The sequence below is a fragment of the Saccopteryx bilineata genome, chromosome 3 (assembly GCF_036850765.1).
Source record: "Saccopteryx bilineata isolate mSacBil1 chromosome 3, mSacBil1_pri_phased_curated, whole genome shotgun sequence".
NCBI classification, from domain to species: Eukaryota; Metazoa; Chordata; class Mammalia; order Chiroptera; family Emballonuridae; genus Saccopteryx; species Saccopteryx bilineata.
Window position 1 is genome coordinate 232,874,336 of NC_089492.1, and position 72,089 is coordinate 232,946,424.

Below are 72,089 nucleotides of genomic sequence, written 5' to 3' on the forward strand. Positions count from 1 at the left end.
CAGGGGAAAGGCGAAAGCCTGGGATCTGCAGAGACTCACAGCTGAGTGTGGGCATGCAGCCCTACCCAGCCTGTAGAGCCGGGGCTTGTCCCCTACACTCAAGCACAACTCCGCCCATGGGGGCAGGGCAAAAGCCTGGGAACAGATGGAAAACAGCAGCTGAGTACAGGCGCACAGCCCCACATGACCCGTAGAACCCTGGGCTTATGGCTGACAAAGGAGTGCAGCTACACCTATGGGGGCAGGCGAAAGCCTGGAAATAGACAGAAACCCATGACTGAGCAAAAGTGCTCACCCCTGCCTGCAATGCCAAGGCTTGCGGCCCCAGACGTGGTGTGCAGCCCCACCTGTGGTGGTGGGGTGAAGGCTGAGACTTGTAGACCTGGGCATGTGAACACAGCCCCTTCTGTGGAGGAGAGAAGGAAACTGCAGTGACAGCCACAGCAAGCCAGTGCCGGCAACGCCCACACCAAACACCAGAGGCAGTGGCAGAGGGAGTGTTGGGCCTGCAGACAGACCACACCTAGGGAACACAGAGGCCACATCCATTGGACTACAGTGGCCACACCCTTCTTATACACAAATGAAATAAGAAGGCAGAGAAATGCAACCCAATTGAATAAAAAGAAATCCCCAGAAAAGGACTTGAATGAGTCAGATATAACCAAATTACTGGATGCAGAGTTTAAAGTAATGATTTTTAGGATGCTCAAAGATCATAGAACAACAATAGATGATCATAACAAACAACTAAATAAAGAGATAGCAAGTATAAAAAACAACATTGAAATAATAAAAAAGAATCAGTCAGAAATGACAAATACAATATCAGAAATGAAGACCACAATGGAAGGAATTAAAAGCAGGATGGATGAAGCTGAGGATTGAATCAGCAAGTTAGAGGACAAGATAAACGAAGGCACAGAAACAGAGCAGCAAAAAGAAAAGAGACTCAAAAAGACTGAGGAAACTCTAAGAGAGCTCTGTGACAACATGAAGAGAAATAACATCTGCATCATAGGGGTTCCTGAAGAAGAAAAGAAAGAACAAGGGATAGAGACTTTGTTCAAACATATCATAGCTGAAAACTTCCCTAAATTGATTCAGAAAAAATTCACACAAGTTCAAGAAGCACAGAAGATTCCATTAAAGAGAAACCCAAAGAAATCTACACCAAGACACATCATAATTAAAATACCAAAGCTAAGTGATAAAGAGAAAATATTAAAAGCTGCTAGAGAAAAAAAGGCTATTACCAACAAAGGAGCTCCATAAGGATGACATCTGACTTCTCAACAGAAACACTTGAGGCCAGAAGGAAATGGCAAGAAATATTCAAAGTAATGCAAACAAGAGCCTACAACCAAGACTACTTTTTCCAGCAAGGCTATCGTTTAAAATTGAAGGAGAAATAAAAAGCTTTCCAGACAAAAAAACAAAAAAACAAAACTTAAGAAATTCATTACAACCAAACCAATGCTACAAGAAATGTAAAGGGACTTGTTGTAAACAGATCAAAGGGGGAAAAGAATATAGCAAAAGAGGAATATAGCTTTAAAGAATAAAATGGCAATAAACAACTACATATCAATAATAACCTTAAATGTAAATAAAGTAAATGATCCAATCAAAAGACATAGGGTAGCTGCGTGGATAAGAAAACAGGACCCTTACATATGCTGTCTACAAGAGACACACCTTAAAACAAAAGATGCTCATAGACTGAAGGTAAAAGGATGGAAAAAAATATTTCATGCAAATGAAAATAAAAAAAAAAGCTGGCCTAGCAATACTTATATCAGACAAAATGGACTTTAAAACAAAAGCTATAGTAAGAGATAAAGAAGGTCACTACATAATGATAAAGGGAGCAATTCAACAGGAAGATATAACCATTATGAATATCTACGCACCTAATATAGGAGCACCTAAATATATAAAGCACACTTTGATGGATATAAAGGGTCAAATCAATAGCAATACTATTATAGTAGGGGATTTCAATACCCCACTAGATAGATCCTCAAAAAAGAAAATTAACAAAGAAATAGCAGGCTTAAAGCACACACTAGATCAACTCAATTTAGTAGATATCTTCAGAACCTTTCACCTTAAAGTGGCAGAATATACATTCTTTTCAAGTGCTCATGGTACATTCTCTAGGATAGACCACATGTTAGGCACAAAAGCATTCTCAACAAATATAAGAAGATTGAAATCATATCAAGCATTTTCTCTGATCACAATGGCATGAAACTAGAAACCAACCACAACAGAAAAACTCAAAAATACTCAAACACTTGGAAACTAAACAGCATGTTATTAAATAACAAATGAGTTAACAATGAGATCAAAGAAGAAATAAAAAAATTTCTAGAGACAAATGATAATGAGCATACAACAACTCAAAATTTATGGGACACAGCAAAAGCAGTACTAAGAAGGAAGATCATAGTATTACAGGCATACCTCAAGAAGCTAGAAAAAGCTCAAATAAAAACTTAACCCTGCATCTAAAAGAACTAGAAAAAGAACAGCAAGTAAAGCCCAAATGTAGTAGAAGGAAGGAAATAATAAAGATCAGAGTGGAAATAAATGACATAGAGGCTAAAGAAACAATACTGTGGACCAACGAAAAAAGGAACTGGTTCCTTGAAAAGGTAAACAAGATTGATGAACCTTTAATCAGACTCACCAAGAAAAAAAGAGAGAGGACTCAAATAAATAAAATTAGAAATGAGACTGGAGAAATAACTGACACAAAAGAAATAAAAAGGATTGTAAGAAAATACTATGAAGAACTGTATGCCAAAAAATTAGACAACCTAGATGAAATGGACAAATTTCTTGAAACATATAATCTTTTAAAAATCAGTCTGGAAGAATCAGAAAACCTAAACAGACCGATTACAACAAATGAGATCTAAACAGTTATCAAAAAACTCCCAACAAACAAAAGCCAGGGCCTGATGGCTTCACAGGTAAAATCTATCACATATTCAAAGAAAAACTCCTATCCTTCTCAAGCTATTTCAAAAAATTCAAGAGGAAGGAAGACTTCCAGGCTCTTTTTATGAGGCAAGCATATTTCTGATTCCAAAACCAGGCAAAAACAACAGAAAAAAAGAAAATTATAGGCCAATATCCCCGATGAATCTAGATGCTAAAATTCTCAACAACCAACTGGATTAGCCAACCAGATCCAGCAATATATTAAAAAAAATCATACACCATGATCAAGTGGAATTTATTCTGGGAAGGCAAGGCTGGTACAATATTCGCAAATCAATCAATGTGATTCATCACATAAACAAAATTATAACCACATTATAATTTCAATAGATGCAGAAAAAGCATTTGATAAAATCCAGCACCCATTCATGATCAAAACTCTCAGCAAAGTGAGTACAGGGAACATACCTCAACATGATAAAGGCCATCTATGACAAACCCACAGCCAACATCATACTCAATGGGCAAAAATTAAAAGCAATACCCTTAAGATCAGGAACAAATCAGGGGTGCCCCTTTTCACCATTCTTATTCAACATAGTCCTGGAAGTCCTGGTCATAGCTATTAGACAAGAAGATGAAATAAAAGGCATCCAAATTGGAAAAGAAGAAGTAAAACTATCATTATTTGCACATGATATAATATTGTATATAGAAAATCCTAAAGTCTCAGTCAAAAAACTACTGGACCTAATAAATGAATTCAGCAAGGTGGCAGGATATAAAATTAATACTCAGAAATCAGAGACATTTTTATGCACCAACAATGAACTGTCAGAAAGAGAAATTAAGGAAACAATATCCTTCACTACTGCAACCAAAAAAATAAAGTACCTAGGAGTAAATTTAACCAAGAAGATTAAAGACTTGTACTTGGAAAATTATAAAACATTGATAAAAGAAATCAAAGAAGATACAAACAAATGGGAGCATATACTGTGCTCATGGTTAGGAAGAATAAAAATCATTAAAATGTCTATATGCCTGACCTGTGGTGGCGCAGTGGATAAAGCATCGACCTGGAAATGCTGAGGTCGCCGGTTCGAAACCCTGGGCTTGCCTGGTCAAGGCACATATGGGAGTTGATGCTTCTAGCTCCTCCCCACCTTCTCTCTCTGTCTCTCTCTCCTCTCTCTCTCCCTCTCTATCTCCCTTTCTCTCTCCTCTCTAAAATGAATAAATAAAATTTAAAAAAAAGAAAAAAATATTTAAAAAAAAATAAAATGTCTATATTATCCAAAGCAATTTATAAATTCAGTACAATACCAATTAAAATACCAAGATATACTTCAAAGATATAGAACACATATTTCAAAAATTTATATGGAACCAAAAAAGAACACGAATAGCCTCAACAATCTTGAAAAGGAAGAATAAAGTGGGAGGTATCATACTTCTTGATATCAAGGTATACTACAAGACCATTGTACTCAAAACAGCCTGTACTGGCATAAGAACAGGCAGATCAATGGAACAGAAAAGAGAACCCAGAAATAAACTCATACCTTTATGAAAAACTGATATTTGACAGAGGAGATAAGAGCATACAATGGAGTAAAGACAGCCTCTTCAACAAATGGTGTTGGAAAAATTGAACAGCTACCTGCAAAAAAAAAAAAAAAGAAACAAGACTGCCAACTTATACCATTCACAAAAATAAACTCAAGATGGATAAAAGACTTAAATGTAAGCCATGAAACCATAAGCATCTTAGAAGAAAACATAGGCAGTAACCTCTCAGACATCTCTTGCAGCAATATATTTGCTGATATATCTCCATGGGCAAGTGAAATAAAAGACAAGATAAACAAATGGGACTATATCAAACTAAAAAGCTTTTGCACAGTTAAAGACAATAAGAACAGAATAAAAAGACAAACTACACAATGGGAGAACATATTTGACAATACATCTGATAAGGGGTTAATAACGAAAATTTATAAAGAACTTGTAAAATTCAACACTAGGAAGATAAACAATCCAATCAAAAAATGGGCAAAAGAAATGAATAGACACTTCTCCAAAGAGGACATACAGATGGCCAATAGGCATATGAAAAAAATGCTGAACATCACTAATGATTAGAGAAATGCAAATTAAAACCACAATGAGATATCACCTCATACCAGTGAGAATGGGGCATATCAACAAAACAACACAGAATAAGTGTTGGCAAGGATATGGAGAAAAGGGAACCCTCCTGCACTGCTGGTGGAAATGCAGACTGGTGCAGCCTTTGTGGAAAACAGTATGGAGATTCCTCAAAAAATTAAAAATGGAACTGCCTTTTGACCCAGCCATCCCACTTTTAGGAATATACCCCAAGAACACCATAGCACTGTTTGAAAAGAAGAAATGCACCCCCATGTTTATGGCAGCAATGTTCACAATAGCGAAGATCCAGAAACAGCCCAAGTGTCCGTCAGTGGATGAGTGGATTAGAAAGCAATGGTACATATATACAATGGAATACCATGTCACCTTTTGTGACAACATGGATGGACATGGAAACTATTATGTTAAGTGAAATAAGCCAGGCAGAAAAAGAAAAATATCATATGACCTCACTCATTTGAGGAATCCAATGAACAATGTGAACTGAGGAACGGAATTGAGACAGAGGAGAGATCAAAGGGACCAGAGGGAAAGGGGATGATAGGATGGGATAAACCTGAAGGGAGATGTTGAGGGGAATATGGGGGAGAGAGGATGCATTCAGGGCAACAGTAGAATCTATGTAAACACAATAAATTAAAATCAATTTAAAAAAACTAAAATAAAGGCTACTAAAACTATAAAAATCACTAAAATTAGATCCTGTTTTTAAATGTGGCTATAGCTCCAGAATACCAAAGGCAACCCAGGGAAACCCGAGAGAGGCATTAGGTGTAGTGTTGGGCTCCAGTAGGAACGTTTTTCACCTCCCAGGAAATAATTTTCAATATGAAATGCAGTTTGTCAATGCCCCATCACACTGCGAGTGTAGATTTTCTGGCACCTGGCTGCCACAAGGCCTTTTCCCTTGGCCCCTTGCAATGAGAGGTGCAAGTGAGGAAAAGCTGCTTTGATTTCTCCTCGGTCAGGGTACCCATATTACAACATGGCCCATAGTTCTACTCCAGTTAAAGAAACTCTTCTGCAAAAATAAAATCCAACAGAAATGGTACAGGAGATAAAAAATAAAAAGTCACTCTAACATGAGCCTCCCAAACTACCTAGTCTGCTCTCTCTCCAGCTTCTGTGTCTGCTCCTTCCAGTCCTTCAGATTCCAACTCATTCCACTTCCCTTTGAAGTCTTTATGCCCTTACAGCCCTCAGTGATTTCTTTGTTTCATAAATATACACAGTCAGAATTCATTCTCTCTACATCACTGAAACATCTCTCTCTCTCTCTCTCTCTCTCTCTCTCTCTCTCACACACCCACACACACACACACACACACACACATACACACATACGCTCAGTCAGTGTGAGCTACCTCAATGAACTGTACTATCTTTCAAGCCAAAAACCTAGTGGTCATCTTTTTTTGCCTTTTACTTCCCCAATCCATTCACCAACCACAAGGCTTGATCAGTCCTTCTCTGAAACATCTCTTGAATCTGGCCATTCTATGTCCATCCCTGACATGACCCCTTAAAACAGCTACCTTCAGTTTTTTGGTCCCTCTCTAATTTTTCTTTCCCAAGTCACCCATTCCAACATATTATCTAAAATTTAATCAAAGTGCTCTTCATAAAATGCAAATCAATCAAAACAGCATGGTATTGGCAAAAAAATAGACACTCAGACCAATGGAACAGAATAGAAAGCCCAGAAATAAAACCACATATATATGGTCAAATAATCTTTGATAAAGGGGCCAACAACACACAATGGAGAAAAGAAAACCTCTTCAACAAATGGTGTTGGGAAAACTGGAAAGCCACATGCAAAAGAATGAAACTCGACTACAGCCTGTCCCCGTGTACTAAAATTAACTCAAAATGGATCAAAGACCTAAATATAAGACCTGAAACAATAAAGTACATAGAAGAAGACATAGGTACTAAAATCATGGACCTGGGTTTTAAAGAACATTTTATGAACTTGACTCCAATGGCAAGAGAAGTGAAGGCAAAGATAAATGAATGGGACTACATCAGAATTAAAAGTTTTTGCTCAGCAAGAGAAACTGATATCAAAATAAACAGACAGCCAACTATATGGGAACTGATATTTTCAAACGACAGCTCAGGTAAGGGCCTAATATCCAAAATTTACAAAGAACTCATAAAACTCAACAACAAACAAACAAACAATCCAATAAAAAAATGGGAAGAGGACATGAACAGACACTTCTCCCAGGAAGAGATACAAATGGCCAACAGATATATGAAAAGATGCTCAGCTTCATTAGTTATTAGAGAAATGCAAATCAAAACTACAATGAGATACCACCTCACTCCTGTTAGATTAGCTATTATCAACAAGACGGGTAATAGCAAATGTTGGAGAGGCTGTGGAGAAAAAGGAACCCTCATTCACTGTTGGTGGGACTGTAAAGTAGTACAACCATTATGGAGGAAAGTATGGTGGTTCCTCAAAAAACTGCAAATAGAACTACCTTATGACCCAGCAATCCCTCTACTGGGTATATACCCCAAAACCTCAGAAACATTGATACGTGAAGACACATGTAGCCCCATGTTCATTGCAGCACTGTTCACAGTGGCCAAGACATGGAAACAACCAAAAAGCCCTTCAATAGAAGACTGGATAAAGAAGATGTGGCACATATACACTATGGAATACTACTCAGCCATAAGAAATGATGACATCAGATCATTTACAGCAAAATGGTGGGATCTTGATAACATTATAAGGAGTGAAATAAGCAAATCAGAAAAAAACAAGAAATACATGATTCCATACATTGGTGGAACATAAAAATGAGACTAAGAGACATGGACAAGAGTGTGGTGGTTACCAAGGGTGGTGGGGGGGAGGGAGGACATGGGAGGGAGGGAGGGAGAGAGTTAGGGGGAGGGGGAGGGGCACAGAGAACTAGATAGAGGGTGATGGAGGACAATCTGACTTTGGGCGAGGGGTTTGCAACATAATTTGATGACAAAATAACCTAGACATGTTTTCTTTGAATATATGTACCCTGATTTATTAATGTCATCCCATTACCATTAATAAAAATTTATTAAAAAAAATGCAAATCAGATCATATTGCTCTCCTGGATTAAATATTTCAGGGATTCCCTTTGATCTCATCATATGCATCTCAATTTCTTTACCTGGTTTACAAGACTGCAAAATCTGGCCTATGATTTTCTCTAAGTAGCTTCATCTCTTGCCATTTTTCCAAATCACATTTACTTCCAGACTTGTAAATTCTGTAAGCTGTGCCTGAAAACTCTTCTCCCTGACCATTAACAGGCCAAGCTTTACATATCCTTTCTAACACAGTTAAGATACTCCCTCAGAAATCCTTTGGGAGCCTTCATATACCAATATAAGATGTTCTTCTTCTGCAATACTACAGTCTTCTCTATTACCATCATTCTATAGAGACAGAGCTTTTAGTTGCAAACAATGAAACACCTTTAGTCAATCAAAGCAGCATTAGGTAGCTACCAGAATCTCTGAGATGACTGAAGAATTGGGTTTGGAAAGGACCAGGTCAGTGATAATGTTCCAGGAGGCTCCACTGTAAAAATGGAAACAGTGCAGAAACAATTGCCTTGGGTGAACAGAGATGCCACTGATGCTGGGCATGGGTTTGCTACCACTAGGACCACAGCACCTGCCTCGGGTTGGTGGAGCTTAGATCACAGGTTTGCACCCTCACTGCAAGACAGGCTGGGAAGATAAGTTCCATCTTCTATCTTGAGGAGTGCTCAGATGAATTATTATACAGTTCTGTTGAAGAACCCCAGAGTGAGGAGCCAGAACCACTTATTAATTTTAAAATGTTAAATGAGTTTCTAAAAAAAAAAAGTGTTAAAGTTGTCAGCTAATATAGTATATATCTTTTTTGTTTGTTTCTGGGACTACTTTGGGCAAGACCATGTCTGTGCTGGCAAACAATTTAGGTCTAGTAAAGAAGTATGGAAATATAAGTGAAACAGTGCCATGTACTTTCTGAGCGCAGAACACGGACAAATGGACAGAAAGGTGAGGTGGAGAGCAGGTGCGCATTAGTGACAGCAAGGATGTTAAAAGGGTTTTATCCTCAGCAAACCTAGAAAACATAGCTGTAGTCTTCAACCCGGTTAGAACTGGGGCACTGAATGGGGTCAGTAAGGTGACAAGAGAGGGTTAGACTATAGTGTGCTTCCATAACCCTCCCCATTTCTCCAATCATAGAACTTACAAAATTTTATTGGAGTGTTGATTAGTTTTCTATTACCCCTGCAGAGCTACAAGATCTGTGAAAAGAGGGACTGTGCCCTTCTCTGGTCCACAGACAATGGGTAACTTATATCTTTTTAAAATAAGTGAGGGAACAAGTGAATGAGGGAGAAGGTGAGAGCAAAGAGGTGGTAAAGGGGCTGGGCACCAGAGCACAGTGCCAGGTTCCTGGGGGGACCTGGGTCAGCTCAGGCCCCTGCTAGCCACTCCCATACAGCGCCTTTCTTTCTAATCCATTTTTCGTTCTCTTTGGGAAGGATTGAGGTCACTGGAAAAGAGCCAAAAAAATAAAAAATAAATAAAGTTATGGGAATGGCAAGTCCAAAGAGTGCTGAAGCATTAGGAGGATCTGAGTGCTGAAAGCCACTTCTGTTCCCCTTTCCTCAGCCAAGGGGGTGGGAAAGGGTTCTCAAAGCCATCACTCCTTGTAAGAGGATTTAGAAGGCATATAAAGGGCCTTGGCTCAGGACTTGCTTCCTCACTCCGCGGTTGGTACCACAACTCTCAATCCTCCACTGAGAGAAGATGTCCATCCAGTAAGTGTCTCTGGGAGATTTCTTTTCAGTGTTGTAGTGGATTGATGGTAAATGAGCTATTTCAAGAGCTCCCAAAGAGGACCACTGGTCTGTTTAGGGAAGGTCTTGGGTCTTAATGAGGGAGTTTCTTCCTATTTATATATTGAAGTAAATATCTAAAATGCAAGTCTAAATTATAGTGGGATCTGTGTGACTTAGAATGGCCCTTGGGAGCAGCTGTGAGCTGAGGATTTCAAGAAGGCAGGTCTGGGCTCCACTGCTCATTCAAACACTTCCCAGCTATGTGATTTGGGGCAAATTACTTAACATGTTAAAGCCTAAGTTTTCTCCATATATAAAATGAGTATAACAATAGTACTTACTCCGCTATGTTATTGTGAGATTTAAATGACCTGATAACATACAAAGTTGTTTTTAAGGTATGTGGCACATAGTAAGTGCTTAGTAAAAGATAACTATCATAATTAGGAAGTCTGGTTAAAAGCCCTACTCTAAAATAGAGCCAAAGTGAGGAAGCAGGAAATAAGAAAAAATATTAAACTATATTTAAAGAGTACTGTAGCTCTTGGAGATTGGCAAAGACCTAAGTGATGTTGGTATAACATGGGTGAAGAATGAAGGACAAGATCTAACCCAAAATCCTGTCTTCTGTAAACTCCCAGGAGGGAGAGATGAGACTGTGAGGTAAGAGACACAAGACATGGTAAGGTGAGCATGTGGACGAGATAGCAATTCCGTGGGAAGGACCCTGACAGGCAGGAAGAGAGATGTTAACAGCAGGTTTAGTTGATTTATCTTAAGAAAAATGGAAAACTGCAGAGAGCAGGACTAAGTCCACTAGGACATTAAAATGGAGGTCATTTTCCCTAACGTTAAAGAAGGAACACTGACCTGGGCCCTTCTTGCAAACCTGATTATGTTTCTGTCCCCCAAGTGCCACGTGCTCCCTGAGCGGAAGCTGGACTAGCAGCCTGAATTGGCTTTGAGCCGGAGAACACCTTTTGTCCTGGAACTTTGCCTCTGCCTCTGCCTTCACGGACTTCTTTGAGTATTAACAGGGGCGTCTTCCTCATTGTTCTGCATTTCAGAGTCGAGCATCCTGCTGGTGGTTACAAGAAACTGTTCGAAACTGTGGAGGAACTCTCCTCGCCGCTCACAGCTCACGTTACAGGTTGGTTTCACTGATCTTGAAGCCATCCTCTTTTTCTTTGAGATCTGTCTTCTTCCTCTCTTTCACTGGCCCCTCTCTGTAGTGGGTCCCTATTGGTTATTAAAGGGAATCTGGAGGTTCAAGATTTCTATACCCAGAACTCATTTCCTCTCATTTACCTTTTCTTTATTTCTCTAACATTGGAAATGCTACCTAACAGGAATTTCTTGAGGACTAGGATTACACCTTTGTCATCTTTAAACTGCCAGTGCCTAGCTCAGTGCCTGGCACATAAGAAAGGCCCTATAAATATCTGTATGTCTGTGTCTGGATAGATAAGGGCCTAGTGACAAGCATGTAGAAATATTATATTATGGGGTGGTAGGTTTTATGTCCACTATACTGGAAGACTCTTGGTTCGGGAGTCGGGCCAATGCTGGTGATAATGACAGCTTTATAATTTTAGTACCTATGAATCCTACAAGTTACTTAAACTTTCTGAGGTTCAATTTCTTCACCTACCAAAACCCAAATTTTACCTCATGGGGATGTTGTAAAGATGAAACGAGATAATGTATATAGAAAGATTCACCCAGTATCCAAAACAGAGTGATCAGTAGGTAGTAGTACTATTGTTATCATTATGCAAAGACATCATATAACCCACATAGCACACTTGCTTGGACATGGTGTTATGGTAAGAGCCAAAGCCTGGGCAAGTCTTTTTTCTCCCAGTTTCCTATTCTGTAAAATAGAAGGGATAAGCTAAGTGTTCTTAACTAAATTCTGATGTTAACAATTTACGTTCTAGCAAGTAAATGAATGTTGTGCCTTTCAGTTAAGTCGTGCCTTCTTAAATATTTTATCAGAAATATAGATCTGTATGAAGTGGATTGCTGAAATTGAGCCATAGAAAATAATCCATTTGTTTAAAGAAAGAAAAAATAATTGGTAAGATTAAGCAAACACTGCCAAATCCTGCACTTTTCAAAGGATAAAAGGGCACAAACATCATGGCCGAAACTGAAACACCGCAAGGTCTTTCCTGTGTACCCCTCATTTTGCAGATGAGGACACTGAGGCCTAGAGATGGCACATGGTGAATCTTCAGGTGGAATCCAGGCCCCTAACAGCCAGCGCTGTGTGTGCAGTTTCTGTTACAACAGGTTGACTTTCACCTGGGCAGCAACACATACCCTCAAGGGAACATAGCTCTAGATTTTAAAAGGCCAATATTCTTCTTGTTGCATTTAACTGGTCTTTTTTCTATAGACCCATCATTTTTAGTGTCTTGACCTCTACTCTTAATCCATCCTTCTTACCCCTACTTAATTATATCAAGAAATTTGAAATTCTTCTTAAAAGTGAGAGGTTAGAAAAAGGCAAATCTATTGGTATCTGGGGAAATCTGTTAAGTAGAGAATCCCATTCTCCTCAAGATGTTTTTCCCTGTCTCCTTCCAACCCCATATTCCTGCTATGAGACATTGTCACATTGTTTCCCCTCCCTCTCTCCCTTCTTTCTTTCTTCCCCTATCACGTGGCTTGGTTGGTCCAAGCGTCAGCCTCAGACACTGAAGATAGCTTGGTTGATTTGAGCGTTGGCCCCAGAAGGGAGTTGCCAGGTGGATCCCAGTCAGGGTGCATGCAGAAATCTGTCTTGCTATCTCCCTGCCTTTCACTTAAAGAGAGAGGGAGGGAGAGAGAGAGAGCAAGAGAGAGAGAAAGAGAGAGAGAGAGAGAGAGAGAGAGAGAGAGAGATGATCAGCAGGCATTTCCTAAGTGCTGCCCAGCATAAGAGCCACGAAGGAAAGTCACTGCCTGCTTTGAAAGAAGAGGCTGCCATTCAGGCTCCTAATGTAGTCCCTGTGCCTCACCAGGGACAACCCATTCAAGGGCAGGAAAGAGAAGCAACGTTCTGTATCTCTTATTTATCACAGGCAGGATCCCCCTGTGGCTCACCGGCAGTCTCCTTCGATGTGGACCAGGACTCTTTGAAGTTGGATCTGAGCCATTTTACCACCTGTTTGATGGGCAAGCCCTCCTGCACAAGTTCGACTTTAAAGAAGGACATGTCACATACCATAGAAGGTAAAAGAACACTAGACTCCACTCCCCCTACTAAGGGTGGGGCTTAGATCAGCTCCTCTTTCCATGGGCTTTTCAACCTCCAGAACCCAAGAGGGGACTTATAAACTCACTTTCTCTCAGAAACCACTTGGGCCATTGTATCGGCATGGACACCTGGGAATTGTGTTATACAATAAAGGAGAAACTAAGAACTAGGCCTTTGGGGTCTAACATACCTGGCTTCAAATTCTATACCTACCAGATACCTGTGGCAAGATGTTAATATCTAGTTCTTGGTTTTGTTGTCTCTGACATGGGAAGTAATAGAATCTACTTCAGGGTTCATTAAAGGAGTACATAAGAACACAGTACCTAAGTAACTGTATTCAGTAATAATAATATTATTATAGTTATTGTTATTATTAGACCATTGGCTCTCTTGACTTCTTCCCAATTTTTATAATTAAAAAGGTCACAAGGAAGGAGATGGGGTGCCACCAAGGAGGTAAAGACCAAATATGTGCTAATGATACAAGAATGAGAAGTTTTATAAAAATAAGAGATTGCTGCTAACAGGCTTGAAGGCCTAAGCCATCACTCAGAAAGCATCTATAACTACCACAATAAATAGTTTGTCTTATGCTTTAATATTCTGCCCCATTAGAGACTTTTTTATTATCATTATTCTATTTAGAGAGTGGAGAGAAAGAGAGAGAGAGAGAAGGGGAGAAGGAGCAGAAAGCATCAACTCCCATACATGCCTTAACCAGGCAAGCCCAGGGTTTTGAACCCACGACCTCAGCATTCCAGGTTGACACTTTATCCACTGTGCCACCACCAGTCAGACCCCATTAATGGCTTTCTTGATCACCACAGACGTTAGGCACTCTAAAGAGATATCAAATGAAAGAGAAAATGGAGACTTAAAATAGTCAGGATAACTAGGTCTGTAATAAAAGAGAAGCTGATGAGACCAAGAAAAAATTTAGCTAATAGAAGTATGTTTTGAAGTCAGACAAGGCTTTCATATACCTTCTGAAAACTGGGCATATTTTTCCTCTTTATGATTTTGTTTCTTCATCTATGAAATTTTAAACACTTATTATATAGATTAGACTAGAGGAAGGGTAAAATTAGACTTGAATTGGCTCTGTACATGAGAAATCCCAGGCAACATATACCATCTAGTCTGGGGTATGGTTCAGGAGGTCTGCCTGTTCAAGAGACTATATTAAAAAATACTTACCTTTAAATTAGCAAAATAATATTTAAAATTGAAGAAAAACACAAGAGGAATATGAGAGAGATGGAAAGGAATAGAATTTAGCATATCATGTCCTATATTTCCCACTAGGTAGGCTGATGGGTTATGGGCTACAGAAAGTCATAGGACGTATGTCAGCTACCATGGGACCTGCACGGTGCAATATGGGAAATGCATATTTCCCATCTCTGGCCAACTTGAGTTGTAACCCAGCTTGGCCACAAATGCCAACCACTTAACTTCTCTGAATCTGAAGTTCCTCATCAGTCATTGTGAGATTTATAAGATATAAATTTAAGCTCATAGCCCATTGTTTCTTTCTCCATCAGTCACCAGGAGAAAGTGACCTGACAATACTCTTCATTCTTTATGTTGTTGATTTATGATTCTGACTCAGTAAGGACACCCAGACCATTCTAAGCTCCACATGAACTGCACTGATTGCTCTTGTCTGTCATTCTTTCCCATGTCTTAATGTCCTTCAGGTTCATCCGCACTGATGCTTACGTCCGGGCAATGACTGAGAAAAGGATTGTCATCACAGAATTTGGCACCTGTGCTTTCCCAGACCCCTGCAAGAATATATTTTCCAGGTTACTGAAACCCAACTGCATGTTTTAAAAGACATTTCACAATAGCACTTTTTCTCTCATGGTTTGACCATTACTGGACTAAAAAACTGTTTTCTTCTGTAGGTTTTTTTCTTACTTTCGGGGAGTAGAGATTACTGACAATGCCCTTGTTAATATCTACCCAGTGGGGGAAGATTACTATGCCTGCACAGAGACCAACTTCATTACAAAGATTAATCCTGAGAACTTGGAGACAATTAAGCAGGTAGGATACATATGCAGATGACATTGCTCAAGAATTTAGGATTCCAACTTCTAAATCAGCTGTGCAATTTGGTTGAAAGAACATGAGAGCCAGATTTTGAAATTTTAGCTTTGTCCTCAACTACTAGCTAAACTTTGTTTCTTCATCTATGAAATTTTAAACACTTATGATATGGATGGAAGGAAACCCTTAAAAAGGGCCTAACATATTCATTCATTAGTGACACGAATACTTTTTTGAGTTCTGCCATGTACCAGAAATTATGCTGGGTGCTAGAGATATATCAATGTGTAAGACAACACAGTCTCTGCCTATGGATTTTATAGGCTAGCATGGTCCTGGCACATGTCAGGTGTTCAAAAAACTTTAAAGCTATTAACATTGAAAACACTGCTGTTCATGATTCAAGGCATGAATAGGCTGCACCAATTTATCCCTTATAGATACTTCTTATTAGAAATAAAGCTATATTTTAAATGAGATAGCATAGAGAAAAATATTAGCATTATTAGAAAGTAACAAATTTTGCTGAGAACTTAATCTCACTCCAACATTCAGTAAAATAGATTCACATTTTCAACCAATATTCATTAAGATGTAACTTTGAAGATGTTGTTCCTGTCTTCAGAAAGCTTAACAACTCAATGGAGAAATCAAACAAATATACAACTTAACTCTAATGGGACACATAATGTGAAGAGTCCTTTAGAAGAGAGGAAATCCTCCATGAAAGCCCAGAGAAGAAAGAGATTAGTTTTGGTTGCAGTTGGGGGATGAAAAGTGGCACAGATCAAGGAAGATTAAAAAGGCTTTTATTTGAGTTAGAAGTTAAAGGAGAGGAACAACTTCAATAACTTTGAAGAAAGGGTATTTTAGGTAAAGGGAGTGACATTAAGATATAGAGAAAATAAAATAGGAGATATGTTCATGGAAACTAAAGAATACTTTCTTTGGCTAGATCGGCAGTATTTCTCAGTAGAGAAGCTAGTAGCATTGGGCAAGAGATAATTGATCACTGTCCCACATATTGCACTGGTTTGGCAGCCCTGGTCCCATCCACTAAATACCAGTCATGTCCTCAATCAATGTGTAAACCTAAAATGTTCCCCCAATATTTCTAATCCCCCCCCCAAGAGGCAATACCACTCCCATTTGAGAACTAGTGATCTAGACCAGCAATTTTCAACCAGTGTGCTGAAAACCATGTTGTACGTGACTGTTTAGTTAGGAAGCACTGACCTCTTTCCCTTTAGATCAGTGGTTCTCAACCTGTGGGTCGCGAACCCGGCGGGGGTCGAACGACCAAAACACAGGGGTCACCAAAACACAGGGGTCGCCCAAAGCCATCGGAAAATACATAAAGCATATATTACAGTTATGAAGTAGCCACCAAAATTATTTTTTGGTTTGGGGTCACCGCAACATGAGGAACTGTATTGCGGGGTCATGGCATTAGAAATGTTGAGAACCACTGCTTTAGATTGTTAAATAAAATAACAGCCAACACAACAAGAGTCGCCTGGTATGAATGAATCAAAATTATATCTATATTTTTTATCAGATCAGCAAAAAGTATATTTGTTAGTGTACCACAGAATTTTAGTAATTAGCTTTATGTGTTCCATGAGATTAAAAAGATTGAAAATCACTGATCGAGAGCATGCAATGTCAAGGGAAATAGTAGGACATAGGGTACATGAAATTAAAAGTTTGAATAATGGACAAAAATTTTAAATGTTTTTTTTAGCCTATGCTTTAGGATATTTAACCTGCCACATGTAAACTACTACATATGGGGGTAAAGATCTAAGGGAACCAGGAGATCAGTTACACGGAATTCAAGACCAGAAATTTAACATAGTAAGAATAGAAAGAAAAAATTGTTTCAATGCTGGGTCTCAATGTCACAGCTGATTTACAACTCTCAACAGATTACTAAGGCTTAACATACTCTCAATATGTCTTTCTTCATTTCTTTTTTTCTTTCTTTCTTCTTTTTTTATGTATATTTGTAACCACATATGAGTATGTGTGTAGATCATTTAGAGAAGAACTGAAAGGGACTCTGATAGTGAGTTTGCATTACAACTGCCATGGTAATTTAATTGGAAATATAAATTCATGATATGACTCCAGAATAAACCTCATTAGGGGTCAGGCTCCATTGTGAAAACAGTGTTGTGTTCTGACTTTACGTAAAATTATAGTTTTTAAAAGTAGAGATTTTTATCTTCCTGTTACTGAAATAGTCTCCTAATCGGTACCTTTGCTTCCTGACTGATTTCTTAAATACAAATTCCCTATATCAGTAGAAGCAATATTTCCAAAACGCAAGTATGAGTGCATTAGTCCCTCTAAGATACACATAGCTTCCAAGATAAAGTACAAACAAGGGCCTTTGTGGCTGGTCCATTCTTATTTCCACTTCTCCTTGTATGCCCTTCATGGTCACCAATATAGTCCCCAAACAACACATGCTCTTGCACAATTCTGGGCCTGTACATTAGGGCTCCCTCTCTCTGGAACACACTGTCACCTTCTCCACCTGAATAACTTTTATTCATTTTTCAAGCATTAGTTGGAGTCATCATCTCTGAGAAGCCCTGCCTACTCTAACAGTCTAGGTTAGATGACCTTTCTCTACAGATACCATTTTACACTCCCAGAACTACAAGACCAGTTTATTGGTCTACCACAGTGCTAACAAATAGAACTTTCTATAATGATGGCAGTGTTCTATGTCTGCATTTTCCAAGTGCAATTGTGCACTTGAAATGTAGCTAATATGACTGGGGAACTGAATTTGAAGTTTATCTACTTATAATTAATTTGTATTTAAAGTGCTATGTGTGACTACAATATTGAACAGCAGAAGTCTAAAATGAAGTTCTCAAAAGCATGGACCATCCTTGTTTTACTAAACCCTACCATAGTGCCTGGAATATAAGTTCAAAGAGTACATGATGAATGAGTGAATGAATATCTCAGATATCATTAGTAAAGATGCTAAAAATTCCCTATGCTTTAACAGGTATTCTCCTAATCAAATTGAAAAAAAAATTGGTTAGACAAATATACACTCCATCAATTATTCATTCAATAAATCTTTACCAAACAGGTCCCTGATAGAAATTCTAGTGCTGACTTTGCCAACATGTGGATCTGTCTCCTTGAACAAGTCACTTGACCTCTCTGGGACCTCATGCTCTCCTTCTGTACACCAACAGTTTTGTGTTAGATTTTTGGTTTTGAATTTTTTATGAGATTCCAAATTGAATTAAAGCACTAAATTCTCTCTTCAAAAACATTTATTTGTACTAAATTCCAGGAGGTTCATGGTTCCCCTGAAATCTATTAAAAACTTTCTATAATAGATGAATCTTGGGGTTCCTTTAAATTTTAATTTCATAGTCTGTGCAAGACCCTGGATTTGATTTTTAGGTTATGCCTACAAAATTACTATTTTTATAAAGTGAAAAAATTTAAATATCATCTATTTCATACAATTTAGCTAATACAATGAAGAAGAATATAAGAAGTTCCAGGATTCAAATTTACCATTGTTGGAGGACAACCTGCATGTGCAAAAGGAAATGATCTAACTAGAACAGTGTATGATACACATCAATGAAATAGCACAGTCAAGAAGAATTCTAAGATTTCAGAGGCACATGGGGTCAGTATGGCGGTCAGAGGAGAGCTCTCCACTGAGAGCTCTCAAAGAGGGTAGGACCCAGAGAGATAGAAAGAGAAAAGGCATTTAGGTGAGGATGCAAGCAGTAATGGTAAGGTCAAAACTAGGGACCAATGGTGCAACATAATCTTTCTCTTAACATGGATGATATTTGCTCCCCTTCACAGGTTGATCTTTGCAACTATGTCTCAGTCAATGGAGCCACGGCTCACCCTCACATTGAAAATGATGGAACTGTTTACAACATTGGAAATTGCTTTGGAAAAAATTTTTCAATTGCTTACAATATTGTAAAGATCCCTCCACTACAAGCAGGTCAGTTTACCAATTTGACTCTTCCTAAAACTAGTAATTATATTATATGATAGTTATAGGAAATACAAGATGCCAGACTACGTTATCAGATAATTCTATACACACAGTTAAACTACCCTCAGATTTCAGGACAATTGCCCTCAATCTTACATTATTAATGGCCAAAAGCACAATAGCAGGAAATAACAGTTTGAAAATACAGAAAGCATGTGGCCAATTACTATTTCACAAAGTTTCAAAGACGTAGTGTCCACACGTCTTATATGTGGACTTGGTCATATAAGAAATAGAATCAGGCCCTGGCCGATTGGCTCAGCGGTAGAGCGTTGGCCTGGCGTGCGGGGGACCCGGGTTCGATTCCCGGCCAGGGCACATAGGGGAAGCGCCCATTTGCTTCTCCACCCCCACCCCCTCCTTCCTCTCTGTCTCTCTCTTCCCCTCCCGCAGCCAGGGCTCCATTGGAGCAAAGATGGCCCGGGCACTGGGGATGGCTCCTTGGCCTCTCCCCCAGGCGCTAGAGTGGCTCTGGTCTCGACAGAGCGACGCCCCAGAGGGGCAGAGCATCGCCCCCTGGTGGGCAGAGCGTTGCCCCTGGTGGGCGTGCCGGGTGGATCCCGGTTGGGCGCATGTGGGAGTCTGTCTGACTGTCTCTTCCCGTTTCCAGCTTCAGAAACATACAAAAAAAAAAAAAAAAGAAATAGAATCAAATGTAGCAAGCATTTATTGAGCACTTATTCATGGGTCAGGCGAAATTAAATTTTTATTCAAACATATGCATATACACAATAGTATACACACACATATGAGACATACTATTATTTTGTGTATGTTTCATTCACAGAACTGAAAACAAATCTATTAACTCAAATTAATACTGTAATTAAAGAATATTAAAATAGGATGGAGTACTCTTTAGAATTCTCCATTCATCTTCCATTCATTGCCAAACATTTGATAACCATCTTGATGACAGAATTATCTGAATATATATGGATTTTTGTTTAGTATTACTTAATATATTTCTCAAAGTATAGTCCTACCAGCAGCAGCATTGGGGAACTGAATAAGTAATTCTGGGAGTGAGCCCTCAATTAGTATTTTAAGAAGCTCTTTACCTGACCTGTGGTGGAGCAATGGATAAAGCGCTGACCTGGCACGCTGAGGTCGCTGGTTCAAGACCCTGAGCTTACCAGGTCAAGGCACATACAGGAAGCGACTAATACGAGTTGATGCTTCCTGCTTCTCGCACCTCTTTCACTCTCTCCCTCTCTTTCTCTCTCTTTCTCCTCTAAAAATCAATTTAAAAAGAAAATTAAGTTCTTTGTTTGATTTTAATACACAATAAGGTTTTGAAGACTACTGAGTAGTAAATGAACTTTAATGTGCATAAGAATTACTGTGCGGGGCTAGTGACATAAACCCAAATATACTATCCTCTGTAGGCATTGTAAAAGGCATTGTGAGCATACTGAAGTTTTGCTTGACTTAGAACCCACCTCCAGCAGTGAGACGACACTCCACTGACTCTGCCTGCCACAATGCTGTTGGAGTGCACTTTCCTAAATCTGCTGCTATTTGGATTTTCCTGGGATTGCAGCTTCACATGACTAAGAAAATGAACATAAGCTCTGAAAAATGAAGATCTGAAAATGTACTTCTTTGCTTGCATAAGCTGTTCTAAGTATTTGTGTATAAAAAAAATAATAAAATAAGAGCCTGTTCCAAAGGCTTTTAAAATCATTTTATTTCAGATAAGGAAGATCCAATAAGCAAGTCAGAGGTTGTTGTGCAATTCCCATGCAGTGACCGATTCAAGCCATCTTATGTCCATAGGTAACTTTGAAGGCCTGCTATGAATCTTCAGGAAAAAATAATTCTAAAGATATGCTTTGCCTACCTTTGATACTAATCCTGATCAACTTCTCTTGCAGAAACCTAAATTTTTTTTAAAATAATTTTATTTTTTTAATGGGGTGACATCAATAAATCAGGATACATATATTCAAAGATAACAAGTCCAGGTTATCTTGTCGTTCAATTATGTTGCATACCCACCACCCAAAGTCAGATTGTCCTCTGTCACTTTCTATCTTGTTTCCTTTGTGCCCCTCCCCACCCCCTATCCCTCTCCCATTCCCCCCTCCCCCCCGTAACCACCACACTCTTATCAATGTCTCTTAGTTTCACTATTATGTCCCACCTACGTATGGAATAATACAGTTCCTGGTTTTTTCTGATTTACTTATTTCGCTTCGTATCATGTTATCAAGATCCCACCATTTTGCTGTAAATATTCCAATGTCATCATTTCTTATGGCTGAGTAGTATTCCATAGTGTATATGTGCCACATCTTCTTTATCCAGTCATCTATTGATGGGCTTTTTGGTTGTTTCCATGTCCTGGCCACTGTGAACAATGCTGCAATAAACATGGGGCTGCATGTGTCTTTACGTATCAATGTTTCTGAGTTTTTGGGATATATACCCAGTAGAGGGATTGCTGGGTCATAAGGTAGTTCTATTTTCAGTTTTTTGAGGAACCACCATACTTTCTTCCATAATGGTTGTACTACTTTACATTCCCACCAACAGTGTATGAGGGTTCCTTTTTCTCCACAGCCTCTCCAACATTTGCTATTACCTGTCTTGCTAATAACAGCTAATCGAACAGGTGTGAGGTGGTATCTCATTGCCGGTTTGATTTGCATTTCTCTAATAGCTAAAGAAGATGAGCATCTTTTCATATATCTGTTGGCCATTTGTATTTCTTCCTGGGAGAAGTGCCTATTCATATCCTCTTCCCATTTTTTTATTGGATTGTTTGTTTGTTTGTTGTTGAGTTTTATGAGTTCTTTGTATATTTTGGATATTAGGCCCTTATCTGAGCTGTTGTTTGAAAATATCATTTCCCATTTAGTTGGCTTTCTGTTTATTTTGTTATCAGTTTCTCTTGCTGAGCAAAAACTTCTTAGTCTGATGTAGTCCCATTCATTAATTTTTGCCTTCACTTCTCTTGCCTGTGGAATCAAATTCATAAAATGCTCTTTAAAACCCAGGTCCATGAGTTGAGTACCTATGTCTTCTTCTATGTACTTAATTGTTTCAGGTCTTATGTTTAGATCTTTGATCCATTTTGAGTTAATTTTTGTACAGGGGGAGAGACTGTAGTCCAGTTTCATTCTTTTGCATGTGGCTTTCCAGTTTTCCCAGCACCATTTATTGAAGAGGCTTTCTTTTCTCCATTGTGTGTTGTTGGCCCCTTTATCAAAAATTATTTGACTATATATATGTGGTTTTATTTCTGGACTTTCTATTCTGTTCCATTGGTCTGAGTGTCTATTTTTCTGCCAATACCATGCTGTTTTGATTGTCGTGGCCCTATAATATAGTTTGAAGTCAGGTATTGTAATGCCCCCAGCTTCATTCTTTTTCTTTAGGATTGCTTTGGCTATTCGGGGTTTTTTATAGTTCCATATAAATCTGATGATTTTTTGCTCTAAGAAAACTAAATTTAAACATAATTAATTTCATGTAGGCACTGTTGATTCATGTAAGCAAGTATATCTCATGAGTATATATTTCTCTGTGGTTTGAGAATATGCCTGTCTCATTCACAAGTCCATTTGTGTTTCTGAACAGTTTTGGTTTGACTCCCAACTACATTGTTTTTGTGGAGACACCAGTCAAAATTAACCTGTTCAAGTTCCTTTCCTCATGGAGTCTTTGGGGAGCCAATTACATGGATTGTTTTGAGTCCAATGAAACTATGGGGGTAAGTGATACATTTATTTGTCAGGTTTGTGATCCTGAAAAAGGTGTGTTTAATAATGCACACTCTTTTTATTTTTTCAATGCATCAAAATATTTTTCTCATTTTCAAGGTGTGGCTCCATATCGCTGACAAAAAAAGAAAAAAGTATCTCAATAACAAATATAGGACCTCTTCTTTTAACCTATTTCATCACATCAATACCTATGAAGACAATGAATTTCTGATTGTGGATCTCTGTTGTTGGAAAGGGTAAGAAAGGACAGTGGATAACTGTTACATCTTTCATTGCTACTAGAAATTACGTTCCTTTTTGAGAGATGCTGCTTTTAATATTTAACCTGAATTATATTCTAAAATGCAGGAAGTATGTTTAAGTTGCAAGATATCACTGTAAGAGCTGTAGAAAGGTTAGGTAATCGCAAACACCCACAAACAGAACATCAAAACCATGGTTAATAATTAAAAACTGAGCAGGATGTCTAAAAACAGATCAGGTCTATGAACTGGACCTGAAAACATAAGGTTCTGTTACTTTAAGCTTCACAAGATTCCCTGGGGGGGGGCCTTGAACTCCATCCACTCTGGGTTTAGGAAAAAGAGGTTCACTTTCTTCAGATTTGCTGGATCACTAAAGACAGTAGCACCTAAAGACATAGACAGAGTGGTAATTGAGGAGCAGAACAGAATGTATCCAAGGCTGCTGTTATTTAAATATATCTATGAGGCAGGTTTCTTTTTTTTGACCCAGCACGGGCAGGAGGAAAATGGCTTTAATATACCTGGGTCAGTAGCAGTTTCTGGGGTGGGGAATAAAGAACAAGCAGGCATTTGTGCTTTTAAGTATGCTGAATCATCTCTCAAAAATTATTTGTGCCTGACCTGTGGTGGCGCAGTGGATAAAGCGTCGACCTGGAAACGCTGAGGTTGCCGGTTCAAAACCCTGGGCTTGCCTGGTCAAGGCACATATGGGAGTTGATGCTTCCTGCTCCTCCCCCCTTCTCTCTCTCTGTCTCTCCTCTCTGTCTCTCCCTCTCCTCTCTAAAATGAATAAATAAAAAAAATAAAGAAATTAAAAATTAAAAAAAAAAAAAAAGAAAAAAAAAATTTAAAAAAAAAAAAAATTATTTGTAATTGTGTATGTTCATGTTTGACTTCTTATCTTTGCAGATTTGAATTTGTTTATAATTACTTATATTTAGCCAATTTACGTGAGAACTGGGAAGAGGTGAAGAAAAACGCCAGAAAGGCTCCCCAGCCTGAAGTTAGGAGATACGTACTTCCTTTAAATATTGACAAGGTAAACATCCTCTACATAGACTTCAGATATAACTGAAATGTTTCCTCTCTCCTGGAATTTGTTCTCCTGTTTTATGTTCATACCTACAGTCCTGCAATTTCAGAGCTGGAAAGAACTTTAAAAATAAACTAATTCAACTCCATTTTACAAATTAGCAAACCGAAGCTCAGAAAAGTGATAGGACTTAGCCGAAGCCAGCTGTAAGCAGGGCCAGAGTGAGAACCAGGTTTATGACTCGAAGTCTGTAGCTCTTTCATTTACAAAATCCTTTTAGAATACACTTGCTCAGTGAATAGTACAACTGCTGATTCCCAGGATTCTTTGTCGATAATATACATAATCTAATTTCAATGATTTGAAATTCTAGAGAGATGAAGCATCAAAAAGTGTGCTTGTAGGGAAATCAGCCCATTATTTTGGTTTTCTACAAATCTTCTGAAAACTTTATGAAAAGATAAAAATCATTAGTAGCCTTCAACTGTCATTTCTTTATCTCTAAATTTTCTTTTATTTCATCAGAGATTATCTTTTTGGACTATTAGAATAACATAGAGAATCTTCAGTGTAATAGTAATGCCAAAGTTAAGAAAAAATATAATTTCCACAACCAATACATAAATATACATTCTCATTTATGTATATATGAGGTCTATACACAAAAGTAGTTGAGGCAACTACAAGGAATTTATAAAACATTGTATCAAGGCTTAGTTAGATCAGATGTAGTGGGAAATAAACCTAATTTAGAACAAAACCCAAGTTTTGTTCTAAAGCAAGTTTATAAGCTCTACAAAGAATGCTAAAGAGGTAGGATATTGGTGAGGAACATTACAGTTAGGTGAAGGAGCTTCTACAGAGGCAGGAAAGAGTTAAAAAAACAAAACTTCATATAGAAAGGTAAAGGAGTTGCTAGGTTCATGCAGAGCATAGGGGAGATGGACATTAAGCAAAGAGACTAGAAAGTAGGTTGGAGTGATATTATATGGAGCATTACAGCCTTTGGGTATTACATAAATAATAGGGAGTCACTGAAGTATTTGCAGTGTGGGGGGGTACGACATATTCAAATATATATTTTAGAAAGGTCACTCTAGTAGTATTGTGAAGGAAGATTTGGAAGGTGGAAAGTCTACATGCTAAAAGCTCTATTCTAAGACTAATGCAACAGGGCAAATAAAAGAGAGTAAGTGTCTAAATGAAAGAAAATGGTAATGGAGAGATAGAGGAAGGTACAATGTTCAGAAATATTTTGGAAGTAAAGTCATCAGAAGTTGGTGACTCATTGCATGTGAGAGGTTAGCGAAAGAGGAAGGGGCTGAAGACAACTTCCAGATTTCTGCCTTGAGCAGTTGAGTGAACGGTGGTATAATTAGCTGAATTGGAAACACTGGAGTAGAAGAAGCTGATTTAAAGGAAAAAGAGTAAGAGTTATTTTATATATGTTAAGTTTAAGGTACCCAGTGGCCAACCCAGCATAAATGTTCACTAGGCAGCTGGTATATACAAATCTGGAGCTCAGAAGAGAATCATGGCGAGAGATCGGTCTAAATACTTTAATAGGCACTCTTACTTTCCCCTTATCTTGTCTTCCACATATAACTCTCTCCACATTACAAAGTGAAGAAAAAGGATTTTTCTAAGAATCATCATTGCCTGAAGAAAACCCACCTAATTATAGAACGGTGAACTTCAGTGATGATGAAAAGTGTCACCCTGGACCCCACCTTCTCTTTCTTCCAATAGCTATTAAGTTACCACTATAACACTGTATTGTACCAACTGCTTCAGTTGGAACATCAATAGGATATGCTTCTTATTCTCCTGGAACTCATTACATAGTTTAGTAGGGAAACGAAAATGATTCAGTAATCATAACGCATGTCTGTGTTATGGTGAAGGAGGGGTAATTGCTTTGGTTATTTAGTTGTTTGGAGAGATTCATGCATCATAGTCATTGGCAGTATTTTGGCAGAAGAGATGGGATTGAAGCAGACCAACTGAGGACAGGAGGAATAGGTTGAGGAAAGACAGAAGTAGGAAAAGCTGAGGGAACTAATTGTGATCTAACTGGTTAATAAAAGTAGTGGAATAAATGGGGCGTAAAGGCTACAAAAGTAGGTTGATAACCTTCAAAGCCTTTAAGGACAAGCAGTTTGTTTGGCAGGTGATAGGGAGACAGTGAAAGTTTTTAAACAGGAGAAAACCACATTCAGAACTGGTGGACTGGGTATCAAGTGTATTAACTTTCATGACTGTCTCTACTACTGCCTTCCCTGAGCAAGTCACTTGATCATTCTAAAGTTCAGTTGCCTATTTTGTAACCCTACTAAATTGTTAGAAATAATAACTAAGGTCATTTGCAGCTTTAATATTTTGATTTCCTAAAATAAAGCTGTGTTGTATGTAAGTAATAGTGGAAGTTCAGAAGACTAGAGACCTGGGTTAGGAGACAAAGTTACTCAGGTGAAAGAAAAATGAAATGATAGGCACAGAGAAACACAAGCAAAAATGAGAGTCCTTAAAGGTAAAATGAAAACAATCTGGCATTTGATTGAATCGCAGAATAAATTAAATCTTATGCAAAAGACCATAGAGATCCTTTAAGTCTACCTTTCTAGAACAGTGACACCTTTGGAAATAGGGAATGTAACAGGCAGAGCAGGTAGGGAGATGAATATAAATTGTAGAAATACGAGGAAGGTGAGATAATGAGAAAAAGTGCTTAAGTCAAACAGAACCTGGCTTGGCCATGTCCACTACTTACTGTGCACTTTGGGGCAGAACTTTAAATCTTTTTAAATTTAATCTTCTCTATCTATATCAGCCCTATAGGGTTGTTGTGATCAATAAATATGGTAATATATGTCAATTAGTGAATATAGTCTTGGCAGAATGTTAAGTGTTAATTAAATATTTATTATCATCAGCAGTAACAATAAAATCAACATCAGCAACATCTTCATAAAGGCTTTTATATGTAAATGTAGGTGCTTGTGAGACAAGTTCAAATTGGAAGAAAAGAACTGTTAGTTGATGATATTGAAATTATCAAATATGAGATAGATAGGTGAGACTGCTAACAGGAGAAAACTTTAGAGAAAGTTTTCTAAAACATACAATTTTTTAATTTAAAAAATGAGAAAATTGATAGCCATAAAACACTGACACAAAAGAAAATATGGCTAAACACAGAAGTTGGAAACACCCAGGTACAGAAAGTGGGAGAAAAGGAGAAGCCAGAAGAAGAAAGAAGGAAAATCACCAAAGAGCAGTAGTTACATCTAAGAGAGGGTGATGCCACCTAGGATAGTAGTGCAAGTGAGGGTTTTGTGGGTACCCACTGCTATAGACAAGGTGAAAAGGATAAAGACTCAGAAGAAAACACCAGATTTGGCGATCTGATCTCCAGGGGAATAGAATGAGAGAGGCAGAAATCAGTTTTCATGGCACTAAAGAAGAGCAATTGGTGAGAAAGGGGGAGCAGTCACTGTAGACCACCGTTTTAAAAGTTTGGCAGCAAGGGAAACAATAAATTAGGGGAAGGAGAGACAACAAACAGATTGAGGGAAGGACAAAATGAGAGGGAAGAGTCTAAGATGACTAATGCTTCCAATTTACTGATTAAGATAATGGTGATAACTTTAAAATATATCTTTATTAATTTTGAATGGTGCATTAAAATGGTCAATCAAAATGATATAAAAAGCTATAAACTGAGAAGTCTCATTCCAATCTCTGTCTGCACCCATTTCATTCCATTCCTCTTCATGTCTATAAGTAACTTTTAATGTTCCTTTTACTCTGTTTGCTTATGCAAATAAAAAAAAACAAGTGTGTGTGTGTACACACACAGAACACACACACAGAATTATTCCCATTCTCTTCCACAAAAAGCAACTTTTTATATTTTTACACCCACTGCTCTGTTCCTTACTTTTTATTTACCACTATACATGAAGATCTTGCCCTTTCCAACTGTAGTTGTATTGTGAGCATCCCTCACTGTTTAGCAACAAAGTTGTTTGCAGTCTTTGGCTAGACAGATAATGCCATCAGGAATATCTGTCTGTGGGTGTGATTTCATACGTGTACAGATATATAAACAGGATAGATTCTGAGAAATGAGATTGCTAGATCAAAAAATGAATGCATCTCCTTTTTTATTTTGTTTTGTTTTAAGGTAGGATAAGAATCAAAGGAAGAGCTAGCTTTTTGAGGAAAGCAAAGATAATGTTATAGATTTCTTACATTAAAAACCTAATATAGCCTGACCAGGTGGTGGCGCAGTGGATAGAGCGTCAGACTGGGATGCAGAGGACCCAGGTTCGAGACCCCGAGGTTGCCAGCTTGAGCGCGGGCTCATCTGGCTTGAGCAAAAAGCTCACCAGCTTGGACCCAAGGTCGCTGGCTCAAGCAAGGGGTTACTTGGTCTGCTGAAGGCCCGCGGTCAAGGCATACATGAGAAAGCAATCAATGAAAAACTAAGGTGTCACAATGAAACATTGGTGATTGATGCTTCTCATCTCTCTCTGTTCCTGTCTGTCTGTTCCTGTCTATCCCTCTCTCTGACTCTCTCTCTGTCCCTAGGTCTGAAATTGGGTAGGTTTCCTCTTTGTTCTACTTTGCTGTTTTCAGACCATTTTTCCTTTCATTCATCCTTAAAATCCCCCAATTTTAAATTTCATTCTAATTCATTATGTAGCCAAGGCGTATGTACATGTATACATATATACACTTATTATTGTTGTCATCTACTAACCACCAGTCTCTCTCCCTTCTGGCTCAATGTCACACTTCCCAGTCCACTCCTGACTTTCTGTGACTTCCAGATATGCATCAGAGTTGATTCTTCTAACAACCTGGCGTTTCAGTTCCTTGACCTCTTCCACTGATCCCATCTTCCATTCTGTCTCAGCCATTCATTCCCTATAGTCATGGCTTTGACATTGGCATTACCTAAGACTTCTATGTGCTCCATCAATAATCTTAAATTCATGCATGACACATCTTACTACCACCTCTTCACCAAGAACCTTCAATCTCCTAAATTATTATAATCCCACACTCTCTTGAAGACTTATCCTTCCCTCCTTACTTAATTAAAATTCCATGATCAATAATTCAACCCCTTGTATATAGATCTTTATTTCCTGTGCCTCTGTCTTATTTTATCAAACTCATTTTTCAAAACCACAAGCCTAATTAAATTATATTCTCCACCCACTCCATGCTTATACCTTCGAAACTCAAATTAAGTGTTGAAAACACACAGTCATGTTAATTGGTCCATTTTAAAAATACATGACCACAAATCCTGCCTCTACATTTCCCAACCTCATTTACTCTCCCATTTGCCTAGTTAAATATTTCACACCCTCCTCTCTTCAAACTTTTAACACCTCCCACCTCCACATTCAAACTCAGCTGATGGCTCTGCTTCTTATTCTACTGAAACAAATGAAAGAAGTTAGAAAAGAATGTAGACTTCTGCCACCACATCTACCCACCCACCAGCATCTGTACTCACACTGAATTATCCATCATCTTATCCAGAACTAGTTGTTCCTACCCTCCCTCACCCACTCCAGGACTTCACTCTAGCAGTCCTCCCTCTTTCCTATACTATCCTTCTCCTCCCTTTACATTGGATCACTCATATCATACTATTGTTCTGTCCTCTTACAAAGTCTTTCTCTTGACTCCTCTTGCCCCCAGCAGCTACTTCCTTATTTCTCTTCTTGTAGACCTCTTAATGTGGGAGAGCACCAAAACTCAGCCTTTTGCTCTATTTTTTATCTGTATATTCACTCCTTTTGTAAAGACTCATGGTTTAAAACAGCTCACATTTACGTTTTCAACTTTCCTTTCAACACAAGGTTCACATATGTTACTGTCAATTTCACGTTTCCATTTGGATATCCAACAGACATCACAAACTTAATAAGACAAAAACCTAAATTTCTCCTTTTCCCCACCAAAAAACTCATCCCACCTTCAACTCACTCCACCTTCAATAGTCTCCATCTTTTTGTGACAACATTTAATTGTTTAGGCCAAACACTTTGGGGTCATACTTGACTCCTCTATTAATTTCATGCCATGGCTTATATATCAAAATCACCCCTAAACTCTCCCCTTCACTTCTCACTGATTCTAGTGTTACCACGCTAGTTCTAACCATTGTTTTCTTTTGACCTGACTACTGTACAACATGCTGGTTTCTCTGAGTCCATTCCTGTATCCCCTCTTCTCCCAAGTCTAACAGAACAGCCAGAACACTACTAACTTCCTCATCTCTTACAAACTTTGTCTCAAATGTCACCTTTTCAATGAGACCCACCCTGACCACCTATTAAAATTACAACTCACCTACCCATCACACTTGTGATCCTCCATACTCTTCTCTATTTTTTCTCCCCTTATTTATGATATATGATACACTTTTTCTATTAATTATATTTATTGTGTATGTTCTTAAACTGGAATGTAAGCTTCATGAGGACAGGGACTTCACTCTCTGAAATATCCCAAATGTCTTGAATAGAGCCTAGCACAATACATGTACTCAAATGCTTGATACAGGTATCATTGAATGAGTATGTTCTCGGAAAGGGCTGATGGTATCAATGTCTTCCATAAGTAATCTGAAAAATCACTTGTATTGGTGGGAGGTGGTAACAAGAGATCACAGAAAACATCTGGTCCAGTAGTTTTTCTATTTTATTCTTTTTAACAAAAGACTGTATTTTTCAAGCAAAATCAAAATATTCCCTAACTATAAAGGAGATGAACATTATAAATGGATCCCTGGGGGGTTGAAACCTTCGTTGTTCTGCAGAAATATACTTTCTTATTTTTCCAGAGGCCTTTTTCTTTGAGAACAGTCTCCTTTTACAGTTGAAAATGGAAATTGGTGGAACATAAAAACGAGACTAAGAGACATGGACAAGAGTGTGGTGGTTACCAGGGGTGGGGGGAGGGAGGACATGGGAGGGAGGGAGGGAGAGAGTTAGGGGAGGGGGAGGGGCACAGAGAACTAGATAGAGGGTGGCGGAGGACAATCTGACTTTGGGCGAGGGGTATGCAACATAATTTAATGACAAAATAACCTAGACATGATTTCTTTGAATATATGTACCCTGATTTATTAATGTCATCCCATTACCATTAATAAAAATTTATTAAAAAAAAAAAAAAAGAAAATGGAAGGTCTAAGAAGTTATATGACTTTCCCACTGACACAGGCCCATACAGCTTTGACAGCCGTGTTCCTGACCTGCCCCTTCTAGAATTTTCTGTACTGCTCCTCCCTACATTTTAACTTAAGAAATAAAAAACTCAGGAGACAGCCTGATCAGATGATGGTGCAGTGTATAGAGTGTCGAACTGGGATGCAGAGGACCCAGGTTTGAGACCCCGAGGTCACCAGCTTGAGCGCAGGTTCATCTGGTTTGAGCAAAGCTCACCAGTTTGGACCCAAGGTCACTGGCTTGAGTGAGGGGTTACTTGATCTGCTGAAGGCCCGCAGTCAAGGCATATATGAGAAAGCAATCAATGAACAACAAGGTGTCGCAAAGAAAAACTGATAATTGATGCTTCTCATCTCTCTCCGTTTCTGTCTGTCTGTCCCTATCTACCCTTCTCTCTGACTCTCTCTCTCTGTCCCTGTAAAACAAAACAAAACAAAAAACTCAGGAGACAAAACTTGGCAAGACTGTGCATCTATAGCTGCTTGATTTTTCTTTCCTGCTCACTGAGGTTTCTGTTATCCTTTCTTAGGCTGATACAGGCAAGAATTTAGTCACACTCCCCAACACAACTGCTACAGCAATTCTGTGCAGTGATGAGACCATCTGGCTGGAACCTGAGGTTCTCTTTTCAGGGCCTCGCCAAGGTGAGATGATACAGAGAAAACCTCATGTGAGGGGGAACAAAATGTTCCACTCAAAGAGATTTCACTGGGTTTTCCTAAGCATGTGCTCTATTTTGTAGCATTTGAGTTTCCTCAAATCAATTACCAAAAGTACGGTGGGAAACCTTATACTTACGCATATGGACTCGGCTTGAACCACTTTGTTCCAGACAGGGTAATTAATCCCTCTCATTGCTATTAGAACAGTACTTGAAGTCATATGCTCGTTAAGTGAAGCATATTGACCAACTGATTGATTTTTCTTTCTTAACAAACAGCTCTGTAAACTGAACGTCAAAACTAAAGAAACTTGGGTATGGCAAGAGCCTGATTCATATCCTTCAGAACCCATCTTTGTTTCTCACCCGGATGCCTTGGAGGAAGATGATGGTAATGAAAGCATTAGATGTAGCCAAACATTCTTTTTTTTACTGGAGTTCATGTTATTAGTTCGCTAAGAGGGAGTCACAGTAATTGTTCTCTAATGTTCAGAAGTGATGCTTAGTACTACTGAATGTAAGCTTATTTGAAAATGAGTTTCATTTTGTGGCCAGGTCTCCTTCATTATTAGTGCAAATAAGATGCTAAAGCACCACCTGGTGTCACGATGGACCACCAATGACTGCTCTAGATGACAGGGGAAAGGAGGGAGAAAGAGCAGTGTGAATTCAGGGCTTTGCCTTTCTTGACCCAGATGCATTTATGAAAAAAGAATACAGTTCTAAGGAAGGAAATTGAATATTTTAACAGATCAAAGAGAATGACTGTGGCTTTGTGACTCTAGTTTTGTTTATTTCTTTTAGTAGGCTGGGGCTAGAAAGCGATGCAGAGATACAGCCTGTAAAACAGCAACTTAATTACAAAGCATCATACTTAGTTAACTATTGGTTAGCTGGACTTAAAATATGGAAAACCACAGAGAAATGAATAAAATAAGAAATTGTAGAGCTATTTCACAACTGATTTTACACATACACCTCATCCAGCTAAAACTGCAAAAAGTTTGTTCTCATTTTGTTTGAAGGAAGTAAGCTTCCAGATAGGTCTTGGAAATTATAGGAATAACATACATTACTATTGTCAAAGTCTTACAGTACCCATTTTTCATTTATCCCAAGCCTCTTTTTGCAGTAGGTAGAGCAGATGGTATATCTTATGTTACAAATAAGAACACATTCAATTAATGAATACCTTCAATGTTCTAAGTATTATAATAAGCTACCAGGCTTCAAACAGAGGGCAAGAGCAATATGGTCACCCCCTTCCTAGAGTTTATAGTATACACAACAAGAAGAGTTTAAAAGACCCTTTCAGAGTGGTCAGCCAGTGAAGTGGTGGAAGAGTCAAAGCAAAATATCAAGTCATATGTTTTTTGTTTTTTTTGTCAAGTAATACTTTCTATATCATTTCAGTGACTTTTAATCTATGTCCCTGGCATTTTTTAAAAATTCAACATTGCCTTATTTATTTCTGATTAACAGGTGTGATTCTGAGTGTGGTGGTGAGCCCTGGAGCAGGACAAAAGCCTGCTTACCTCCTGATTCTGAATGCCAAGGACTTGAGTGAAGTTGCCAGGGCTGAAGTGGAAATTAACATCCCTGTCACTTTTCATGGACTGTTCAAAAAATCCTGAGTGCATTCAAGCAAGATATGGTTCTGATGACAAAATCAAGAAAAAGCATAGTCAGGTCTGCAATCACATTCTGTTCAGTTTTAGCCTGCTACATTATATGGTTTTAACTTGCAAATGCACACTATTTTGCAATGTTTTACAGAAAGCACTGAGTTGAGCAAGAAATTACTTTTGAAATAAAGTAAATATTTAGAAAATCAAACTCTCTGCGAGACAGACCATAACTAAAAAATCCTTTATATAGTTAGCAATCAAATAGAAAATGAATGTGAATTTATTTAACTGTATTTTATTCTTATTATAAAAGTATATTTTAGGTACTTACTTGATTCAATATTTTTTTAATATTTAAAAGCTAAAATCCTCTACCCTTGATTAAAGCTTTGCTGAGTCAAGGTAGTATCATGCAAAAAAGGCTTAATTAGCACATGTCAAACAAAACTCTCTTTTTCAAACCAGGGACAATCATCTAAGAGGAATCATTGTAATTATATGCATATAGTATCTGCACAAAGATTCTCAAGTTTTGTGAACTTTAACATTTTCATTTAATATAAGCAATTATTACTCTTTCTGATTTTACAATGAGGAGACTTATTTCTAATCAACTGAGTATGCTCCATCAAATAACATCAGAGATTATTGAAAGCTTATATAACATCAAAGCAATTATATATATTAGTGATTGTAATTTTTGAGAAACAGAACATAAAATACAAATATAATTTCTACTTAAAATCGGAGTATGGGGTAATGTTAGAGAGTTTTATTCTCTATTGTTTTTTCTGCTTAAATATATTTGAGTACTGTACAACCACTTGACTGAAGAGAGAGAAAACATTAAATCATTAACATTCAGATATATATAACACATTCTAAGCACTTTTGTTTTTAACTTATTCTCTTCTGTGCTACATATTGAAAAGTGGAGATTGACAAAAATTGTTATTCTATACTTTAATCAACGTTCTATTTTATACTGTATCATTGTATTTTAAATGATCAGCATTGTGTTTGAGTAAAAATAGCTTAAAGGAACAGACTGCCCCAGGTACTTGATGTATCAATTTGATTTCTTTATTTTTTTTTCCGAAGTTAGAAGCAGGGAGGCAGTCAGACAGACTCCACATGCATCCGACCAGGACCCATCAGGCATGCCCACCAGGGGGCGATGCTCTGCCCCATCTGGGGCATTGCTCCTTTGCAGCTGGAGCCATTCTAGCACCTGAGGCAGAGGCCATGGAGCCATCCTCAGAGCCTGGGCCAACTTTGCTCCAATGGAGCCTTGGCTGTGGGAGGGGAAGAGAGAGACAGAGAGGAAGGAGAGGGGGAAGGGTGGAGAAGCAGGTGGGTGCTTCTCCTGTGTGCCCTGACCGGTAATTGAACCCAGGACTTCCACATACCAGGCAATGCTCTACTGCTGAGCCAACTGACCAGGGCCTTGATTTCTTTATTTAAATCAAATGAAAATTCGTTTTTAAAATTATAGATATTCATTTACTTTTCAAAGAAAATGTATCATTACAGAAAAGTGGAAATTATAATGTAAAATTATACAGAACTCAACTAAGCTCAACTACTATTAAAATTTTGGTATTTGCCTTTTACATCACCCCCACCCCTCCCCTATGGATTTTTAATTTAATCACTATTTCTCTAGGAGTAATTGCTAAATAGAACTAGAAATCGCACAGAAAAGGAATAAATGCCCCACACTAACATGGGATATGTGAATGTAGATAAACATTAGTCCATTGTTTTTTATCTCTGGACATGGAACATGAACATAATTCCACAAAAAAAAAGTTATGTATATATTTCTTTTAAAAATGCATAAAATAAATTAGTAAACAATTACTGTTTTACACTTATCAAATAGTCCAAATTTAACAGAATTTCTAAAACTTCTACTTTCTACACTTGCCAATTACTCCTTGCCTTCTTTCCATTTTTTCTCCATAAGCAAGTCTTGTAATTTGGTATGCCCACCTCGTCTCCTGCTGTAGGATCCCATTCTGAGCAGAGAGAGAGGCAGATCTGATTAAAATAACATTCTACCAATGCCATTTCACCAAGATTGTCATTCCCTTTATAACCATTGCTAAGATTATACAAAGAAGACTTAGGAGCCGCTTTTTAAGTCCAAGGATGAAATGTGAGCTTTAAAAATGTAATATAAGGGAGATTTGAGTCAAGCAAAGAGGGAGTAACTTGGACATTTATATTAAAAAATTAAGAAACCTGTTTTCTAAGAACCAGAGCTACCCATTTTGGGGAACTAGAGAACTGTGTGCCATCTAAAAACATAAATCTATTTCAAGGAGAAAATTCAATTGAATTAAAACAAACCTAAAAATAAAAATTTATTTTTTAAAAAAGTTGTTTTAAGTCCTTTTTTTTTTCCATTTTGGGCACCTTGTATTTGTCACAGCCAAGAGGGAATGATAATAAAAATTTTGACAATATCAAAAGGTAATTAACAACTGATAATTGCCTCATGGCAAACAATCTAGACAGAGTCCCTGCATTAGATTCTAGAACAGAAGACCACAAAGGCAGCCTGCCATTTGAGAATTCTGAGGCAGCATTCCATTGTCCCACAGTCTGGCTGGAGAATAAAATGCAGTGCTTTTTTCTGTAAATCTGATAGGATCAATGATTAGGATTATAGAGAAAATATCCCCTAAGGCAGTGGTCCCCAACCTTTTTTGGGCCACGGACCGGTTTAATGTCAGAAAATATTTTCACAGACCAGCCTTTAGGGTGGGACGGATAAATGCACAAAATAAAATTATACAACCGGCGTAAAAACTGTGGTATTTTTAAATATTTATTTATTTATTTATTTATTTCAGAGACAGCGCGAGAACCAGAGAGAGGAATAGATAGGGACAGACAGACAGGAACGGAGAGAGATGAGAAGCATCAATCATCAGTTTTTCGTTGTGACACCTTAGTTGTTCATTGATTGCTTTCTCATATGTGCCTTGACCGTGGGCCTTCAGCAAACTGTGTAACCCCTTGCTGGAGTCAGTGACCTTGGATCCAAGCTGGTAAGCTTTTTGCTCACACCAAATGAGCCCGTGCTCAAGCTGGTGACCTCGGGGTCTCCAACCTGGGTCCTTCCGCATCCCAGTCCGACGCTCTATCCACTGCGCCACCGCCTGGTCAGGCTGGTATTTTTAAATATAATTGTCGAACTTATGAACAAGGGTCAAGAGTGAGTCTTAGATGGATGTAACAGAGGGAATCTGCTCATTTTTTAAAAATAAAACATCATTCAGACTTATATATAAATAAAACAGAAATAATGTAAGTTATTTATTCTTTCTCTGCAGACCGGTACTGGTCCACGGGCCAGGGGTTGGGGACCAGTGCCCTAAGGGGCCTTCTAAGGAATACCAAATCTCATAAAATTCTGTCTCAATTAGAAAATAATTTCTGAACACAGCAAGAAAGAAAACTCACATTTATTTAGTACCTTCTACTTTTATAGAAAAGTGGAAATTACACCTAATACTACACTTACCATGATACTGTTTTCACTATTTTGAAGATGAGGAAAGGGAGGTCAAGTTACTTTTCCTAAGAGTAACTTGAAACTTAAACTAAAATCTAAACCTAATAGTTTCCCCCACTTAAATTTTTATTTCTGATAACTTTTAAAATATTCTAACTAATTTAAAACTTTATTTCAAATATAATCACTATCATACTACTTTGTCATCAAGTCTGGGTGCAAATAAAATCTTCGACTACTCAGTAATTTTAGTGGACCAAAATGTTTTTTGATAAAACTGACCATGTACCAAGTATTTATTTTGCAAGGGGTTGTGCTAATTAGCCCTTTTAATATTCTGTATGTAGATTTGATGATTGTACTTTGTAGATGAGGAAAAGGAAGTTCAATAAATTTAAATAACTTGGCCAAGTTAACCTAAGAATGGGGATCAGACTCCAAATACTATCTGCTCCTGTGAGACACTGGAAACTACTACTTTGAGGTAGTTCACAGTTTCAGCATTAGAACACTCTATTCCTTTTGATGATATCATAAAAGGCTAAGTTTTCAGCAGTTGCTATAAAAATGAAAGTACCATGCAAAAATTAATGTGGAACATAAAATAATAATGGCGTGTCCAATCTGATTTCAAAGTTTGAGAAGTTCTGCAATCTCCAAAGGCGCTAGGTTGTTAGAACAAAGATACATATTATGTCATTTGGATTTAACTATGTGATGAACAGAAGTGTTAGGTATTTCTTTTGGAGTGCCATTAAAAATTTACTGAGACACCAAGAAAGTTGAGAACCTCTGTGCAAGACTTGGTGGGTAAAGCTCTAAATATATAGGACCTAATCTAAAGGTTTGTAATTTAAATAACTTAATAAATTTATCTTTAGAGAAAATAATATTGTATCAATTTTTACATTAAAGTTACATGAAAGAGCTTTACTTAATTAAGAAAAAGAAAAAGTCAGATGAAGGAATCATATCTAATATTTTTTATGTTTTTTTATAGATGTTTCTTATTCTAATATGTTCATAATATTATACTAGATGAATGATAAAATATGTTTAACAAACTAGCAAGAAAAATCTCAAAACTCATTATTTCTCAAGTTCCTTTAATATGAATTCACCCGTAGACATATTTTCATCTACTTCCAGAAGATAAGCAAAAGGGTATTTCTTATCTACTTTTGAGAGCAACCTTTGTATTGGGCATAGAAATAAGAATTCAGGATCAAAAGATCTCTTAACTAAAAAAAGAAACATTGTTAACTGTTAGGGAATTGTAAAAAATAGTACATTTGTAATGGAATTATTAATGATCAAAAAAGCAAAGAATATATATACATTATAGCTGAAGCAATTACAATTAAGAGTTGAGTAAGTACTGTATGTAAAAGCTTAGATGAGATGACTAAGCTGATGTGGAATAGAGAAGGGACATAAAGATTCTTCTTAAACATGGCTGGTCATGAGTTATTCTTTCAGTGGTAAAACAAGAACTAGTAATGAACCTGACTTTGAATCGTTTAAGGAGATATGAAGCACCCAACATAGTGCCTGGCACATAGTAGCTACTCAACAAATGATAGCTAATATTTTTAATTTAGGGTTTCAAGGAATTTGACAGCTTTCTTTGTTACATGATTTGCTATAGTCATTAATATTTAAAGTGTTTTATGATATCTTACAAGGGAAATAGTATAAAACAATTCTCAATCTTATACAAGAACAGAATCCTTTTGTATTTGAGCATATCGTGAGATATATGTTCCAAAATTCATTAGAATAATAATAAACATCTAATGCTTTTAAATTGAGATGTTAATTTTACTCACCCAGGCAACAACTAAGTAAATGACTCAAAATATATAGTAAAAGAAATAACAAAGGAATTTAAATAGTAAACTAGAAAATATTTAACACAAAAATAACACAATATGGAAGAAGAAAGGGAAAAAAGACAAAAGATATATAAAAAACAAATACCAAAATAGAATACAACACTAATATCTCACCAGTAATTATATTATATATAAATGGATTAAATATTACAATCATAAGGCAGAAATTGTCAGGTTTTAAAAAAATTATCTAGTGATATTTTGTTGCTTCTAGAAAGACGCAATGTACATGATTTATTTTTTTTAAATTGAATTTATTGAGGTATAGGTGTCCAGGTGTGAAACTCAGTAAAACATCATCTGTATACCGCATCATATGCTCATCACCACAAGCAAAGTCTCTTTTATACCCATTCCCCATCCTTTGCCCACTTTCATTTACCCTTCCATCCCCCTCTCCCTCTGGCTATGACCACACTGTTGTCTGTGTCTATGTGTTATATATATATATATATATATATATATATATATATATATATATATATATAGTTTGTTTATTTATTTATTTAATTCCTTTATTTTCTATCATCAAGCCTTGCATCCCCTCCCCTTTTAGAGCTTTCAGTCTGGTCTATGTATCCATGTTTCTGTTTCTATATTGTTCATCAGTTTAATTTGTTCATCAGATTCCATATATAAGTGAAATCAAATGGTATTTGTCTTTCTCTGACTGGTTTATTTAACTTAGCTTAAAAATTTCCAAGTCTAATCATGCTGTCATAGAAAGTAAGATTTTTCTTCTTTTTTACAGCTGTGTAGTATTCCATTTTAATGACTGAATAGTGTAAATATACCACAACTCTTTTATCCACTCATCTATTGAAAGGTACTTGGACTGTTCCCAGATCTCAGCTATTGTAAATAATACTGCAATGAACATAGGGGTGTATGTATATTTTTTAAATTAGTGTTTCAGAATTCTTAGAATATAGTCTCAGAAGTTGGATCACTGGGTCAAAAGGCAGTTTTATTTTTAATGTTTTGAGGAAACTCCATACTGTTTTTCATAGTGGCTGCATCATTCTGCATTCCCACCAACATTGTACAAGGGTTCCCTTTTTGCTATATCCTTGTCAGCACTTGTTGTTTGTTGATTTGTTGATGCAAGTCATTCTGGCAGGTGTGAGATGATATCTCACTGTATTTTAATTTGTATCTCTCTGATGACTTAATGACATTAAGCATTTTTAAATATGTCTATTGGCTATCTGTATGTCCTTTTTGGAGAAGTATCTATTCATGTTCTTTGTCCATTTTTTAATTGGATTGTTTGTCTTTCTGGTGTTGAGTTGTATAAATTCCTTATATATTTTGGAAATTAACCCTTTATTAGATATTTCATTGGCAAATATATTCTCTCATTCAGTGAGTTTCCTCTTTATCTTGTCAATGGTTTCTTCTTGAAATAGAACAAACTTGGAGGTATGACAGTACCTGGTATCAAACTATTCTACAAGTCCATTTTAATCAAAACAGCTTGGTACTGGCATAAGAATAGACAGTTTAATAAAACATATCAGAAAACCTAAGAATAAGCCCACATTTTTATGGTCAATTAATATTTGACAAAGGAGGCAAGAACATACGGTAAAGAGTCTTTTCAATAAATGGTGTTGGGAATATTGGACAGGTACATGCAAAAATAAATAAAGCTAGACTACCAAATCACACTATACATAAAAATAAACTCAAGCTTGACCAGGCGATGATGCAGTGGATAGAGCGTTGGACTGGGATGTGGAAGGACCCAGGTTCAAGACCTCAAGGTCACCAGCTTGAGCACAGGCTCATCTGGTTTGAGCAATGCTCACCAGCTTGGACCCAAGATCGCTGGCTTGAGCAAAGGGATACTTGGTCTGCTGAAGGCCCGCAGTCAAGGCATACATGAGAAAGCAGTCAATGAATAACTAAGGTGTCGCAACAAAAAACTGATGACTGATGCTTCTCTTCTCTCTCTGTTCCTGTCTGTTTGTCCCTATCTATCCCTCTCTCTGACTCTCTCTCTGTCCCCATAAAAAAAATAAACTCAAAATGGAAAAAGACTTAAATGTAAGTCACAAAAACCATAAAAATTTTAGAAGACAACATAGATAGTAAAATCCCAGACATCTCTCACAACAATATTTTTGCTGATATATTTCCTTGGGCAAGAGAAAGAAAAAAATAAACAAATGGAACTACATCAAACTAAAATGCTTTTGCACAGCAAATAAAGCAACACACTTTAACTATAAAGGCACAAATAGGTAAAAAACAAAAGGATAGTAAAAGATATATATATATTATACAAAAATAAACCAAAAAAGAACTGGAATAATTATACTAAGATCAGACCACACAGACTTAAAAAAAAAATTATTACTAGTGACAAAGAAAGATATTTTTTAGTGGTAAGACCAATCCATCAGAAACACAAAAGAAATACGAGAAACAAGTTTATACCAACAAATTAAATAACCTAGGTGAACTAGTCAGATTCCTAGAAAGACACTAAAAATAAAAACTGAAAAAAAATAAAAAATCTGAATATACCAATAAAAAATAAAGAGATTAAATTAGTAACTCGAAAAAATTTCCATAAGAAATATTCAGTCCCAAATGGCTTTACTAGTAAGTTGTACTCAACATTTAAAGAACTAATATTAGCCTGACCTGTGGTGGTGCAGTGGATCAAGCTTCAACCTGGAACGCTGAGGTTGCCAGTTCAAAACCCTGGGCTTGCCCAGTCAAGATACATATGGGAGTTGATGCTTCCTGCTCCTCCCCTCCTTCTTTCTCTCTCTCTTTCTCTCTCACTCTCTTTCTTTCTCTCTCTCTGTCTCCTCTAAAATGAATAAATAAAAATTAAAAAAAAATTTTAAAGAACTAATACCATTTTTTTGCTAACTTTTCCAAAAATTGAACATGGACAAAATACTTTCCAACTTATTCTGATATTACCTTGTATCACCATGAGATCAGTATTACCCTAATAACAATACCAAAGATTTTAGAAGAAAACTACAGACTAATATCATATGAATTTATACAAAAAAATTCTCAACAAAATACCAACAAACCAAATACAACAATTCATAAAGCGGATTCTACACACTGACCAACTAGGATTTCTCCTCAGAATTCAAGTTGGGCTTAACATCCAAAAAATCAATCAATATAATAAATCATATTAATATAGTAAAGGACAAAACCATATGGTCATCTTAGTAGATTCAGACAAAGCATTTAAAAACATTCAACAACCATTCATAATTTTTTAAAAAGGGAGAAAAAGTATTACAAATAGGAGGGAATTTATGAATCCTGATAAAGAATATCTATGAAAAACTCACAGTTCACTTTATACTTTGTGATGAAAGACTGAATTTTTCTCCCCAAAGCAGGGACAAAAGAAAGCTGTCTGTTCTCCCCACTCCTGTTCAACATTGCACTGGAGGTTCTAGTCACTGAAGTTAGAAAAGGAAAAGAAAGAAAAATTAACACAATTGAAAAGGAAAATATAACAATATATTTACAGATGACATGATTTATATGAACAAAATTAAAAGAAATTCACTAAAAAAGACCACTAGAACTAATAACTTTAGTAAAGTTACAGGATAAAAGATCAATATAAAAATTAGTTATAATTCTACACACTAGCAATGAACAATCTGAAAATCAAATTAAGAAAGCAATTCTATCTTTACTAGTATCAAAGAGAATGTGATAGTTAGAAATAAACTTAATAAAAGAACTTTCAAGATTTGTACACTGAAATTACAAAACACAGTTGAGAGTTGAGAGAAATCATTCTTAAAGAAGTGGAAAAACATCCTAAGTTTTTGAACTAGAAGGCTTAATAGTGTTAAGATGGCAATACAACCCAAACTGACCTATGGATTTAATGTGATCTACACCCAAATCCTGGCTGCTTTCAATCAGAAATTGACAAGCTTATCCTATAAGTCATATGAAAATAAGAGAGCAAGAATAGCCAAAACAATTTTGAAAAGGATGAACAAAATTGAAGAACTCACACATTCCCATTTGAAAATTCACTACAAATCTACAGTAATCAAAACAGTGTGGGTCCTGGCTGGTTGGCTCAGCGGTAGAGCGTCGGCCTGGCGTGCGGGGGACCCGGGTTCGATTTCCGGCCAGGGCACATAGGAGAAGCGCCCATTTGCTTCTCCACCCCCACCCCCTCCCTCCTCTCTGTCTCTCTCTTCCCCTGCCACAGCCAAGGCTCCATTGGAGCAAAGATGGCCCAGGCGCTGGGGATGGCTCCTTGGTCTCTGCCCCAGGCACTAGAGTGGCTCTGGTCGTGGCAGAGCGACGCCCCGGAGGGGCAGAGCATCGCCCCCTGGTGGGCAGAGCATCGCCCCTGGTGGGCGTGCCGGGTGCATCCCTGTTGGGCGCATGCGGGAGTCTGTCTGACTGTCTCTCCCTGTTTCCAGCTTCAGAAAAATACAAAAACAAAAACACAACAACAACAACAAAACAGTGTGGTACCAGCATAAGGACAACTATAAGAATCAAATAAACAGTCTAAAAATTAATTCTCCCATTTGATCAAATGATTTTCAACAAGGTTACTAGAATAATTCAATAGGGAACAAATAGTCTTTTTAACAAATGGTGCTGGGAAAACTAGATAGCCACATGTCAAAGAATGATTCAGGGCCCATACCTCACATGATTCGAAAAAAATTAACTCAAAATTGATCACAGAACTAAATGCAATTGCTAAAGTTCAAAACACCTAGAAGAAACCATAAGGGTAAATCTGTCTAACCTTGGTTTAAGTGATGATTTTAGATGTGATACCAAAAGCATAAATAATAAAAGAAAAAATTGAAAATTGGACTTCACAAAATTTTTAAAATGTGTGCTACAGAGAATATCATCAAAAAAGTAAAGAGACACCTTTGGAATGTGAAGGCTAGCTTTCACAAAGCTTATTCATTTAAAAATTGTATGTAGAGGTATGCCAAGATGGTGACAGAGTAAACGGATGTTCCAACAGCCACCTCCCAGAACCAAATCGGATTACAACTAAATTTAAGAACAATCATCTTGAAAAACCAACTTTGGGCCCTGGCCGGTTGGCTCAGTGGTAGAGCATCAGCCTGGCGTGCAGGAGTCCTGGGTTCCATTCCCGGCCAGGGCACACAGGAGAGGCACTCATCTGCTTCTGCACCCCTCCCCCTCTCCTTCCTCTCTGTCTCTTTCTTCCCCTCCCGCAGCCGAGGCTCCATTGGAGCAAAGATGGCCCGAGCACTGAGGATGGCTCTGTGGCCTCTGCCTCAGGCGCTAGGATGGCTCTGGATGCAACAGAGCGATGCCCCAGAGTGGAGAGCATCGCTCCCTGGTGGGCATGTGGGTTTCCAGTTTCAGAAAAATGAAAAAAAAAACCCACCAACTTTGGACAAAGTGAAGAGGAGTCTATAACCAAGCATCACAGAAGAAGCTGCATTGAGACTGGTAGGAAGGGCAGAGACAAAAAAAAGGCTGTCCCGCTCTCAGGAGTGAGCAGTGGTAGTGGGTCTGGAAGGACTCTTGCTGCAGGGAGGTTCACTCTGAGAGGATAGGGGCCCAGGCCTCAGGGCAGGAGCCCCAGCCTAGAGCCCCAGAGCCTAGAAGAGACAAGCACACAGCATTTGGTGGTGAAAAGAGCCTGGCTTTTGTCTGCAAGAAAGACACGAGAACTCTGGGAGATGCAGGCTCTGTCTGAAAGGGCCCATGCAGAAAATTTTATTTATAGCCACTTACCCAGTGCTCTGGCAGAGGGAGGGCTGAGAGGATTAGAGTTGCATGAGGAGAGTATGAAATTGGTGGCCCAGGGACAGACACCATGGGGGAAGGCCACCAAAACCCCCGTGCTGAGTCATTCTCTAATACTGCATCTTTCTTGGGTGGAGCAGTTCCCTCCATGCTGCATCAGCCTGGAGAAAAGCAACTGCCTCACCCTCAGGAATCTCTTCTGACCCCCCCTATGCAGAGTGGGCCCTTCTAAAAAGCCAGGGAGCAGGCAGGCATCCGTGACTCAGTTGTCTGGCGTTGAGGCCGGAGCTTTCCCCTGCATTCTCTTGAGAGTATGACTGGTGCTTCTGTCTCATGGGAGACAAGAGAAACTATATGGACTGTGAGAAGACCACGTCTCTGGGTCTCAGAGTCCATACCCACTGGACTCCTGGGGACTACATCCTACTGGGGTCTGTGGAAAAAGTCTGGACAGACTGAAAACTGGAGCCAAGGGGCAGGAGCCACACCCACCACCCTTCTCAATCCCTGAATTACTGCAGGCTCTAGACTCCATCAGAGATTTTATTTCAGATGCCAAGCCCAATAAGCAGCCAGCAGACAAAAGAACCTTGGCCTTTTACTGACATCCACCCAGGTCCAATGTGGGTAAAAGCCAGTCTGAGTGTGTGGCTTAGTATTTTCATGGCACCTGGGCCCAGCAAAAACAGCCACAAATTCTGGATTGCTTGTAACTCCAAGGAGGTTACTGAGGCCCAGTCACAGGAAGTGTCTCCCATTGGTCTGTGCTGGGTTCCCTCTAGGGAGGCCCAGGGCTGGCACATTTAGTGGCCAGTTGTGGAAAACATTGGTTCAGGACCTAACAACCTGTGCTGGCAGCTTGACCAATGGGAGGGCTCATCGGACATTGGATCCAGCTGAGGCAAGTTCCACTTTCTATGGTTAGCACTAGCACAATGGCTTGCGTAAATTGAACAAAAAGCAGTCTATAGGTTCAATGCAATTCTTATTAAAATATGTAGAAATATGTTCTGAAAACACACAGCATTAGGATGACGATTAGAAGCAGAGGCACCCTAGGGCGAAAGCTCTGAGCAAATGAGTCCAGGGTCTCTCTGATCTCATGCTGGAAACAGCAAAACAGCAGAATAAGATTCAATAACAGAATTGTTTAGGCTCTCAGAACAGAAATAAGTAGTCAACATGTTCCTTGCACTTTAATTCACCCCCTGAAAACTTCCCCTGTCTGCTTCCTTGACTTATTTGTACTGGCTAATAAATACCTGAGTAAGGCTGGGGACGGGGGCTCGGTTCTTCGGTCTGCGGACTGGGCCATTGCCTTCCCTTGGCCCCTTGGAGCATCTGGTCTCCAGGTAGTTCATTGTCACTGCAACAAAAATATCGATGTCATACTTTACAGATCTAGAACAAATATTCCAAAAATATACAGTAATATTTTGGTTTTTGTTGATTTCAGTTATCGTTGGTTTTGGTTTTCATCGATTTTTTCCACAAAAAATTTTTCTCGGTTTTCCTCGTCAGTTGCCTCGGATTTTGAGGGCGTGCCCACATGAACTCGCTGCTAATTTTGTGAAAACAAAGGGTGACCCAAGCATTCTCCTGCTCAGGGTGGCATTGTTTCTTGTTGTGTGAGCATCACCTCGCACATCTAGCCAAACAATTCCATTGCTTTCCAGTGTTTTTGTGATTTTATTTTATTGATTGCAACTGCTAATACTACAATTACATGTAAAGGATTAATGTGTATACAGTTCCATGTAATGTGTTTATTTTGCGTTTTTCAGTTTCAAAATGTACATAACCCACGTAAGATAAAATCACATGTGCTCAAATCTCATTGTCCTTGTTAAGTGTTTCCTTTGCTAATAGGTTAACCTTTTCCTTTTAAGCTTCATCATGGGACCAAAGAAAGTTTCCAGAGCCAGCAGCCCTTCAAAGAAGGCCAGGATCACAATCAAGTTGAAGAAGAAAAATATGAGAGTGGCTTCAAGATTGCTGAAATCGGCCACATGTATGGGAAGTTACCATCCATGATATGTTCCATTGTGGCGAAAAAGGAAGCAGTAAAGGAGGTTAATGTAGCAAAAGGCGTGAATGTGCTAATGAAACAGAGATCACAAACAATTGAAGATGTCGAACAGTTATTATTAATTTAGATCAATCAAAAAGAGTTAGCTGGTGATTCTGTTTCGGAGGCCATTATATGTGAAAAGGCCAGACTGTTGTATGTCAATCTCATTAAGAAAATGCCTGGGGTGAGTGTTAGTGTACTTGGTGATTTTAAGGCCAGCAGAGGCTGGTTCGAAAAGTTCAAGAGGTACACTGGCATACACAGTGTTACTAGGCACAGCGAAGGTGCGAGTTCGGACAAGTCTGGGGCCAAAATATTTGTGTCCGAATTAAAAGATTATAAAGAGACTGTAGGACTCATCCCCCAACAAGTCTTCAACTGTGATGAAACTGGCCTCTTTTGGAAGGAAATGCCAAAGGGGACGTTTATTACACAGGAGGAAAAGGCACTGCCAGGACATAGCCTATGAAAGATAGGCTAACTCTTTTGTTGTGTGGTAATGCTAGTGGTGATTGTAAAGTGAATCCCTTACTGGTGTACCATTCAGAAACGTCTAGAGTGTTCAGCAGAAACAATGTGATTAAAAGTAAATTGTGTATGATGTGGAGAGCAAACAAGAAAACATGGGTCATGAGGTCAATTTTCATTGGTGGGTGAATGAAGTGTTTGGCCTGAGTGTGAAGAAATACCTCCAGGATAATCAGTTGTCCTTTAGTGCCTCCTGGTAATGGACTGTGCTTCTGCACATCCTCCAGGTTTGGAAGACACATTGTTGGAGGCGTTCAGTTTTATCACAGTGAAGTTTTTGTCCCCTAATACCACACCATCATCCAGCCCATGGACCAGAATGTCATTTCAAATTTCAAGAAACTGTATATACACAAAAGCAATGTTTCAAAGGTGCTTTGAGGTGACATCAGATATAGAATTGTCCTTAAGAGAGTTCTAGAAAAAGCATATCAACATTCTCAACTGCATTAACCTCATAGATAAGGCTTGGCAGGGAGTGACATCCAGGATGATGAGCTCTGCCTGGAAAAAATATGGCCAGGATGCATGCATGAGAGAGATTTTTGAAGGGTTTGAACCTTCCCCTGATGATCTTACAGATGTGGTGCAGTCAGTTGTTGATTTGGGGAAGTCCATGGGTCTGGAGGTGAGTGGTGAGGATGTGGAAGAGTTGGTGGATGGCCACAGTGAAGAACTCACCACTGAAGAGCTGCAAGACCTTCACCTAGAACTGCAACAGACAGCAGATGAAGAAATTGCTTCAGGTGAGGAGGAAGAGACAGGGGAAAATGTGCCTTCCCCAGAGATTAAGGACATCTCCATGTGGAGAAAAGTCATCCAGACAAAGCTGTTGCAGGCCGTGTCTTCAACTTGTTTAATGATACTTAATGCCTTGCCCTCTTTTAGGAAAATTTTAAAGAGGCAGCAGAAACATACTTCTTTGGGCAGCTTTCTTGTGTGACATTGGTCCACTGACCCTGAAGCTGGTCCTATTGCCAAAAGACCAAGAAGGGAAGTGACCCCAGATAGTGCCTTGATACTTAAAGTCCTTATGGAGGGGATTCCCCTTCCAAACAATGATATCTGCACCTCTCTCCCCTCCTCGCTGTCTTCCATACACCAAGAAGAGTCTTCAGAAAGGTAAATACCATGTTAAATGTTCACTTATTCTTTACATTAGTCTTTACCTTCATTTTATATTAGTTTCTTATTGTTTTTAGTATTAAACATTACATTTATTCTCTATAAAATGTGTTTTTTATGCATATTGGAGTGTCTAGAAAGAATTAATTGGATTTACATTGATTCATATGGAAATAATTGCCTCGATTTTCATCGGTTTCAGATTTTTCCAATTGTTTTCAGACAGATTATTGACAAAAACTGTGGTATCACTGTATATGGAACAAAAAAAGAACCAAAATAGCCTAAGGAATCTTGAAAATAGAGAATAAAGTGGGAACTATCACACTTTCTGATATCAAGTTATACTACAAGGCCATTGTACTCAAAACAGCTTGGTACTGGCATAAGAACAGGCATATAGATCAATGGAACAGAATAGAGAACCTAGAAATAAACCCATACCTTTATGGTCAATTGATATTTTTACAAAGGAGGCAAGAGTATTCAGTGGAGTAAAGACAGTCTAATAAATGATGTTGGGAGAATTGTTGGACAGGTACATTTAAAAAATGAAACTAGACTACAATTTTACACCATTAAAGGCCTGACCTGTGGTGGCGCAGTGGGTAAAAAGTCGACCTGGAACACTGAGGTCACTGATTTGAAACCCTGGGCTTGCCTGATCAGGCACATATGGGAGTTGATGCTTCCTGCTTCTCCCCACCTTTTCTCTCTCTTTCTCTCTCTCTCTCTCTCTCTCTCTCTCTCTCTCTCTCCTCTCTAAAATAAAAAAATAAAAATAAAATCTTTAAAAAAAGGAAAAAAAGTTACACCATTCATATAAACAAACTCAAGATGGCAAAACAATAAAAAACTTGGAGGAAAACATAGCAGTAAACTCTGATATTACTCGTAGCAATAGTTTTGCCGATATCACTTGTAGCAATAGTTTTGCCGATATATCTCCACAAGCAAGTAAAATAAAGGACAAAATAAACAAATGGGACTATATCAAACTAAAAAGCTTTTGCACAGCAAAAGACACCATTAACAAAATAAATAAACAACCCACTCAATAGAACACATTTGCTGATACTTCTGGTAAGGGGTTAATAACCAAAATTTATAAAGAACTACTAAAACTCTACACTGAGAAGGTAAACAATCCAATTAAAAAATGGGCAAAAGAACTGAATAGACACTTCTCCAATGAGGACATACAGATGGCCAATAGGCATATGAAAAAATGTTCAACATCTCCAGTCATTAGAGAAAAAAATTATGATAAAATATGACTTAAAATTTTTTATAACATCATTTCACAGTACTGTACATATAGCCTACTCAACTTACGACCAAATTGTGTTACAACCAGTCTCTCGGAACCAGTGGCGGTCGTAAGTCGAGCACTAGCTGTATGTGGAATTTAATGAACACAGTGAACTGAAGAATAGAATAGAGGCAGAGGCAGGGTCACAGGGAGCAGAGGGACAACTGTTAGAGGGAAATGGAATGAGGAGACAGGATTAGAGAAAGTGAAGGGGTTAAACAAATTATATATACATAACACAAAGATACAGATACCAGGACAGCAAGTCCCAGAGGGAATGGGGAGAGAGAAGGAGGGAGGGGGAGGGGGAATAAAGAGCACATTGTTGGGGTGGAGGGTGTTATATTGAGTGGGACACCTGAATCTATGTTAACACAATAATTAAAAAATTTAATAATATAGCCTGACCAGGTGGTGGCGCAGTGGATAGAGCGTCGAACTGGGATGCGGAAGACCCAGGTTCGAGACCCCGAGGTCGCCAACTAGAGCGCGGGCTCACCTGGCTTGAGCAAAGAGCTCACCAGCTTAGACACAAGGTCGCTGGCTCCAGCAGGGGGTTACTCGGTCTGCTGAAGCCCGTCGGTCAAGGCACATATGAGAAAGCAATCAATGAACAACTAAGAAGTCGCAACGCGCAACGAGAAACTGATGATTGATGCTTCTCATCTCTCTCCGTTCCTGTCTGTCTGTCCCTGTCTATCTCTGCTTCTGTATAAAATAAAATAAAAAAATTAATAATATATATATAATAAAATAAAAAATGTATGTATATGGCCCTGTCCAGCTGGCTCAGTGGTAAAACATAAGCCTAGCATATGGATGTCCTGGGTTTGATTCCTGATCAGGGCACACAGGAGAAACACCCATCTGCTTCTCCACTCTTCCCCCCTCTCGCTTCTCTCCTCCTCCTTCTCTTCCCCTCCTGCAGCCAAGGCTCAATTGGAGCGAGTTAGCCACAGGCGCTGAGGATGGCTTCATGGCCTCTGCCTCAGGCACACAAAAAAATGGCTTTGGTTGCAGCAGAGCCACAGCTCCAGATGGGCAGAACATCACCCCCTAGTGGGCTTGCTGGGTGGATCCTGGTTAGAGGGCATGTGGGGGTCTGTCTCTGCCTCTTCTCCTCTCACTAAAAAATAAAAAATAAATAAAAATAAATTTGTTTGTATAATTTTATCTATTTCCCACCATATGTTTCATAGAATAGAAAATACAAAATGCTTGCATCCTTTTAGGATCACAGAATCTTAAAATAAAAAGGACTTAAGTCATCCGGGCCAGCTTTTATCTAAAGTATGTTTTCTTTATCACATTTTAGGGTAGGGATTATCTAAAATCTTTTTCAACCCCCAGGAAGAGAAACCCATTATTTCTGAGACAGTGTGTGTACTAATTTACTGATCTACTTGTGAGAAAGCCGGTCATTACTGAGACAAAACCTACTTTTTTAAATAATTATAAACAACTTCTGTACCAAGAGGAGCAGCAGAAAAATTTTGCTTTGTTCCAAGAAAGTTGGTGCTTGTAAATTTTTTTTTTTTTGTATGTTTTTTTTCCAAAGTGAGAAGCCAAGAGGAGGCAGACAGGCAGACTCCCGCATGCGCCCAGCCGGGATCTACCCAATATACCCACCAGGGGGCAATGCTCGGCCCCTCTGGGGTGTTGCTCCACTGTAATCGGAGCCATTCCAGCACCTGAGGCTGAGGCTAGGGAGCCAACCTCAGTGCCCAGGCCACCTTGCTCCAATGTAGCCTTGGCTGCAGGAGGGGAAGAGAGTGCTAGAGAGAAAAGAGAGGAGGAAGGGTGGAGAAGCAGATGGACACTTCTCCTGTGTGCCCTGGCCAGGAATCGAACCCAGGACTTTCACACACCAGGCCGATGCTCTACCACTGAGCCAATTGGCCAGGGCCTTGTTAATATTTTTATATTAGCCTTAGATAACAGGTATATTCAAAATATGTAAAGGAAACATCTAAAACAGCCCAATAATAAAGAAGCAATAAGATATTAAAATTTTATCATCTTAAAAGTTAAATGGTATGCCTGGTCAAGACCTTGTCTATCTCTCCATTATCCCAAAACAAAGTTATGAAACAAAACACAATACAGTGAAGGAAGGATAGCCTATTTGTTTCCAGGTAGAAATGTAGCTACTTACTGGAATCCTTCATTATAATTGTTGTATCATGAAGTCATGAAATAAAACCAAAAAATTTAAGGTGATGTTGTAACACTTAAGAAAATAGCTTTAAAAGTATAATTTGCTTCATTGAATTGATATCAGTATATCTGACTTTAAGCAGTGGGTTGAAACTACATACTTTTTTATAATTAAAAAAAAATTTATGGATAGAAAAGTCTATATTAAAACAGAAAATACTTGGAAATAAAGATAAAACTTTAGCTACTTTATTTGATTGTATATCTCTTTCTTGTTTGATTGCGAAGAAACCATGGCCTTAGAATTTTCTTTCTGATGCAAAAATTTTGAAATTAAAATTTTTATGCAGCTCTTCCATGGGCTAAGCTTCACTGTTTATTTTTTTGTTGCTGGGCACAATAAGAAATGCAACAGACAGGGGTTGTGTTTTTGATAATTTAGCTATAAAAGTTTTTTATGTTTATTACTAAAAATGTACATTTTAATCCATAGGAAAAAATAATAATTAAATTTTGTACTCTTATTTAAACCCTATGGATTTCTTTTGTTGACACTGATAAAAAGAAATTAAATAGTAGAACTATAATCTCACAAACTAGAAATGTGTTTGGTGACACATAAGACATATCCAGTGGGAACACTTTTTTCTTAACTTTAGGGAGCTTCACTTGCAACTAACAGACTTAGCACTTAAGAAAAATATTAGTAAATTAAGATTATGGTATAAATAGCTAAATTTTGCATGAAGTTTTAAGCAATCCTAGAGCTCTGACAAGACTCTATTGCTATCCACAGGACTATGAGCAAGTCTCTTCACCTCTCTGCACTCCAGCATCATCAAAATCAGAGGGATTGGACCATGTGATCTTTATAGTTTCTTCTCGTTTTGAAAATTCTATATAGAATGGTAGAGCATGGTGGTCATTAGTTCTATATGAACTTAAAATTAAATAATAATATTCTCATTGTGTACTGATTATCTACTGTAAGCCAGGCTCTGTTTCAAGCACAATGGTGAAACAAAATAGACAAATGTCCCTGGTCTTACATAGCTTACCTTTTAGTGGATTAAGCAGATCATGAACAATGTAAGTTAAAATAAGTATGTTCAAGAATGATTAGAGTTGAGGGAGGGAGAGGAGTAAGGTAAAAGAAGAAGTATATGAAATACTGGGAGGAGACTGAAATTCTAGATAGGATGGCTAAGGAAGTTCTTCCTAGGGTGAAATTGTAGCCATATCTGAGTGGTCTTGGGGGACTATGATGTTAAAGGCAGAGAGGTATTGGAAATTGAGAGGAGGTTGGTGAAATCATGCAACTAACAGGCCATGCAGACTTGTAAATAGAGGTGTAAGGTGATCTGGTTTACACTTTAACAGCATCTCTTGGGAGACAGGACTGAAGGGAAACAAAGCCAGAAATAAGAAGCAGGGGCTGGGGGCTATTAGGCTGTTAAGAAGCTACTGCAGAAATCCAAGGGAGAGGGAGTAGAAGGTTGGACTAAAGAAGTGGTGATAAAGGTGATAGAAATTAATGGAATTCTGGATGTATTGTGAAGACAGAGCCAAAAGGGAGTGAAGAATCAAAGATAACACCAAAATCCTGTCCTAAGCACCTGGAAGGATAAAATTATTCCTAATGGAAAAGTCAGCATGGGGAGCTGGTTTTAGTGACAAACATTAGGAACAGTTTGGGGCATATTAAGTTTGAGATGTCTATAGAAATTCACGTGATATATTTAAACTGCTGGTTATAAGTTTTTGGAGTTGAGGAGAGGCCAAGGCTGCAGATATACATTTAGGGGTCATCATCACATAATAGTATTTAAAGCCATAAAATAAAAAAATACAACAACAACAACAAAACACCTAGGGAAGGGATGGAAAAAGAGGAATAAATAGTCTCAATGACTGAGTTCTGGGACATTCCAACATGTCAGAGATATGAGAAGGAATTAACACACAAAAAAAGAATAGATAAAAATATAGGAGAGAGTGAAGACAAGGTATGTGTTATGAAATCATGTGTAGGTTTTTTAGTTTTTGTTTTTATTTTTAAATGATAAAAAACTTTATTCTGCATCAAGGTATCTGGAAAATGAAGCTGCATTTGGGGCACATTACACATGAGGAATGATTTATATGTGGTGACTACATATTCAGTTGTGGAATTATATCTTAGCTATTACCAGATACTCCATTACCAATGCTTCACTGAAAGTAAAAGATGATTTGCCACATTAAAAGGATAGAAATGAAACATGACAAAATTTAAACCAGCAGGTATACATGTGAAGAGCCACTGAGCCACTTCACCTGCAGGTGTTGTAAAGTACCAAAAGCTACAGAATTAATACTAATATTTTGGGAGGCTTGAGAAACATTTTGTTGATTTGGCTTAAGATGTGCAGGGAAATTGTGAGAATAGTCTCTGTACTGTGTGATTGGCATAGTCAGGATGGCCCTTGGCATTGGGTTGCAAAATGCAGAGGGGAGGAAAACATGGATTCCCAGACATTCCACCATGCCTGTGGGGAAAAGGGTGAATGGCTAGCCAGGTACAGGGAGAGAAAAACCAAAATAAACCTTTTTTCATAGCAATGAGCCATTTGCGGGCATTTGTCCCCACAGAAACTACCTCTCCTATGTAAATGCGTGTGGTTAACACATGTGACTCTGGACAGAGAGATAGCAGATGAACACTAGATAATATAGGAATGCCTTTTAATATGTAAAAAGACATCTTTCTACCATTGTGTTGTCTTATAAACTTCGTTTTCCCTAAAAGGATGTATGGCTTGCAAATTGAACGTGGTCCTATCATGTTAAAGGACATATGACTATAACCAATAGTGGTAAGGGGCTCCTAATTGCAATTTTTGTTTCTGTACTTCCCACTGACAAAACTATAAAAACTAAGTAGAACAAAGGGCCGGCGCGCTCTCCCTCAGATTTCTGTTGGAGCTGCCGCCGCCGCTTGGCCAAACTAGACAATAAAGCTTTGATGTGTAAACGACGGACATTGTTCCTGTCTTTCACGGTTTGGGTCCCTTCGAATTTGGCTTAACACATGCAGCTCATATCTATACTAAAACAAAACAGAAAAACAAATATTGGAAACTGTGTGGGAGACTGTAAACTAGGGGTTGAAACCTATGGCTCGCTAGCCAGATGTGGCTCTTTTGATGGCTGTATCTGGCTCGCAGACAAATCTTTAATAAAAATAATAATAACGTTAAAAATATAAAACATTCTCATGTATTACAATCCATTCATTTCCTACTACTCATGTTCATGGTTGCAGGTGGCTGGAGCCAATCACAGCTGTCCTCCGGGACAACACCAAATTTTTATTGGATAATGCCTAACATACACGGGTCGTTGTATGGCTCTCACAGAACTACATTTTAAAATATGTGGTGTTCATGGCTCTCTCAGCCATAAAGGTTCCCAATCCCTGCTGTAAACTGACAAAGATCCTTGCAGTTTAAGGCTTAAACCAAAGGCTAAGCTCTTTCCTACAGCCTCTGATTGATTAAATTGATAAAGGCAATTTACATGCCCTTCCCCACACCTCCATGCAAGCTATCCTGCTGATGGTTTCTACTGGTCCCATCCCCCATGTCCCTGGAAGAGAATGGAGGCAGTTTTACTTTTACCCTTTGTTTTTTGAAGTTAAAATGTTATGGATCACTCAGCTTCCTTCCTGGCCTGCCTCGCGCCGGGGCCAGGCTGGGCCAGAGCAGCCCAAGATGGCCGACTTGGAGGATCGGGTGTCGGATGAGGAGAAGATGATTCTGGATCGCCTGTAGCTCCAAGAAGGTTGCTGAGGGCCAGTCAAAAGCAGTGATCCCACTGGTCTTCACCAGTTTCCGGCCTGTGAGTTCCAGGGCCGGTACATCCAGCGGCCAGATACAGAGCATCAGCTCAAGACCTAACAACCATAGTTAGAGTGGTATCTTAAGGAAAGGCTCCTCACACCTGACCCAGCTAAGGCATAGAAAACGTTGTCACAAACAGCAAAAAGAGCAGTAGCAGCAGACAAGTAGCCCACAGCGGATTACAAACAGCTGACGCCATCCCAGGAAGATTTAGAAATTACACAACTGAAAGCTGGAGTCAGACAATACCAACCCTATACTCAGCTACACAAACAACATATTCGAAGGAGCAGTCTATATCGAGACAAAATGGGAAGACAGGGAAGTGCAATTCAAATGAATCAACTAGAGGAATCCCCAGAAAAAGAATTGAATGAAATGGAAACAACTAAGATGCTGGATGCAGAGTTTAGAATAATGACTGTGAGGATAATCAAGGATCTTAGAGCAACCATAGATAGACAGCATGAGCACCTAAACAATGAGCTATCTGGCATCAAAAAGGATCAGACAGAAAGGATAAACACAATAGCAGAAATGAAGACTACACTGCAAGGAATGAAAAGCAAGCGGGATGAAAAAGAGGATTGAATCAGCAATTTAGAGGACAAGATAAGCAAAAGCATGGAAGCAGAACAGCAAAAGAAAAAGAGGATCAAAATGTCTGAGAAAACTCGAAGAGAGTTCTGTTACAATAGGAAGAGAAACAGCATCTGCATCATAGGGGTTCCTGAAGGAGAAGAGAAAGAACAAGGGATAGAGAACCTGATTGAAGAAATCATAGCTGAAAATGTCCCAGAATTGATGCAGGAAAAAGTCACACAAGTTCAAGAAGCACAGAGAATCCCATTAAAAAGGAACCCAAATAAACCTAAACGAAGACATATCATAATTAAAAAACCAAAGCTAAGAAATAAAGAAAGAATACTAAAATCTGCAAGAGAAAAGCAGTCAATCACCTACAAAGGAGACCCCAAAAGGATGACATCCAACGTCTCAACAAAAACACTTGAGGTGAGAAAGGAATGGCAAGAAATATTCAAATTAATGCAGAACAAGATCCTACAACCAAGACTTCTTTATCCAGCAAGGCTATTGTTTAAAATAGAAGGAGAAATAAAAAGCTTCCTGTACAAAACAAACAAACAAACAAACAAAAAAACGCTCAAGGAATTTATTACAACCAAACCAATGATATAAGACATGTTAACGGTCCTGTTATAAACAGAACAAGGGGGGGGGGAATCTAGTAAAGAGGAATGTAGATTTAAGATTTTAGAAATGCATCCAAATTGAAAAAGAAGTAAAACTATCATTATTTGCTGATGATATGATACTGTACATAGAAAACCCTAAAGTCTCAGTAAAAAAACTACTGGACCTAATAAATGAATTCAGCAAGGTGGCAGGATATAAAATTTAATATTCAAAAACCAGTGGCATTTTTATATAACAATGAACTGTCTGAAAGAGAAATTAAGAAAACAATCCCCTTCACTACTGCAACAACAACAAAGAAAGCACCTAGCTGTAAATTTAACAAAGGAGGTTAAAGACTTGTACTCAGAAAATTATAAAACATTGATAAGAGAAATCAAGGAAAATAATCGAATCAAAAATGGGCAAAAGAAATGAATAGACACTTCAAAGAGGACATCAGATGGCCAATAGGCAAAAGAAAAAATGTTCAACATCACTAATCATTAGAGAGATACAAATTAAAACCACAATGAGATATCACCTCACACCAATCAGAATGGCACATTAACAAAACAAACATAATAAGTGCTGGTGAGGATGTGGAAAAAGGGAATCCTCCTGCACTGCTGGTGGGAATGCAGACTGGTGCAACTACTGTGGAAAATAGTATGGAGATTCCTCAAAAAATTAAAAATGGAACTGCCTTTTGACCCAGCCATCCCACTTTTAGGAATATATCCTAAGAACACCAAATCACTGATTCAAAAGAAGAAATGCACCTCCATGTTTATGGCAGCATTGTTTACAATAATGAAGACCTGGATACAGCCCAAGTGTCCTTCAGTAGACAAGTGGATTAAAAAGCTGTACTACATATACACGTGGAATACTATGGGGCCATGAAAAAGAAGGAAATACTACCTTTTGCAACAACATGGATGGACCTGGAAACTATTATGTTAAGTGACATAAGCCAGGCAAGAAATAAAAATATCATATGACTTCACTCATATGAGGAATCCAATGAACAATGTGAACTGAGGAACAGAATAGAGGCAGAGGAAGGATCAAAGGAACCAGTGGGAAAGTGGACAGAGGGAAAGGGGATGAGAGGATGAGATCAGAGAAGGGAAAGAGCTGGGTGAAATTATATATACATAACAGCATTATAGAGAGCAGAAGAGCAAATCCTGGAGGAAAGCGGGGAGGGTGTTGGGGGAGGGGGAAGAAGGATGTTGAGTGGAATTCGGGGGTGCAGGAGGATGTATTTAGTGGGACACTTGAATCTATGTAAACACAATAAATTTAAATCAATAAAAAAATAAGAAATAAAAAAAAATGTTAGGCATGGTGGGGGGTTTTCTGCACTAGGGAGAATTCTTGGTTTGCTTCAGAAATGTGACTTTGTATTTGAGTTCTCTTTGTTTTGTAAATGGCTTTGTTTTCTGCATTATAAATAAAGTGTTTTGCGGGTCTAGGCTGGCTTTTGCAAACCATCAGCTTACTAATGAGTCCTCTGTATCCCATCCTTTTTCTTTCTGTGTTTATTTTCTAATCCTCCACTGTTTCCACTCTAGACCTGCAAAATTACCAGTGGTGCTGGTTCGTTACAAAACTGAGGTAGTCTACTTTGCAGAGCTTCCTGTTGTTGGCACTGCTTTATCTGAGTCAGAATTTCCTGAATTTTTCTCTGGGCCATGTGGCAAGCGTGGAAGTGACTGGTTATTTTGACCACTACTTGATCATTCTCATTAGACATTTGGTCATGAGGGGCAACAACTTCTGTACTAGGCAAATTCTGGAACTCAGTCGCTGTTTGGCCTCCTCTTCCAATAACTGTGAGCAGTAAAGGATAGCACTCTGATATGAGCTTCAAGTTGTACCCCTTCTTTAAGGACTAAAAAAAATGGCATCCTTGAAGTGGATAAGAAGAGACCCAGTGCATTTATATTTAATCAAGGAATTAAATGTGCTTGAGGGTTCATAGAAATAGTATCATTTTGATAAAGACTCCTGATTTTCCTTTTTTTTTCTTTAATTTGAGAGAGAGAGAAAGAGAGAGAAACATTCATTTGTTGTTTCACTTAGTTGTGCATTCATTGGTCTCTTCCCATATGTGCCCTGATCAGGGATTGACCCCTCAACCTTGGTGTTCCAGAATGACACTGTAATCAAAGGAGCTAACCATCAAGCTGCTGCTTTTTATGGAGGAAAAAGAAAGAATGACCAGAAAGGTCAGGCCTCGTGAGGTATGAGGGTTTTGGAGGGAAAAGCATTTTTTACTTGAAAAAGCTATACAGATGCAGTATTATCAGAGTAGGACCAGGTTTTTGTTACAGCAAAAAGCAGAATAGAAAGTTCACAGCTGAGATAGAATATAATGAAGATATTATTGCTGATTCATACAGAAATCTTTGGTGTCATTAGATGGGGATGGAAGAGATGAGGACAGAAAAGGCAATATTTATGTCTTAAAGTATTAAAGGCTGGTATATGAGAGAGGCCTGGGCATATGTGAACAGTGATGAAGGGCATCAAGATAGTATTTCTGATGCACCAGAAGCACAAAGTGGTTGAGAGGTGTCAGTGTTTAGGAGATGGAGGTAGGATGATATCTTTCCAGAAGCAGGAATTATTCGGGCCTCCTACCTGGTCCCTACTGATCGAGATGAGAAGTCCTGAAGAAAGGCAGTCTTAGTTTGGGGATACTGGCAATCTCATGAGCCTTGTTGATGATGGTTGCAAAGGATGCTCTTAATCTCAGCTTGGACACTCTCTTGATCCCTACCTAATGGCAGCCTGACCTCAGAATCCTCTCACTCGCTCTCTAACTTTCTATGGACTAAGCACTCTTCTAAGTATTTTCTGTGCAGTAACTCATTTAATCCTAATGGTTAAATCCTAATAATTAAATGAAGTAGGTACTACTTGTTAATCCTAATTCGGAGGGACCCGAAACACTGAAGACACAACAAATTCCGTCGATTACACATCAAAGCTTTATTGTCTAGCTTGGCCACGCAGCAGCAACTCCAACAGTGGTCTGAGGGAGAGCGTGTGCCGGCCCTCTGTTCTACTTAGTTTTTATAGTTTTGTAAGTGGGAAGTACAGAAGCAAAAATTGTAATTAGGAGCCCTTTACCACTATTGGTAATAGTCATATGTCCTTTAACATGATAGGACCACGTTCAATTTGCAAGCCATACGTCCTTGTAGAGAAAACAAAATTTATAAATCAACACAATGGTATAAAGATGTCTCTTTACATACTAAAAGGCATTCCTATATTTTCTAGTGTTCATCTGCCATCTCTCTGTCCAGAGTTACACGTATTAACTACATGCATTTACATAGGAGAGGTAGTTTCTGTGGGGACAAATGCCCGCAAATGGTTCATTGCTATAAGAAAAGGTTTATTTTGGCTTTTCTCTCCCTGTACCTGACTAGCCATTCACCCCTTTGCGTTTAAAATACAATGCCAAAGGCTATCCTGGTCATGTCAATCACACAGTACAGAGACTATTCTCACAATTTGTCTGCACACCTTACCCCAAATTAATAAAATGTTCTTCAAGCCTCCCAAAATATTAATATTAATTCTGTAGCTTTTGGTACTTTACAACACCTGTGGGTGAGGTGGCGTGGCCCACTACTTCATTTATAAATAAGGAAACTGAGAAAAAGGGAGGTTAATAAATTTGCCCAATAGTTGTTAAAAAGCAAAAACAGGATTTGTACCAAGACAGTCTGACTTCAGAGTTTACGAATTTAACCATGCTATACCTGACATTTCAGTTGACTAAATGGAAACATGTAATGACTTCCCTCAAGTTTATCTATTTACTTACAGAGCCAATACTAAAAGCAGAATCCAGGATTTTCAATATTCCTTTTTTTCTTCGACATCACCATGGCTTCCCTGATAATAGTTTATTAAAACTGTATCTACATTTACCTTTTTTTTTTTTTTTCCTGAAGCTGGAAAAGGGGAGGCAGTCAGACAGACTCCCGCATGCACCCGACCGGGATCCACCTGGCACGCCCACCGGGGGTGATGCTCTGCCCATCCGGGGCGGTGCTCTGTCACGACCAGAGCCACTCTAGTGCCTGGGGCAGAGGCCAAGGAGCCATCCCCAGCGCCTGCGCCATCTTTTGCTCCAATGGAGCCTCGGCTGCGGAAGGGGAAGAGAGAGACAAGAGAGGAAGGAGAAGGGGAAGAGTGGAGAAGCAGATGGGCGCCTCTCCTGTGTGCTCTGGCCGGGAATCGAACCCGGGACTTCCAACGCTCTACCACTGAGCCAACCAGCCAGGGCCCATTTACTTTTTTTTTTTTTAATTATTTTTATTTATTTATTCATTTTAGAGGGGAGAGAGAGAGAGAGAGAGAGAGAGAGAGAGAGAGAGGAGAAGGGGGGGGGAGGAGCAGGAAGCTTCAACTCCCATACGCGCCCTGACCGAGCAATCCCAGGGTTTTGAACTGGCGACCTCAGCACTCCAGGTCAACGCTCTATCCACTGCGCCACCACAGGTCAGGCGGCCCATTTACTTTTGATTGCAAGTAGTTCTGAGTGTAGGCACATATCCTACACTCAGGGGAGAAGTTGAAATGAATATTTCTCTCTTATTTCTTAGATTGTTTATGGAATCTAGAGGCCCTTTGGAATTGCTTCAGTACTCTTTAGGGCTTGGGAAAACAATAAAATTCATCTCATGTGACCCAGTATTGAATATTGCACATCCATTACCATGACATACCTTTCACTGCCAAAACAACTGCTAACAATCACCGTTATCGTGGGTACAGCTGCACAGGTCACTGCGGTCACCAGGGGAACCAGGCTCTCGGCCAGCTGGCAAGATCTGCTGCCTGCAAGGAGAATAGAATTCAAAAAGGAAATTATACTTTAAGGTCTTCTCTTCTAAGAAATCATCATGGCCCATTGCTGGCCAAAAGCAAAATAAGTAGAGAAGAGCAAATCAATATATTTATTGAATGAAACAGAAATCATCAACAACAAAAACAAATTAAAGAACATAGTAAATAAGGCTATGAGTTAGAGAAGATGATAAGAAAGAAAAGCCTGTACCTGGAGAGGATTGTAGAAAGGAGGTCACCTAGGGGACATGTCTGTAGGGTAGGATTAATTTTAATGACAGTGCCATAAATAACCATAACAATAATAAAGTTTGAAATAGCCACCATTTCTGAGCTCTTTGTATCTACCAGTCTAATGGATTTACATAGTTTTGCATGTTTAATCCTCCCAGCAAGCTAAAGAGGTTAATATTACTATTTTTATTTCAGCAAGGGAAATCGAAGCTCAGAAAGGCTAAGTAAATTCCCAGTGATAAGACGAGGGTTTGACTCTGGGTCTACCCAGTACTAAATGCTGTGGTCCTGTCCTCCATAGAAACATGAAGAACATTCTGCAAAGGGAAAAAGTTAAAGCTTTAATATAACAGTACCATCATGATTATTTTTACTATAGCTAAGAACATATCTAACTCATACAGAGACCAAGTAACACTATTTTGTGCTGGAGCTAATAAAAAGAGACATGGAATATAAATAGGAGTTCTGCTTCTGATAACAAATCCATCAGAAATATTTTTTCTATAATACCCTCTCAAAGAAAATTAAAGCTTCAAGCAGGAATTGAAATGTCTGTCTGGCTCACTGTTTATCTCCCACTCCAGTCACAATGCTGTGTGCACTGAAACCACTTGGTAAATATAGTATTTGCTCGAGGAAGGAATGCTACAGGACTTTATTTATGCCAAGTCAAAGACTACCAGGAACACTTATTTTGCTGAACTTTAAAATAGAAAATTAAGAAAGCCTTTTTCTGACAGAATTTTAGAAGTTCAAGGTAACAGAGCTCTGAGAGATTTGCTACAACTTGACATTGTACAGCTGTGATCAAGAGAAAGAGAATCCGGATGTATCTGGGATGTTCCAAATGACAAAGTGGCTCCTTTTAAGAGATGCCTAGTGCGTTCATCATCATTATTTCACTATTCCAAATGTCTGGTTTTAAAAAAACAAAATCAAAATCACCACTTAGTTTCATGTACCCTTCTACTTCTGTTTCTACTGCTGCCAACAGTTTTTAAAGTACATGAAGAGTCTTTAGTTATGAACAAGACTGTGTAATCTGCATTGTGCCTTCTGTAGGTCATAGAAGAACAACAAAGAGAACAACACAACAACAAAAATCCTGCATACTCCGTTTTAAATAAAATACATAAATTTCAGACTCTTAAGATAATTATAAGGCAAATAAAAGTAACTGAGATGGGGCATAAGAGAAGAAATGAAAGAGAATCAAAGAGAGTAGAGAAAGATCTTAAATATTCAAAATATCATACACCTATTACTATGACTTATGTGGCAAGCTGCGAAGAAACTGCATTTTAAGGAGCCTTGCAAGGCACAGCTTGGGACACATAATAAATGCTTAATAAATACTTATTAATGAAAGGTTGAAACTGATGGGCTGGTCCACTGGGGAGGGGAGAAAACCTATTAGTCAATCTCCCTTGAGAACTGGTAGGTCAATATAAACCCCCAACTAAGTCAGACCTGGAGGGACTCCAGCTGGACTGCCTTATCCTAAATGAGATAGCTGACAGGCTAAACCCCTTCCCAGGTTTATAGGTGGGCACCGGGGAGAGCTGAATCAAACACAAGGCTACTATGTTCCAAAAGGAAAATTTATTTTAAAAGCCTGGGTGCAGGTTGGCCAAGACCAACGAAGCTGTGTCAGCTCTGGGGAGGTTTGGAGCAGCGTTTATATAGGTTAGTCAGGGGTCTTGGAAAAAGTGGCTCATGTTGCTGCCTCTATAGGTACAAGGCATTATTTCTTTGTTTGTGGATTGGAGTGGCACCACAGCTCCACTCCATTGTTTATCTCCCAGCTCTAATGTCTAGTGTCCTCATCAGTTGTAAAAGAAAGCGTGGGTTGGTTCAAAGGTCCCAAGCTGGGGCTTCAAGCAAGCCCTCGGGATGGCGGTTGATCTATCAGAAAACAGCTCTCTGGGCCTGTCGCTAGGCTTTTACAAACAACTCTTATGATTTAAACTCCCTTAATTGTCAGGACCCACCCCAATGTAACCTTTCCCTGACACTTCTGCAAAGGTAAACTTTTTGCTGCATTTCAAAGTGAAGGCCAGGAAGCCATTCAGAGGGAGAATAACAAGCAAATTACAACCTCACAGTGGAGGATGCAAATGTTCTGTTTTGAGCCCTAGTAGGAAGTTGGGTGAGGAGAATTTGAGTTTTAAAGGGGGTTCTGGACCTAAACCTAACAATTAATTTCAATGGAGTTTTACCTTAATGTTCACTCTGTAAGGCCTTTGAGATCACATGAACTGCCTAAACATTATCTACCTTCACTTTTTCGTTCTAAGGGGGAAATGACTACTGTATTTGTAAAGAGCTTACTAGGTTTCAGAATGTAATTAGTTGTCACAGTATACTGGCAAGGGAGATATTATTCCTGATTTGTTCATTTGATTCTTTATTTGTTTTTAATAACTAAAGCAAAGTTCAGAAAATGTAAGTAACTTGCCCAAATGTACTCATTTTATTTATAGTAAATAGTAGAGAAGAAATTGGAACTCAAACCTATCTGACTTCAAAGTTCATCTGTTTCTACCATTCTTCACTACATCTAAATTAATAAAAGACAAAAGAAATGCAAAACCAAAACTATTAACAAAAATTCCAAACAAAAATAAAAAAATTTGTAAATCAGGAACGTAGCCTTCAGTATGAACCAAAGACAAGTCCCAACGTAGAAAGATAGAGCAAGGTTCTTAAAGACAAAAGAAAATGTGCAAGGAGCTGATGATCAATGAGGTGGGTGCTATGGGAAAGAAGAACACAGATTTACCTCATTCATTTTCTGATTAATATAGAGTAGCTAGAAAACTCAGCAATGGTCAGCTGACTCAGTGGTCAGCATGTAGGGCTGCAGTAAGAACACTGGGTAACATACAATTAGGCATTTGTCAAAGTCCTAGTTTCAGTCCAGGCTTATTGAACAAAAGCTTTGGGTTACTTATCAACAGAAATCAAACAACAGAGACTGTTCATTCCACGGGTAGTTTCCAAGTCCAAGGTTCAAATCCAAGCAAATGTGTTAGTCACTCCAAAAGATACAAATCTTGATAAAGCATTAAACTAATGGCCAGTCCCTTTGCTTTCTTGCTTTATCAGATAATAACAATTCTTTGTCTGTTTACAATAAAAACTGCAAAAATCCAAATATTGGGCCACAGATTATGATATTAAAGTTCTTATAAATTCTCACAGCCGGGGGATGACGTCAGAGTAATGGCGGGGTAGGAAGCGATACCGATAAATCTCCCCCAAAAATCAACAAGATCTTCAACCAGAAACAGAAAAACCTATACTTGGAGCCACCAGATGCTTCACAATACACCCGAAGGTATGGTCGAGTGAAAAATTGGCTAAATATATAACCAAACCCCGAAGGAAAAAGGGAGTAAGAAATGCTCCACCTTCCTCACTAACCTAAACAGGGCGACTTTCTCTGGTAACTGTGAATATAGAAACTGAGGCGGGCAAAGGGGGTGAATACATCCAGGCCGCGCACAAAAGGCCGAACCAGGCTGTGGCACGGAAATCCAAGTCGAGGAAAAACTGATCCTGTGGCAACCCGGGCAATACAAGCTAACACTCACGCCAAACCCAAACAAAGAAAGACAAGCGGGGCAGCCATTTTACCTGATCTCCTGGTGGGCGCACGCGTAGTTAGTGGGCGAGAGATTTTTTCCTAAGCCCCAGGAGTGGGTGCCAGTGTTACCCCACAGAGAGGCAGAGTCAGAGGCCTTTCTGTGGGCCAAAAAGCAGAATTTCTAGGCAGCCCCAGCGCCCTGGGAAAGCCGCGCATGGGAGGGAGCGAGAACTAATTCCAATGGTGGAAATTTTCCGTGCTGGTGGGGGTTGCACTCAGAGGGAAATGCGGCGGCCCGCCAGGCTGATATCCTGGTCTGCACGCGCAGATAGCGAGAGATTCCTCCGAGTGCCTCGGCAGTGCGCGCCCGTGTTATCGCACAGAGGGGCAGAGTCAGGGGCCTTTGTGTGGGCCAAAGCAGAATCTCGGGCCGCCCCAGTGCCTTGCAAAAGCCGCACACGGGGATGGAGCGAGAGCCAATTCCAACGCTGCAACTTTTCCATGCGGTTGGGGGTTTCACTCAGAGCGTGAGACTGCTGGCCGGATATCCTGGTCTGCACGCTCAGATAGTGAGCAAGAGTTTCCTCCAAGCGCCCCGGAGTGGGCGCCCGCCTGTGTTACCGGACAGAGTGGCAGATCCAGAGGTCTTTCAGTGGGCGGAAACCCCGCCTGATTATGCTAGCAGCTCTGACTGACTGAGCCTTACCCAGAGCCCTGTGCCGAGTGGAAATAGAGTGGGGAGTTGCCAGCTCTTTGAGCCTCTTACTATCCAGGCAGAGGCAGCAGCAACCCCATAGCTGGATTATCAGGCTACTAATTGAGGAAGGAAAGACTAGGAGAAAAGCTCCAGGAACACGGACTCTCTCACTGTTGGAGCCTATAAATGCTAATGAGCCTCGACTGCCAACGAGACTAAAGCACAATACATGACATTGCCATAGAGACTTATCAACTGCAAACCTCTACCTGAGCGTGCCAAAGGGGCAGAACCCGGGGTACAGAGTCACCGACCAGGAAGAGGGAGAGAAAAGAAAAAGCAAGAAGATAACCTCTCAAAATCAAGAATAATCTGCAGACTTTATAACCTATCCCATTTTATTATATTTGTTCATTTGTTTCTCTTATCTTCATTCTTGATATTTTTTTTCCTCCTCCAATTTGGCCGATTAACTCTCTGCCGGTCTTACTCTCTCCTCTCCTTGAACTACACTACCCATAAGTGTTACATCTCCCATTATCTTTTCTCTCCTCTTCCTTTCTCTCTATGAGGGTTGCACTCCAAAACCCTTAACTCTCTCTCTCTCTCCTCTTTTTTCTTTTTTCTTCTTTTAGTGGTTCACTCTTTTTTTCTCTCTCTCTCTTTCTTTTCTCCCTCTATATTAGTTTCTTCCTTTCTCCTTTACATCTCCTCTCATTCAAACCTCAATAACAAACAAATTATCTTATCTGGGACTCAAACTTATGTTTGTGGCATTTTGGGGGGGTTTTACTTCACCTTTTTAACTCACTAGCAGTGCTCCCATCCCTGGCTCTCCATTTTATCTAGTTCTTGTTCCACTAAATACAATAGTAATTTTTTAATTTGTCCCCCCATTTTTCTGTTTTCCTCTTATTCCTCTCATCATAACTCTTAGACAACCAACACCTAAAAGCAAATCATTTTATTCTTGACCCAAATTTTTTCCTTATTTGCTTTTTGTGGGTCCATACGCCCTTCTTTTTTTCTTTTTTTTTTTTTTTTTTTTGCCCCTTTATTACTTTTCCCCAATTCAGGCCCTCCATTACAGGCATTGTTTGTTATAATTCACAGTTCACCACAAGATTTTCTCAAGAAAGAGAGGAGAGGAGAGGAGAGGAAAAAAGGAGGGGGGGAATAATTTCCTTTTTTAAAAAATTTTATTTTATTTTATTTTTCTTTATTTCATTATTAATTTAAAAAAAACTCTTTTCAATTTTTTATTTTTTTAACTTTTTATTCTTTATTAAATCTCATTAATACTATCAAAAAAACCACCCTCAGATGCCATTAAGGAAGAGAAAATCGAATATCATGGATACAAAAGAAAGACAGGTAACACAGCTAGATGAGGAAAAATCTATGGAGAAAAAATTTAATATATTGGAAACCTTGGAGCTAAATGACAGAGAATTCAAGATAGAAATCCTAAAAATCCTCCAAGATATAAAAGAAAACACAGAAAGGCAATTTAGGGAGCTCAGAAAACAACTCAATGAACACAAAGAATATATGTCCATGGAAATTGAAACTATAAAAACAAATCAAACAGAGATGAAAAACTCAATTCACGAGCTGAAAAACGAGGTAACAAGCCTAGCTAATAGAACAGGTCAGATAGAAGAGAGGATTAGTGAAATAGAAGACAAGCAACTTGAGGCACAACAGAAGAAGCACATGAGATAAAAGAGATAGCAACAGAGGAAAGATGAATGGAATACAACCAAATAAAAACAAAAGATAGAAAAACCAAAGAGAAAGATCAAACAAGACACAAAACTAACAGAAAGCAAGATATAAAATGGCAATAGGGAACTCACAAGTGTCAATAATTACACTAAATGTAAATGGATTAAACTCACCAATAAAAAGGCATAGAGTAGCAGAATTGATTAAAAAAGAAAATCCAACTGTATGCTGCCTACAGGAAACTCATCTCAGTAACAAGAATAAAAACAAATTCAAAGTGAAAGGCTGGAAAACAATACTCCAAGCAAATAACATCCAAAAAAAAAGCAGGTGTAGCAATACTCATATCGGATAATGCTGACTACAAGACAGCAAAAGTACTCAGAGACAAAAATGGCCATTTCATAATGGCTAAGGGGACACTGAATCAAGAAGACATAACAATCCTTAATATATATGCACCAAACCAAGGAACACCAAAATATATAAGACAGCTACTTATTGATCTTAAAACAAAACCTGACAAAAACACAATCATACTTGGAGACCTCAATACACCACTGACGGCTCTAGATCGGTCATCCAAACAGAGAATCAACAAAGACATAGTGGCCTTAAACAAAACACTAGAGCACCTGCATATGATAGACATCTACAGGACATTTCATCCCAAAGTGACTGAGTATACATTTTTCTCCAGTGTACATGGATCATTCTCAAGAATTGACCATATGTTGGGCCACAAAAACAACATCAGCAAATTCAGAAAAATTGAAGTTGTACCAAGCATATTTTCTGATCATAAAGCCTTGAAACTAGAATTCAACTACAAAAAAGAGGAAAAAAAATCCCACAAAAATGTGGAAACTAAACAACATACTTTTAAAAAATGAATGGGTCAAAGAAGAAATAAGTGCAGAGACCAAAAGATATATACAGACTAATGAAAATGACAATACAACATATCAGAATCTATGGGATGCAGCAAAAACAGTGATAAGAGGGAAGTTCATATCACTTCAGGCATATATGAACAAACAAGAGAGAGCCCAAGTGAACCACTTAACTTCCCACCTTAAGGAACTAGAAAAAGAAGAACAAAGACAACCCAAAACCAGCCGAAGAAAGGAGATAATAAAAATCAGAGCAGAAATAAATGAATTAGAGAACAGAAAAACTATAAAAAAAATTGATAGAACAAGGAGCTGGTTCTTTGAAAAGATCAACAAAATTGACAAACCCTTGGCAAGACTTACCAAGGAAAAAAGAGAAAGAACTCATATAAACAAAATCCAAAATGAAAGAGGAGAAATCACCACGGACACCATAGATATACAAAGAATTATTGTAGAATACTATGAAAAACTTTATGCCACTAAATTCAACAACCTAGAAGAAATGGATAAATTCCTAGAACAGTACAACCTTCCTAGACTGAGTCAAGAAGAAGCAGAAAGCCTAAACAGACCTATTAGTAGAGAAGAAATAGAAAAAACCATTAAAAACCTCCCGAAAAATAAAAGTCCAGGCCCTGACGGCTATACCAGCGAATTTTATCAAACATTCAAAGAAGACATGGTTCCTATTCTATTCAAAGTCTTCCAAAAAATTGAAGAAGAAGCAATACTTCCAAACACATTTTATGAGGCCAACATAACCCTCATACCAAAACCAGGCAAGGATGGCACAAAAAAAAGAAAACTACAGACCAATATCTCTAATGAATACAGATGCTAAAATACTAAACAAAATACTAGCAAATCGAATACAACAACATATTAAAAAAAAATACATCATGATCAAGTGGGATTCATCCCAGAATCTTAAGGATGGTTCAACATACGTAAAACTGTTAATGTAATACACCATATCAACAAAACAAAGAACAAAAACCACATGATCTTATCAATAGACGCAGAAAAGGCTTTCGATAAAATACAACACAATTTTATGTTTAAGACTCTCAACAAAATGGGTATAGAAGGAAAATATCTCAACATGATAAAGGCCATATATGATAAACCATCAGCTAACATCATATTAAATGGCACTAAACTGAAGGCTTTCCCCTTAAATCAGGAACAAGACAGGGTTGTCCACTCTCTCCACTCTTATTTAATGTGGTACTAGAGGTTCTAGCCATAGCAATTAGACAAGACAAAGAAATAAAAGGCATCCATATCGGAAAAGAAGAAGTAAAGGTATCACTTTTTGCAGATGATATGATCCTATACATCGAAAACCCCAAAGAATCCACAAAAAGACTACTAGAAACAATAAGCCAATACAATAAGGTCTCAGGATACAAAATTAACATACAGAGGTCAATAGCTTTTCTATATGCCAACAATGAAACAACTGAGAAGGAACTCAAAAGAATAATCCCCTTCATGATTGCAACAAAAAAATAAAATACTTAGGAATAAACATAACAAAGAATGTAAAGGACTTATATAATGAAAACTATAAACCATTGTCAAGGGAAATCGAAAAAGATATAATGAGATGGAAGAATATACCTTGTTCTTGATTAGGAAGAATAAATATAATCAAGATGACTATATTACCCAAAGCAATATACAAATTTAATGCAATTCCCATCAAACTTCCAATGACATTTTTTAAAGAAATAGAGCAAAAAATAATCAGATTTATATGGAACTATAAAAAACCCCAAATAGCCAAAGCAATCCTAAAGAAAAAGAATGAAGCTGGGGGCATTACAATACCTGACTTCAAACTATATTATAGGGCCACAACAATCAAAACAGCATGGTATTGGCAGAAAAATAGACACTCAGACCAATGGAACAGAATAGAAAGTCCAGAAATAAAACCACATATATAGTCAAATAATTTTTGATAAAGGGGCCGACAACACACAATGGAGAAAAGAAAGCCTCTTCAATAAATGGTGCTGGGAAAACTGGAAAGCCACATGCAAAAGAATGAAACTGGACTACAGTCTCTCCCCCTGTACAAAAATTAACTCAAAATGGATCAAAGATCTAAATATATGACCTGAAACAATTAAGTACATAGAAGAAGACATAGGTACTCAACTCATGGACCTGGGTTTTAAAGAGCATTTTATGAATTTGACTCCACAGGCAAGAGAAGTGAAGGCAAAAATTAATGAATGGGACTACATCAGACTAAGAAGTTTTTGCTCAGCAAGAGAAACTGATAACAAAATAAACAGAAAGCCAACTAAATGGGAAATGATATTTTCAAACAACAGCTCAGATAAGGGCCTAATATCCAAAATATACAAAGAACTCATAAAACTCAACAACAAACAAACAAACAATCCAATAAAAAAATGGGAAGAGGATATGAACAGACACTTCTCCCAGGAAGAAATACAAATGGCCAACAGATATATGAAAAGATGCTCATCTTCTTTAGCTATTAGAGAAATGCAAATCAAAACTGCAATGAGATACCACCTCACACCTGTTCGATTAGCTATTATTAGCAAGACAGGTAATAGCAAATGTTGGAGAGGCTGTGGAGAAAAAGGAACCCTCATCCACTGTTTGTGGGAATGTAAAGTAATACAACCATTATGGAAGAAAATATGGTGGTTCCTCAAAAAACTGAAAATAGAACTA

General features: G+C 38.4%; 1 protein-coding gene across 2 annotated transcripts; it reads left to right on the forward strand.

Moving 5' to 3' along the window:
* The first annotated feature begins 9,877 nt into the window (after positions 1 to 9,877).
* RPE65 (retinoid isomerohydrolase RPE65) lies at positions 9,878 to 36,272 on the forward strand. Of its 2 annotated transcripts, XM_066268910.1 has the most exons (14): positions 9,878 to 9,951; positions 11,040 to 11,122; positions 13,041 to 13,191; positions 14,920 to 15,027; positions 15,130 to 15,271; positions 19,133 to 19,280; positions 21,032 to 21,113; positions 22,920 to 23,052; positions 23,162 to 23,301; positions 24,220 to 24,349; positions 32,129 to 32,243; positions 32,342 to 32,436; positions 32,540 to 32,651; positions 33,743 to 36,272. In XM_066268910.1, exons 1-14 carry the CDS (start codon positions 9,941 to 9,943, stop codon positions 33,892 to 33,894), a joined length of 1,602 nt encoding a protein of 533 aa, XP_066125007.1. In that variant the 5' UTR covers positions 9,878 to 9,940; the 3' UTR covers positions 33,895 to 36,272. The 2 variants fall into 2 exon arrangements, with proteins under 2 accessions (XP_066125007.1, XP_066125009.1); XM_066268912.1 differs by lacking the exons at positions 32,129 to 32,243; positions 32,342 to 32,436.
* Positions 36,273 to 72,089: the final 35,817 nt, after the last annotated feature.

Bases quoted from the DNA above. Each gene is read 5' to 3' on its own strand.
- RPE65 (XM_066268910.1), top strand. The intron at 23,053-23,161 runs GTAAGTGATACA...CTCATTTTCAAG, and splicing joins AGTCCAATGAAACTATGGGG to GTGTGGCTCCATATCGCTGA. The intron at 32,437-32,539 runs GTAATTAATCCC...CTTAACAAACAG, and splicing joins ACCACTTTGTTCCAGACAGG to CTCTGTAAACTGAACGTCAA.